Genomic DNA, 60,948 nt, shown 5'->3' on the forward strand with positions numbered 1-60,948 from the left:
CAAAATACCACTTGAAAGATAGTATTTGGGAGAGATTATCTACAATTTGGACTTTGGCACATATTAGATAAAAAATTGTAAAACAAGCTATGTGCCGTGCTCCTAAACAATTGTAAACCATGTAGGTTTGCTCCAAGAATTGATAAAGAAACCGAGCAAGCCTACCATATGATATATACCTATTGAATGCATGACAAAAGATTTAAACATGTAAATGCAAACATAGGCATGAAAGATAACTAGATGCTTTAAGAGTATATCAATTTAAAAACAATACCAATTGAAATGAATACTAATTGAACGTAATGACATCTAGTTACCTAACATGGGTAGGGGAATTTGGGTCCATAGTATTCACTAACCTAATTGGCAATAACTTTGTCCTTCATGATGCACCCCATGAAATGCACTCATACTTTGCCAAGTCTCCAAATTTCCCGACGTCCGATGGACTTCTTACTTCCCTTTTGGGATCCAAACCTTCTTGGTGCTCTTCATATTTGAAATAATTTCCTTTGGCACCCAAAAGCGTTTGACCCCATTGTTGGCTTGGTTGTTCACCTTGATGGCCACCACCTTGTCATTTTTCTTCTTCTTCAAGAGATAAGGTGTGGAGGCCTTGTCCACCATGTTGGTGTAGGTGTTGGAGAACTTGCTTGTTTGCTTTTTCTCCTCCTTCTTTGCTCCTCCCCCATTCTTCACCTTGCACTCATAGGACTTGTGGCCTTCCTTGTGGCACACGTAGCAAACCACGGTTTGTCCTTCATCAAGCTTCTTCACTCCCTTGATGGTGTTATCTTGATGAAGTTGAGCTTGCTTCGCCTTGCCTTTTACTTGAGTCAAGTCCTTGGCGAGGCGAGCTACTTCTTGCTTAAGTTCCTCATTTTCCTTTGCAACCTCTTGTGTACATGTATCTACAATAACTTTCTCAACACAACCTTGGTTGCACAAAGGTGAGTCTAAACATAAATCATTGCAATAAGTAGAGGCATCCTTTTTAATGATAGAACTTTTCTTTTTAGATGCCTTGGTGGGGGTATTTTTGACGGCTTTAAGATTAACAATTTTATTAGTTAGCTCATCACAATGTTTGCACATGATTTCCAATTTAGCAAGCAAACTTTGATAATCATTTTGTGAGCTAGCTAACTTTTCTTTTAATTTTTCATTTTTCTTTTCAAGTTGCTTATCATTGATTGTGCATTCATTTGTTGTTGCACTAGCCTCAAGTTGCTCAATTTTAGTAGATAGTTCAACATTGAGATTTGCAAAGTTTTCATATTGTTCAAGCAAATTCTTGTATGCTTCTTGTGAACTACCTAGCTCTTCTTTTAATTTTTTGAGCTTCTTTTGTTGACTAGTGCAAACTTTAGCATATTTATGATTTTGTTGCACAATTGTATTATAAGAAGGCAAATCATCATCACTATCGCTCTCACTAGAGGATGAGCTTTCATTACCTCGTGCCATAAGGCACACACGAGAAGAGCTTGATGATGAGTGCTTGCGCCCTCGCCTCTTGTGATGATCTTCTTTACTTGAAGAATCATCCCATGACCTTATTGATGTGAGGGCTTTGTTCTTGCACACCTTCTTCTTTGCCTTGGGTGTGGGCTTGTTTGGACAAACTTCCACAAAGTGCCCCAACTCGCCACATCCATAACATCCTCTCTTTCTTTGCTCGTTTCTTTGATTAGTGAAAACGAGGTCTTGAATTTGGATGGGCACACCCTTGACATTGAGCCTTACGATCATCTTCTCCACCTTTTTGATAAGTTTGATTGATTCTTCATCAAGGTCAAAGGTGGAGGAGGAAGATTGATCATCATCACTTGATTCTTGTTCATCATCATCATCATCCTCATCTTCTTCTTCTTCACTTGAGGAGCTTGAGCTTGAGCTTGACTCAACTTTCTTGCCCTTCATCTTTTTCTTCTCGCTACAAGCGAGAGCTTTGCCTTTGCTTGATGAAGATGCTTCTCCTTGACCCATCTCATGTGACATTTCAAATGCCATTAGCTTGCCAATGACAATGTCTGGGGTCATGGTGTTCAAGTTCTCCATGTTGTGAAGGATGGTGATGATGCTTGCATATTTCTTTTGTGGTAGAACAGAGATGATCTTCCTCACGATGTCCGCATCATCTAGCTTTAATAATCCTATTGAATGGAGCTCATTGATAATTAGATTCAATCGAGGATACATATCACGAACAAGCTCATCATCATTCATAGCAAAGGAATCATAATTTTGCTTAGCTAGATAATGTTTTTGCTCACAGACATTACTTGTGCCGTCATGGAGCTCTTGGAGTTTTAACCAAATTTCATGTGCCGTATTTAAGGTGAACACTTGGTTAAACACATCCATGCTAAATGATTCAAACAAGCAATTCTTAGCTCTAGCATTAAAATGCATTTCTTTTTCGTCACTCTTTGTGGCTTTTCGGGATTCTTAATGGGTTTCATCCCGTCACGAGTGACTCTCCATACACCTAAATCAACCGCCTCAAGGTGGCAAGCCATTCTAGCCTTATAGTAGAGGAAGTTAGTGCCATCAAATTGTGGAGGCCTAGCGGTATCCATCCCAACCACTCTACAATAGCGTCGGCTCAATGGCGGTTAAGCCAAAGGTCCAAATATGAGCCAACCGGCTTTGATACCAATTGAAGGGACCATGACGCCTAAGAGGGGGGTGAATTAGGCAACTTAAAATTCTAACTCTAAACTATGGCCTCTTTTTCTAACCCTAGTAAAACCTATGCAATAGATAAGCTATCTAGATGTGCAACTATGATTTTGCTAGTGTGTTGCTATCTCTACCGTAAACGTAGTAAAGTAATCATTATAAATGCGGAAGCTAAAGAGCAAGGTAGAGATATGCAAACTCTCATCGATGACTCCGATATTTTTACCGAGGTATCGAGAAGCACGCAAGCTTCCCCCTAGTCCTCGTTAGAGCCCCTCGCAAGGAATCCCTCACAAGGGCCAAGCTCCCGGTCGGGTACCTCTGTGGATAGCCTCGGGCCTTCCCCACGCGCAAGTGGGTCTCCGATGTGCTTCTCGGCAAGCATCTCCCGGATGCTCCCCGCCGTCTTCACTATCAAGCTTCCGGCCGAAACGCCGCGGGCCTTGTTCCCTCCGGTACACGGTGGCGGCCACACCACAAACGCGGTTGGTGTGATCTCGCAAGACTTCAAGCCCCTCCGATGTACAACACTTATGCTCACAAGCACGGGGTGGCAAGAGGTATGCAAACCTCACTAAACACTAGGCATAAACCTAGAGCAAGCGCATAAGCGGTGGTCTAATCAATCTAAGCACTTCACAAAGCACTTATGCTAATCACCTAATAAAACACTAAGCACTATGCATGTGGAGATCACTAAAATGGTGTATCAACACCCTTGGTATGTTTCCTCAGCTGCACACTTCTCAAATGGCCGGTTGGGGTTGTATTTATAAGCCCCACCGAGAAAGTAGCCGTTGTGGTCAAATTCCGGCGAAACTGCTACTGACCGGACGCTGAATCGTCCTGACCAGACGCGTCCGGTCGTCCCGACCGTTGAGCCGGCAATATACTGATCGGACGCTGGCCAGCGTCTGGTCGCCTGCCACCGGACGCGTCCGGTCGCAGATTTGCCGCTCTGGAACCTCTCTGTACTCGATCGGACGCTGATGTCCTGTGTCCGGTCGGTTGCTGCCAGCGTCCGGTCCAGTGTCCGGTCGCCTGTCTGCCGAGCCACTTGCCCAGCGTCCGGTCGCAGCATCCGGTTGCTTGTCCAGCGTCCGGTCCTGCATCCGGTCACCACAGTGAGCTCATTTCTTCGCGATCTTGCATACGGCTTGGTTCCAATCTTCATGCTTGGACTTTGCTTGATCTTTTGGGTCTTCTCTTGTGCTTCTAAGGTCTTGCTTGAGGTGTTGATCATCGGATCATCACGTCGCATTCGTCCAAGTTACGTCTTGCACCCTATTGAACTACAAAACAAAGACTTGCAAATTCATTAGTCTAATTTGGTTATGTTGGTCATCAAATACCAAAATCCAAAGTAAATAGGCCAAGGGTCCATTTTCCTTACATGGCCATTACTTGTCAAAGATTAAAACCATATGATCTGATCCAGCATTACCCACAAAACATGTTTTCTTTTATTCACTCCGAATTTTCAGAGCTCACCTAAACTGACCCACGTTTACAGAACCTATTGACAAGAATGCTTTCATTCACAAATTGTTCGCAATAAATAAATATCCACAAATTTCTTCTCAAATCACATGTACATTTGTAATTGGCCTGACTATTAAATACCAAAATTGCATCTGGGTATTTGGGAACTCCCCGGAGTACATGCCGGACCACATTAAGCTAACTTCAGTTTCAAATTTTCAGGGCTCTTTGTATTCATGAGCTTGAAACACCAAATTGGTATCGATTTCTATGTTTTTTTCCTCACCCGTCTATTTGAGGACTTCTTCTCTTCTTTGTTCCTGCATTTTGTCACATTCTAATCAGTGGCGGAGAAACCCTAGTAACCAACAGTAGTACATACAATTCAAATGCAATAGAAATGTCTTTATTGTTCTCAAGTTCTACGTAAACTAAGGCCCTGTTCGCTTGTCAAATAATCCGTACTTTTCAGCTTTTTTTCAGCCGGAACAGTGTTCTTCTCTCACGACAAATCAGCCGGAACAGTGTTTTGACTTGTTTTTTCAGCGAAGCGAACGTGGCTTAAATTGATGACAGCAATGAATTACTAAAAGTAGCATGAGAAAAAAAGTTAAAGTAGAATGGACAAATCAATATCTGGTGGGCACATTAGCATATACTTGCGCAATTGCTAGTGCGCTATTGTTAAATTTGTTAATGTGTGTGCAGTGTAGCCTTGTCTGTGAGGGAGAGAAATGAATTGATTGCAATATACATACGGTACAAGCTCAACATGAGATGATGCATGGCGCATAGCCCCTTGTCTATATGGCCTAAACAAATCAACAAATAGAACCATAAGATAGTTCTCACAGAGTCACAGGGCCATACGAGAGAGAAATGAATTGATTACGGTATGCATCCGGTACAAACTTTCATGCAGGGCAGGGGGGCCATGGCCCACTATAATGTGGCTCCGCCACTGATTCTAATGATATATGTGTCCTTGTATCTTTGTTCCAAATAGGCCTTTAGAGTTGAGAGAGGAGGGATGAGAAATAATTGATGGATAGATGGGGAGGTGAACTAGCACCTCTGCTTAGGGTGATTTGTCTTTCACTTCTGTTGTTCAATCGCCTCTAAACTTGGTGTCCCTTAGGTGACGTCGATCGCTTCATTCTGGTGTTAGAGGTCTAATTGCACCCTGCAGCCTTAGAAAGGGACTTGGAGGAGGTAGGTCGGCCAGACGTAGGACGGTAGGAGGCGGGCAGGGGGATGGCAATTGGGTCAAGGACGGACGGAGGAGTCATGACAATAGCCCCACGACAAAGAGCAGCGGAGGCAGGCTTGGCGGTGGAGACACCTCTGAGGTTGGGAGGCGGCCGACGATCGGCGGAGGAGCCAAAATGGAGAGTGGTTTTCACCGTCGGTAAGAAGAAAGGGACAGTTGAATTGACACGTCCGATGGCTACTGTTCAGTGTTCACCACCTCAAAATTTTGAAAAAACAGAGTAGCAATTCCTTTGATCTTTCTCATTTTTATTGATGGATGCATACATTAACGTTGGACCATTGGTTGGCACTTGGCGTCCTTAACTATTGTCATGACTCCTCCGTAGCGCTCCAGGAGGGGGCAGAGCGGGCCGTCGACCTCGTGGCTGCAACGGCGCACGATGAGCGGGCACCGCTGCGTCGTCTCCCAGATGCGGCCGACGTCGGAGATGCCGGACGCGTTGGGCTGCCACCCCCCTGCGTGGCGGGTGCCTCGTGGCCGCGGAATGCGAGACAGGACGGAGAAGGGATCCACGGCGGCGGAACGGTGAAGTCCTCGGCCGCGGATGGCGGGTGCGCGTCGTTGAGCTCCTTTGGGCCCACGAACGCGACGCAGGCCGCAGGGAAGATCAGGAACACCACGCACGCCACCTGCACTTGCCACGGAGACGGTCGGTCAGACACTCGGACGAAATACGAGAAGGTGCTGTGGCTGTGATAGGTACGTGCCTTGTGCTCCTCGGCGATGGGCGGAAGCCAGTGCTGCGCGAAGTCGAGGATGATCCAGTCGGGCTTCTTGGAGTCAGTGCCGGTCCTCGGATTTTGAGGGCCCTCTGACGAACTTGTCGCGATGGCCCCTCTCGACAAATGTTTCTTAGGTAACATTCTAAAATTCTAACACCTGACTTAAATTACAAGTAAAACATAACTATATGAGTACAAAGTATTAGACAAAAATTGAACAAGAAAAAAAAAACTAGGGCCTAGACAATTTGGATATGAACTTATTCAGAACCAAGATTCACAAATCACAAAAAGGGCAGAAGGCAATAACCAAGATCAGATGTCATCGTCTTCGTCGAGCCCTGCTTCAACTGCCTGGTCGCCGCCGTCGTCTGGAACGCCGTCGTTTGGCTTCTGGAAGACTGGAACTCGAGCATCGGTGTCTCGGTGATCTGCGCTGGTGATCGCATGGTGAACTGGTGATCGGCGCTGCGTCTCTCGTAGTCTCCTGTCTCGCCAGAAGTCCGGAAGTCGCGACTCGCGATCGCTATGTGCGTGTGTGCGGGTGTTGGCGGCTCGGCTCCTTGCCTCCTGAAAAGAAAGAGGCCGACAACTCCTTTTGCTGATGGGCCGCTGCATCTTCTCATTAATCTTAAATCCTAATGGACTATAGCTAAAGAATATGGAGTATTATATACTTGGGCTTGGGCCCCCATCCCGCGAGGGCCCTCGGCCGTCGCACCTCCTGCCCACCCCTTAGGGCCGGCACTGCTTGGAGTGCCCTTCTCTGGCCTCCCCGTCGGCGCAAGCCTCGGCGAGGAAGGAGGCGAAGGGGGCGGCAAGGTCGTCGAAGGCGATCTTAGGGAGCTCGACCTTCTCCGGCGGGACGTCGGCCGTTGACTCGGCGCCGTCCTGGAGGCCATCCACGAGCGGCAGGGGCAGTGGCACGAGCCGGATGCGCGGCCTAACGTCGGCGGCGACAGGCCTCAGCTTGGCGAGGTTCCTCGGGGCACTGACGAAGGTGACGAAGTGGCCGCGCTTGGCGAGCTGCTCGGAGAGCTCGAGGAAGGGGATGATGTGGCCGAAGGCGAGCCATGGGAACACCACGATGTGCAGTGCCGGCCCTAAGGGGTGGGCAGGAGGTGCGACGGCCGAGGGCCCTCGCGGGATGGGGGCCCAAGCCCAAGTATATAATACTCCATATTCTTTAGCTATAGTCCATTAGGATTTAAGATTAATAAGAAGATGCAGCGGCCCATCAGCAAAAGGAGTTGTCGGCCTCTTTCTTTTCAGGAGGCAAGGAGCCGAGCCGCCAACACCCGCACACACGCACATAGCGATCGCGAGTCGCGACTTCTAGACTTCTGGCGAGACAGGAGACTACGAGAGACGCAGCGCCGATCACCAGTTCACCATGCGATCACCAGCGCAGATCACCGAGACACCGATGCTCGAGTTCCAGTCTTCCAGAAGCCAAACGACGGCGTTCCAGACGACGGCGGCGACCAGGCAGTTGAAGCAGGGCTCGACGAAGACGACGACATCTGATCTTGGTTATTGCCTTCTGCCCTTTTTGTGATTTGTGAATCTTGGTTCTGAATAAGTTCATATCCAAATTGTCTAGGCCCTAGTTTTTTTTTCTTGTTCAATTTTTGTCTAATACTTTGTACTCATATAGTTATGTTTTACTTGTAATTTAAGTCAGGTGTTAGAATTTTAGAATGTTACCTAAGAAACATTTGTCGAGAGGGGCCATCGCGACAAGTTCGCCAGAGGGCCCTCAAAATACTAGGACCGGCACTGACGATGTGCAGAGGAGAAGACTCCAGCTTTGTTGGATTTTTGCCATGAATGGTAATCTTCTTCTTGGAGCTTGATCGATGTGTGAATGCGAACACTGATCTTGGCGTGGACAAAGATGTAACCTCTCTCTCTCTCTCTCTCTCTATCTATCTATATATATATATATATATATATATATATATATATATAGGGAGAGACTATTCAGTAGCCGGCTACAAAATAAGTTATTCTGTAGCCACCTCCATTTACTATAATTTTATATACTAATTTACCATAATATCAATACATATTTACGATAGTTGGGTTACTATAACATATGGGGATATTTACCATAACGTTATATTAAACCACTTAGTAAGGAGTTACTATAATCTCGTAAATTAACATAGTAATTATCATAACTCAAAGTGGCTACAGAATAAGTTATTCTGTAGCCAGCTACATGATAGTAGTTCTATATATATATATATATATATATATATATATATATATATATATATATATATATATATATATATATATATATATATATATATATATATATATATATATATATATATATATATTTCTCACAATGTAAGCTATCCACATCATACCCAACTAATTATGCACATCATCTCCTAATAATAGTTATGTCATCTATCTATATCTATATATCTCTTATAAAGTTAATCCCTACTGCAAGTCTATCTCAACATACAAGCCATCCACGTCATACCCCACACATCATCTCCTACTAATAGTTATATCTATATCTCTTATAAAGTTTTAATCCCCACTACAAGTCTATCTTAACATGCAAGTCATCCACATCATACTTCACTAATTATCCACATCATCTTTCACTAATAGTTATGTCATTCTAGTAGCTTTCAGCCTCTAATCGCAAGTTATCCACGTAGATCATCCCCACTCACTTTTATTCCAAATTCTTCGTATTAGCCGTAGCGCAACACGTGGGTATCTTCTATCCGTGGGTATCTTCTGGTTTAGAAGAAGAGTATGCAAACATTTATGACTGGCTTGTCGGAATCAAATACTATCTCTGTCTAAAAAGAATGTAACTATCTCTGTCTAAAAAGAATGCAACTACAGGTTATGTGCCGGCTAAAGTGGTTCATGTTTGATTAAGTTTCTAGTGAATAGTATTCATATTTATGAATTCAAATTAATTTATTATAAAAAATACATTTCATACTTATTCTAATAATACTTATTTGATATCATAAATGTTGATGATTTTTTATCTATAATTAATCAAATTTAAAATACTAAAATATGATACTGTGCTAGAATTATATTCATTGTAGCATCCAAATTTGAAAGATCCCGTCGTATCGCGTGAACTATATAGTATTTACTTAGTTTCGGGCATGTGAACTATCCGTCTCACTATTTTAGTAGCATGTGAATATCAATGTATATCTTTTTTATTCTACATCAGTACTTTGATCAGCCATAAGATTTGAGAAGGAGGTGCTCAACTATGAAACAAATAAAATGGCCTTTTTACCATTTATTTATTGAGGGTCCAATGTCAGTGCTAAGGTTCAGACAATATAAACTGAGTGAAATACACCACCAATCTTTAAGTTCATCCACAGATATCATATAGATCCTCAAACTATTAATTTGTATGAGCCCGTGTGCAGGGTCGAGACGACGAACTAGATGAGAGATAAATAGTCCTTTCTAAAATTAATCACATCGGCTAACCAAAACAAATACGGAATTAAAACTGACGGTCTCGCCAAAACTACACCCCTGTATCTAAGTTCACAAGCACCTTATAAAGATCCTAATTAGACAACAAATGTGCCGGCTAGTTAGAGCTCACCTAATCAATTCTAGGAGCAAGGTCACATAAACCTATGCCACTAGTACTTCAAGCAACATGGGAGTTCCTACACGTAAGCAAAAGCACAAAACCACCTATGCTCACTAGCAATGCTCAGTAACAAGGCTACATAAGTCAAATTATATAGTGCAAATTACTTAGCTACACAAACTAAGCAATGTGACTAACAAGACTACTCAAACCGAATTAGACACACAAGGGAGCTACTTCTATGCTACACAAGCAAGAATGTAACTAGCAAGCTACATAAGCTAACTAATTACAAGAGCAATTACACAAGAACAATGAATGTGAAAGTAATTACAAGCTTGTATAAGGGTATTGCAAACCAATGGAAAGAGGATGACACGGTGATTTTTATCTCGAGGTTCACTTGGTTGCCACCAAACTAGTTCCCGTTGTGTCGACCGCTCACTTGATGGTTCGACGGCTAATTGGCATCACCCGCCAAGCCCATACGTTTGGCACCGCAAGAACCTACCCCCAAAAGTAAGGGTAGCTCAAAGACATGCTCTACTAGTGTTGCCCTTTACGGCTCCCGCGGGGTGAGCATGGTACCCCTCACAAATCGTTCTCTGGAGCACCACACAAGCTTTCTTACGTGCTTCAACGGAGACCACCACTAAGCCATCTAGGAGGTGGCAACCTCCAAGAGTAACAAGCACCACCGGCTTGCAACTCGATCACCTAGTGTCATTTGATGCAATTCTCGCAATGCAATTATACTAGAATCACTCACTCGCAATCGGATGCAACCACTATGTGCACAAGTAAGTTAGAGGCTCTCCTAGCACTCCCCAAGTAAGGACACTAAGTACCAAGGGTGCTAAGCATGTGCCAAGGCGGGCCACACATTCCTTTAATAGCCCTAAGGGCTAAAATAGTCGTTACCCACTTCATCCTAATTTTTGCGCACTGACCGGACTCACCCCGAGTCAGGTCCAGAGTCTGATCCAGAGTCCGATCAATGAGATGCAGCCACATAGCCTCGCTATTCGAAGATGACCGTTGCTCGCCAACGGCTAGCTCCCGCGCGCATACTCCTGACCGAACGCGCCTAGGTCCAGCGACCGGACGTGCCAACATCGAGTCCGGTCACCAACGCGCCTCTGCACAACTGACTGGGCTCCCATTTCTCCTATGACCGGACTCGACTCTCCCAGAGTCCAGTCACTTATAGAGGGGTTCTAGAGAACTCTTATGATGATCGAACACGTCAAGTCATCACTGACCGGACTCTCCTAGCGACCAGTCGCTTCTGCTTGCGAAAGAAACATTGATCGGACTTTCGACCGGACTCGTAGGCACTGACCGAATGCGTCCGGTCACAGACCTTTCATCACTAAAACAACCATAACTCTTAGCTCTGTAGTCCAATTTCGATGATCTTGTACATTTTAGAAAGCTTATTCAGAGGGCTACACATCCCACTTGCATATATGATCCAAAGCATAATGGATCAATACAGAATTCTAATCCAAGAACCATCATATAGTTTGGAGCACACCGAAAAACATTTTTTCCTTCTCCAAGTTGATCCAATTCAACTCCAACAACGTCTCCTTTGCAAATGTGCCAACACCACCAAGTGAGCACCACAATGTGCAAGTGTGTTAGCATTTCACAAATATTTTTTTCAAAGGATTAGTCATTCATTTCATCACGGCCACTCGATCGTAGCAACGATGCAAAGTTAGATCACTCGAGTGGCACTAGATGGCTGATATGGCCCATCTTGATAGTACGGCCATCTATCCTAAACCTGGTCATAAACTTCTCTACTCACCTATGACCGGTGAAATGAAATGCCCTACAAATATACATTTGCCTTGCACATTCCATTCCATCTCCTCCAATGTCGATGCAACACATGCACTAACACGATCAACAAATGATATGATCCACTTCATATCATCACGTGACCTTGTTGGTTCATCGATCTTGACCTCACTTGCTTTTCCCTGTTGCCTTCGTCCATCGGCGCCAAGTCTTGCTCAAGCTTCACCGCCACGCGGTCCATCTCTCCAAAGCCTCCAACCTACCCTTCACGCTTGCAACCGGTCCATCAAGCCAAGTCGTGTCTTGATCTTATCCACCTTAGTCACATGATCCTTGCAACAAATCCAAGCCATCTTCATCGTCATGGCATGAGTTGCTCACACAAGTGTACCTGTGGACTAATCACATGTGTATCTCACATTTAAACACATTAGTCCACCTAGGTTGTCACTCAATTACCAAAACCAAACTAGTGACCTTTCAACATGTTATATATATAAGTCTGGACGAAAGAAATTATCTATTGTTCAGTAGTTAGAGGAAGACAGACAAAAAAAATAGACAAACCAAAAAATATGCTGAAATTTTGTCTCTTTATTATTAGGTATAGATATTTATATCTATATCTATATCTATATCTATATCTATATCTATATCTATATCTTATAATCCTAAACTTCACTAACCATTCTATCTCGACAAGGCAAGCAGTTCACCTCAGCAATCCACTATCACATGCATTTAATTATCATCATTAGTATATACCACACCATCCACTACCATCAATTTATAATAGTTTATTTATTTATACAAGTAATTTAGTCTAGTTTCATTCTAATTCACGCAACAACGCGCGGGTATGCTTCTAGTAGTTTAAGAAACTAGATCATGTCTCTAGATGAATGTAAGAGCAAGTAATGCATTTAAATCGCATACATTTTGTCAAACAATTTTTATAAATGTCAAACGGTTAAAGTTTTCGTCATAAATTGGAGTCTAATGGATGCCACATGCTTGGTAAGTTTCCCTTTTAAGGAAACAATGCCTCCATGTACAGCAAAGAAGTAAAGTTGATATAAATGTCCTTAGGCGGGCCGAGGAGCCAGCCATGCGCCCCATTCTCATAGTGAGAACTCATGTGAGCATCACTGGCCGGACCCTCTGCCTTCATGCACGAAATCAACCTATAGAAATTTCATCACCCGTTTTGATCTCCTATACATAACAAGTCCGTACTCGTCTTGACTAGTCACCTTAATGCTTCTGACGAGGCTGACATAGTCAATGGCTAGTCTGATATTCTGACCCAAGGGATCACTCGCCAACGAACAAGCCCTCTTGCAGGCCACCGCCTCCATTGACTCTGGGTCACAACACTTCTTCTATCTTTCTATCTCCCATCCACGATCATGGCCCAAATTTTGTTCACGTTTTGGTTTGTGTGGTTAATTTAGCACATTGATGTAGCAGAGTCGGCCCAGTTCAAATTTTCAGATTTTATTGTCTTTCTTCGTCATTGTTATGCTATATTACACCTTATGGGCTTCTGATTTGTTTTGAGCTGGATTCATGCCTTGTAATTTTGTTTTCCCTGAAACAAGCAACATATGTGTGCATGCAATTTTAACTTATAACTTACTAGCAAACATATTCATGTGTTGCAATGAAAAGACATGTTGCTTGGTTACTTACGGCGCGAAAAAATTATGAAACTATCATGTCACACATTTGAAAAGCTCTAGCTTGATTTTGGTAATTGAGTGACAACTAGTGGACTAACCTTTTGGCTAAGTGTTGGTTAAACTAGGTGAAGTCCACACCAAGGTGGTGAGCAAGGTAAGGAGGGTGATCAATCCAACTCATGCAAGCTCACACTTGGAGAAGATGATGAGGGGAAAACAAGCCCGAAGGCAAAGATATATGTTATGTTTTCGTTTTTATTGGTCGAGACATAATAGAGTGTGTGGTCGGGTTTATGATAGATAATCGTACTATAAAGAGGGTTTAGGATAGACATTCGAAATTTCTAGATAGGATCGAAATTTCTGGCCAGGAAAAATTAATTCCAACCTAAGAATCCCTGATCGGAAATTACATCAGAAATTCCAAAACTGCTCAGGATTTCTTACCAAACCCGAAATTTCCGGAGTAACTCAGCTAAAATAGCCATAACATTTCGCCTCCGATTTTGATGATGTTTGACTCTAGAAAATTTATTTAGAGAGCTATCCATCCCAACTAAAAATAAGCTCCAAAACCATATCATGTTAAAACATCGGGAAAAGTGTTCCTCTCAAGTTGACACTTAAGGTTTAGTTAGTCTGAGCCCAAATACTTATCAACACATTTAATGTAGCATCCCTTTTTATAGTATTACATACCTATACTCAATACTAGGTGAATATATACCTCACGCTTTACTGCAGGAATTTAACGAAGATGAAAGATTTCATGTGTAACCATGTATAGATAAAGAGGAGCGTATGTTAATGTAGTAGCTGTAGCCCTTAGGGCACTTCCAACCCATGGTTTCTATGGACAGTTTTCAAGAAAAAAAGAGCCCGATTAATATCCCTTAGAAACTACTCTTCTCAATCCATAAGTTCTATAGCAGTTTTTATACAGAGTAAAAACTTAAATGCAACAAAAAATGAGTTGGATCAACTCTGCACGTATACAGTCCATCTCTGAAACACTCGGACGGCACAGCGCAGCATGTATATGTTGATAGTAAACACTATATAAATAATACGAAACACGTTGATTTTAAACTCGATATCAATAGTAGCAGTCCATTCCTTGTTAAAAAAATAGTAGCAGTCCATTGAAATAAGTGTTCAGACATGTGCAAACTATCGCAGCAACTGATCAGACTATTGAAGACTGTTCAGCCTATTTGCAGGAAGTGTTCCGGCTGTGGCTGTGTTAGTTCCTAAAAATTTTTCTAAAAAGTGCTATAATAGACATCACATCGAATTTTGCGATACGTGCATGGAGCATTAAATATAGACGAAAAAAACTAATTGCACAGTTTGGTTGAAAATCGCGAGACGAACGTTTTGAGCCTAATTAGTCCATGATTGAACACTAATTGCCAAATAAAAACAAAAATGCTACAATAGCCAAATTCTTAAATTTCGCAAACTAATCAAGCCTCAGACTGTTTACTTTACCAGCAACAAGAATAAGTCGCGCGGGAGGGAGCTTCGTACCAGACGAGTTGCGCGCGGGGGAGAGGGGAGTAGATGCGTGCGGGGAGTTGAGGAAACAGCGGCGTCGATGGATACGGATGTGTCTGCGCACGGGATCCGGACGGAGGTAGCGCAGGGAGCTGAGGAAACGACTGAATTTTTTTATTTTTTAGCTATTTTTAAATTTTTTTTACAAATATATCTCTGAAGGAAAGGTTTTAGAATCTAGACCCTTAGCTCGCCAGCGTCTCCGACACCAAGCTCTTGAACTCAACACTAACGTAACGCTGATTTAGCAGGTAGCTCCACGTCGTATGTACTGGCGCCGAGCTTAGAGCCGGAGAACTCCATGCAAAAGCTGCCGAATCTCTGCTTCCTGCGTTGCTTTTGCAGGTAGGATTGCGCAAGTTCTGAATCCATGCAAAAGTTCTGAATCCACCGTGGGCTTGGGTACGATTGCGCAGCGGTACGTGAACTTTGCGCCCATGGCCCGCACGCTCTTAAATCCGGCTTGATCTGTTTTTTTTATTCGAAATAATATTTTCCACTCATAAATTTCTTCAAATTCATTTAAATTTCTCCAGATTCCTCCAAATCCTTCCAAACGAACGTGGCCCGTGTGGCCTGGCCCCCATGCATGCATGTGTGCAGTACTGCCGTGCAGTGCAGCAAATAAATTCTCGCGCGCGCGCCAAGACCTAATTTTTTACTATTTAACCCTTTTTTGAATAAGATTTACATTTGGTCCCCTAGAAACTTAAACTCATCTTTGGACTCTGGGGCCAGCGCCATGAGTCCTGGCGCCGAGGTAACACGTCTTGGCGCCACAGATCTTGGCGCCGAGGTACCTGGCCGTGCACAGAAGAAAATCCTACGTGGCTGGTACCTTGGCGCCATAATACATGGCGCCGAGGTCGGCGCCACAGATCTTGGCGCCGACCTCGGAAACGCTGACGACCGACAGACTGGTGGCCGTGTTACCTCGGTTCCCGTGCTCGTCACAAAACTGGCTGACCAGAGCTGTGCTGGTGCATCTGCCTGCCTTCCTCCACTCCTCTCTCTCCCATACGTCCGCGGCGCGGTCAGGCACGTGCGATGGTGATGGGGCGAAGCTTTCCGTTGGCTTTCCGTTTCTCAACCCGACGTCGCAGTCGCCTGTGTCGTAGCTGTCTGTGGCCCCCCAGGCGCTCGCATTGAGGCAAATTATTATATTTTAAGACAAAACAAACCAAACACAACGCAGTGACAGTGAGGTGAGTCGCTGTTGTTCCGGCCTACGAGTGCAAGGAGCTCCGTTCGTCTGCACTCCATGATAGAAATCTGTGAGTACAAGTATATATTGTTAATATTCTGTGGATCGACTAGGGTAGATCTAGTTGGATGAACACTTAAATCCGTGAAGCACATGCACATTTAGACCTAGTACACTACACCGAGAGGGAGATAGGGTAGAGAGGTGCTGGTGATGAACCTGAGCCTTCAGACGAAGTCGCGGTTGTGCTGGCCATCGCTGGTTCGGTGATGGAGGCAGCACACGGGCAGCGACGGGTGGAGTAGAGGTTGCACGGACGTCGATGCAGTGCGGTCGGGCGTAGCAGTGACGACGGTGAGGATCAGCGGAGCTTCCCGTCGCTGGCTGCGCGCCCTCTTAGATCGGTCTAGGGTTTTGTCGGTGGGTTTGCGGCTCACGGCGAACCTCGTGCTTTGAGCCGCCGGCCCCCACCTCTTTATATAGCGCAGTGCGACGGGGGCCCACCAACCATGTAGGGTTGGGCGCCCCCGATCAGGACGCGAGACCAAAGGCCCAATAGGCCGTTGGGCTTATTGGTCAGGAGATCAATCTAACATATATATACCAACATGCTTCTTGTTCTTTATTACATTTTTTTTTAGAAAATCAAAATAATACTGCTTAGTACTGAGTACGTATTTGACAGCCAAAACATGCCTCCAACTAAACATGATAACTTGATCTTAATGTGTGTCTAATGTGTGTCAAGGAATAATATTTGACAGCCAAAACATGCTCACTTACATCTTAGAATAATATCATTTTTTAGTTCTAGTGTGTGTCAAGGAATTATATATCTTAATAAAAAATTAATTTAGCGCTATACTAAATTGCATCATTTGTAGGTGCGAGAGAGTAATAAGATTAAGAAAATATAATAGCAAAACATCAAGAGCAGGTGAGCAAGCGTGCCACGATGAACTTTGAGGTGAACGAGGTGAGCGTTAGTGCGATATGAATGCTAGTATTCTGACACAAGCAACCGGAGCGCGGCGGTGCCAGAGCCAGACGGCCGGCCGCAGGGGCGTGTCTCGTGTGTCTTTGGGCGCCGCGGTTATCGAGGAGCAGCGCATCGAGCCCGTCTTTTGGAGTCCATACTATCGATTATTTTTTTACAATTAATTCGGTTATTTTTTTAACGCATGTCTTTTGGAAAAAAAATCATATGCAACCTATTCATCACGTGAGATCTTGTTTTGAAGGATTTATTGTCAGAAACTCAATAGTACCATCGAAATTTAATTTGGATATTTGGTTTAAAAGTTATGACTTTTTTTAGTTGGTTGAAAGTCACTGCGTACATACGCAAGCTGACACGCCTACAGGGCCGCTCCTCACCACACAAGCCGCACACAGGCTGCATGCCCGTCACTAGCTACAGTGTACAGCATGGCCCCTCTCTCCCTTCCTTTTTCTCCTGCTTTTCGACCGCCGTCGCTCGGCCACAGCGCAAGCGCACCGAGCTCTGCTGCTAGCACCCATCCGCCATGGACTAGCTCGGGGCTGAGCCCAAGCGCTGCCTCCCCCTCCCTTTTCTTCTTTGCTACTCATTGGCGCCGCCGAGCCAAGCTGCCACTGTCGTTTCGCCTCCTCCGTCACGCGCCCGAGCCGCAGCCCCACTGCGTGGCCCTATGCCGCATCCACGCCGTCCGTGGCCGGGCCTCCTCGCAAGCGCGTGCACGCCTCACGGCTCCACGGTGTCCGCGCGCGTCTCCGCCTCCGCTGCGGACCACGCTGTCCAGCTGTCGTCCGCCGGGTTGTGCCCCGTCCCAGCACAAGCAGCGCCACGTCCTGCCAGTGGCGCCATCCACGCCTTGTTCCACCTCCGCTGCACCCCGCAGCTCCACAGTCGCGCGCCTGGAGCACCGTGCTAGCGCTGGACCCGTCGCTCTGGCTCCACGGCGCTGCCTCTTCTGTGCGCGTGCTCCTCGGCCGCGCTGGTCCTTCGGCCCTTCCCGCTCCTTCGCGAGCATCGGCGTCCTCCTCTTCTTCCCCGCGCCGCGCGCCACCGCTGCGTAGTCGTCGCTGCCGGCTTACCGCCGCCATGGTTCGCGCGGGCGGACAGCTGAGGACCCACTCGGGTCTTTCCGTGGCCAAGCATGGTCGCGCGGGCTCCTATGCTCCTCACCGGCGAGTTCCCGCCGCCGTCGTGCCTTCTCCGGCCGGGATTGACCGCCGGGCGGTGATTTCCCCGTCGGTGCTCTGCTTTGGAGGATGAAGAAGGGTTTGAGTCCAAGCCGAAATTTTATACATGGTTCTTATTGCGAAATACATGACTCATTTAAACAGTACTATGGACCTAGGGTTGAATAGGGAGAAGCATAGGGGTCGTTTCGCAAATATGCCGTCGCCACCGTGTTGGGCCAGCTTGCTGGGCCGGCCTACCGGTTGCGAACGTGCCTGGGCCGCGCCCTTGTTGGGCCGGTCACGTGCCGCCCGCGCCGTTGGGCCGCGCCTGGCTATCAGGCCGTGCGCGCAGCTGCTGGGCCACCGCGCCGTGTTGGGCCACGCGCGCACCGACGGGCCGAGTTGGCCGCCCATGTCTTGTTTGTTGCGTTGTTTTGGTTCTGTTAATTCAGTGTCTTTCTAAAATTGAAAATAAAGTGTAGAAAATTTATAAAAATACCAAACTAGTTTTGTTGAGTTTCTAAAATCATAATCTACCTGCTAGTATACTTTGTTCATATAGTTTGAAAGTATTCTTGGAAACTATATAATTAATTTAAGATACTTAATATTGTAAAAATATACACTTATAAGAATTGTTGTGGTAAATTGGTAATAGTGTTGGATATGAAATTTATACGGTAGGTTTCTAGCAATATTAGGTACTTACTGTAATTGTTGTAGCTCCGGAATAATTAGTTTGCTAAATAGATAATGATGTCCTGTTACGAATAAAGATTAAATTGATATAATAGAATAAAGAAATAACCTTGGTTTATATAACTAAAATAATTGTTGGGAAATAACGTCTTATTCGACAACATGGATATGTAGACCAGTGTTAGGGTTATCTTGTTAGCTTGTGAGCCATGATCGGATTTCGAAATGTTTCGGCTGTCGTCGATTATTTACATCTCTGCATTGGCATCATTGCATATCATATAGGTACGATGATGGATCAACGGATCAATTGAAGGATGATTGGGAATCCGAAGATAGTGTAATGGTATTCTCTCCAGGAGATGATGTAATGGGTTTTCTATTCAGTTGATGGTGGATGATCTGAAGATGTAGATACTAACTTTTTAATATATATCTTACCCAGACAAGCCCCGGTGCATAACCCCTACTTTTCTGTACTTTAAATTATATTTGTGCATTAAGTTTTAAGAAGTTGAATGAAACCCACTTGCATATATATCTTTATCGTATAAGTCTTACTAGTATAACAGGATCGTGTAGAATGCTATGCTACAGGACTTCAGTAGAAGTCGAGTGATTGCCTGTCACTCGCGAGAAATAGGAAATATATTACTGTATTATTATCACTTGTTAAATCTAAATGGTGGAAAGGAGAAATGATGACCGGACAGTGATATGGTTTGGGTATTGGTGGGTGTAAGAGGTTGTGTCACCGTAGATGTGGGGCATGGCTTGGTTACACTGCTTTCCCTATCTGTATCGGTTAAGGACTGATATTTGCATAAGCCATCGAGGCAAGTCACAGACTTATTATCCCGAGCACATACTTGGATATGGGCGCTTAGAAGACTTGTTGCTCTCTTATCGTGGGTTCCGGCTCTTTCTGGACCGACTGTTAGAGTTTCTTTTTGATGGAGGAGGTCCTTGCACCGCACTGAGTCTAGGACTCAGGGGCGGGGGCTTGGAGTCCCAGTTTGGATGGGGACCTAGAAACCCAGGACAGGAGGGTGATGGGTTGGTCCTGCTTGTGTTTTGGGTACAAGCGGGGCGTGTGTTTTTGGGGTACCCAGCTAGGGGCATTAATTCGCGAATCGTCGGACAATCCGGTACGACTTGTTTCGTGTCTAGTACCGTAGTAAGAACTGAAAGATGAAAGATGGAATGGAAAAAGAAAATCTGATTGCGTACCACATGCTTGAAAGTAGCGCAGGTACTTACATAGAATGGTTAGTTAATGAACCAATGTGGCTTTTAATAAAAATCGAATATAAGGACGCACTCTTAGCAATGCTTCCTGCAAATACAATAAACCTACAAGCCAGATAACCTTGTATATCGTTGGAGTCTTTTCTTTCCTCCTGTTGGCTAAGTCTTGCTGAGTACAATTGAGTACTCAGGGTTTTATTTTCTCTGTTGCAGGTGACAGGTGGATGCTAGAGCTGACTCTTGTGTGTGGATTTCTTCTGGTGGGCTCAGCGAGAATTCCTTTACGCTGCGATCATAGTCGTTATTTATAACTCTCACCAAATGTTTTTATAAATGAAAGTTTCATAATCTGTTGTCGTAGTTTACATATCAATATTTTATCATGTCATGATTAGATATTTATTTCCGCTGTAATTGTGATCATATGTTTATATTCCGCTGTTCAATTAAACTGTTTATAACTCTGGTAATATGATTATATTTCGGTGTTATAATAATAAATATTATACTCTGATGTTGTATTAAAAGTTACGTAAGAAATGGTTAAGAATGATGTAAACTTTATTTTCTCATTGTCGATCCTGATAAAAAATGTGGATTTTCGAGTTCTTCCCTAGTATATGTTCGATGGGACCATATAATTGGATGTTCTCTTTCAAGTGCTCAGTGTCTAATGGAAGATAACCACTCCTAACACACATGAGATTAGACGGTTCCGCGAAAACGCTGCTCAAGGACTGGTAGTGGATACCCCCTTTCCCTCCCTCTCTCCCCCAGGCCTTTCCCGGCGCCAGATTCAGATCCATGCCGCACGCTTCTCCATTCCTGTAAGCTCCGCGCCTCCTCCACTCCAAATCCAGCGAGGCCACCGCCCGGGCCCCGGGGAAACGCCCTCGCGCCGCCGCCGGCTCGGGCACCCTCCCGCGCGAGCGTCGCCCCGACATCAGCCGCGGACATGGCGCAGCCGCTCGTCGTGAAGAAGGACGACGACCTCGACGAGGAAGGTGCGCGCGCGCGCGCGTCAGCGCCCTTGTCTGTCTCGCCTCGTTCCTTTAGTTGCGCGCGTGTACGCCTCCGGTTGTGTGTGCGCGCCCGTGTGCGCGTGTGTGTGCCCAGATCCGCGCTCGCAGCGCCCTAGATCTGGCGTGATCCGGCCCGGATCCCGGCATCCGTCGCATTTGCGGCTGGCTGATTGTTCGCTTGCTTGGTTGCTGCTGCAGAGTACTACTCGCCGTTCCTCGGCATCGAGAAGGGCGCCGTGCTGCAGGAGGCCCGCGTCTTCCACGACCCTCAGCTCGACGCGCGGCGATGCTGCCAGGTGCCTGTCTCTGCCCAATCGTGTTTCATCCCCTCCCCACGGGATCTCGCGATACCATCTCTCCAAGCTTGTGCGAATGTGAATTCGAATGCATTCGCGGGCTTACATAAATGACTCTGGTTTCTCATGCTTTCTGCCTGCATCTGTAGGTTATCACCAAGCTCCTGTACCTGCTCAACCAGGGTGACACCTTTACCAAGGTACAGTGGCACATCGTTGATCTTACCGTGATCATAATTTGGCTGGGTTTTTAGATTTAGATTGCCAGTACTCGTCGCATATCTAAAATTCTTGTGAAGTTTGACCATAGTTATCGTCCTCTAAAAGGAAGTTGGTACCTACAAAGTTAGGTTCAACACCTGGTGCCCTGAATTACATTAGGTGAGGAGTTACTTGCTAGCTTAATGTCCAGAGAGTAGACCTTATGCATGTTTCAAACACTATAAGTACAAAGGGGATCTGAGGGTACATATATAATCACATTTGATGTAGTGCAGTTTCCTCAATACATTAGTGTGCCCATTGAGCTCTAGTCCAGGACATGTGCTATAGTTTTACATGAGTGGAAAAAAAATTGTAGGTTGAGGCCACAGAGGTCTTCTTTGCAACAACCAAGCTGTTCCAGTCTAAAGATGCGGGCCTTAGGAGGATGGTGTACCTTATGATCAAGGAACTATCGCCTTCAGCTGATGAGGTTGGTGAATATTGGTTGCTACTATGTGGTTCGCTGCTTTATGTGGAATGTGGGAATGACTTTCATTTGTGATCTATTGGGTGTAGGTCATCATAGTAACAAGCTCTTTGATGAAGGACATGAATAGCAAAACTGATATGTACCGTGCGAACGCTATTAGAGTTCTTTGTCGTATTATCGACTCAACTCTTCTCACCCAAATCGAGAGGTATTTGAAGCAAGCCATTGTTGACAAGAATCCTGTTGTTGCCAGTGCAGCCCTTGTTAGTGGCATCTACTTGCTTCAAGTACGTCCTGCAATTATATTTGGTGCTCCAGTTGGATATATTGTTACTAGTTGGTGGCAGCTTTAGATCCTTCTGATTATGTTTTCTGCATGTTTGTATTATTGGCAGACAAGTCCGGAAGTTGTAAAAAGATGGAGCAATGAAGTTCAAGAGGCTGTGCAGTCAAGAGCTGCTCTTGTGCAGTTTCATGCCCTTGCTCTTCTTCACCAAGTGAGTTCAACATATGGTGCTCCTTTTAAGTAGATAGATAGGCATATCCATAATATCCTCACCCTCGAATGTTAAAATGAATCAGACGCTTTGCAAAAACGTAATTAGTCAGCTCTTGTTTGTCTGCTACTTATGCAACATGGAGCACTTTGATAGGCTCAAGTTGTTTGTTAATGCACAAATACCTTATAATCCCATCTACCTTTCATTTCAGATTAGACAAAATGATCGGTTGGCGGTCAGCAAGCTTGTCACTAGCTTGACCAGGGGTTCAGTTCGCTCTCCTTTGGCCCAGTGCCTACTTATTCGCTACACAAGCCAGGCATGTGTTCCATATCTTCCAGATCTAATGTAGATAATCATCGGTATCTGAAATATGTGGCATCTACAGGTGATTAGAGAGTCTGGCGTGAACCAAGGTGGAGATCGTCCTTTCTTTGATTTCCTTGAGTCCTGTCTCCGGAACAAAGCAGAAATGGTCATACTTGAGGCTGCAAGAGCAATTACTGAACTGAATGGTGTCACAAGCCGTGAGCTTACACCTGCAATTACTGTGCTGCAGTTGTTCTTAAGTTCATCCAAACCTGTTCTCAGATTCGCAGCTGTTCGCACACTTAACAAGGTTGGTCTGCTGCTCTGCTTATTTCTTTACACTAGCTGTTCTTGATACTATGCAATTCTCATTTAAGTAGAACTATTGATTGTGTAGTAGTTTCCAATAAAGGATCATTGGCTTTCAAATGTCTGGGATTCTTTTTTTTGTCGCAGAACTATAATAATTAATAACACAGCAATATTAGTTGCATCCTGTTCTCAGTACTTATTTTGGTTTGTGATGGAGTTTGTATTTTCCATGAATGGCACCAAATAAGTTAAGGTCTAAATCTCCGGTATCTAAATAATTTTTTAACACAACATTCATTTCGTGCTTTCTTTAGATTCTCTCAGTAGCCATGTAATATAGCTGGAAGATAGGACTGCTGATCTATCATCTCCTTGATTGTTCAGTCATGTTACATATGCTTTGTGCTTGAACAACTATTTCATTGAATTCTTGGCTCTATGTTTGTTTATACATTATGATCCATAACAGCTGATCCTTGGGTAGGACAAAGACATGCCATCTGGTTACTGGACTGAATTCCATTTGTTTGATGCAAGATCAGACATTTCAGATATGACATCTTTTATCTAACATGTTTTGAATCTGCTATTTTTCTTTCTATTGCATATAGGGAGCAACAGATGATAAGAGTGCAACATTCAGTTATCTTTTACTTTTTGTTTGTTTGGTATCATATGCATTTTCATTATGTTGTTTGATCTGTTGTGGAAAATTCATCTCCCCTGCTGGAAAGCTGTTTTAGTGTTATGGATTTGCTGTTGGATTAACAGTTTCCTTACTGATAGTATGGCCCAGATTGCCTGTAGTGTTCTTGTCAGAATCATTGTTGATTCCATTATATTTACTGACTGCTCATGTGAATAATTGTACAGGTTGCATCAACTCATCCTTTGGCTGTCACAAATTGTAACATAGACATGGAGAGCTTAATCTCTGATCAGAACAGGAGCATTGCAACCCTTGCGATTACAACACTGTTGAAGACAGGCAACGAGTCAAGTGTTGATCGTTTAATGAAACAGATGACCAACTTTATGTCAGACATAGCTGATGAATTCAAGATTGTTGTTGTTGAAGCAATAAGATCCCTGTGCTTGAAGTTCCCTCTGAAATATCGCTCATTGTATGTACATAGAAGCATATCTTCTTGCTCTATTATTGTTAAATATCGTAAACTACCTTTTTCATCTATAAGCCTTAATTTCCATTTATCTTTTCCAGGATGAACTTCTTGAGTAATATTCTACGGGAAGAGGGTGGATTCGAGTACAAGAAAGCCATAGTTGACTCAATTATTATACTCATTAGAGATATTCCTGATGCAAAGGAAAGTGGTTTATTTCACTTATGTGAATTCATAGAAGACTGTGAATTCACCTATTTGTCCACCCAGGTAACCATCAATCAATCACTCTTCAGGCATGTAATTTGGAAAATAGTTGTAAGATCGATTTAATTTCCTTTTTGTGAATATGTTATTTTTCTTTTGCTTCTGTACAATAGGCTGATCACATTGAAATAGTGACCGATGAACACATTTTATTTCTAATTATATATCTTCTGCTGTGAGCTGTCTATAGATGGTTATTTTCTGCTTCTGTAGATATAATGAGCTAATTGATTTGAAACCTGCAACTGAACTCATTTTGTATTTTCCTATGTTAACACTGACATTTATGATTATGGACTAGTAAAATATCTATTCATAAACTACTTTAGTAAGTCAGCTGATTTCTTCATTGTAATCAAATTGCTTTTTAATCTTGTGGCAGATACTTCACTTTTTGGGAAATGAAGGCCCAAAAACATCAGATCCCAGTAAATACATACGTTATATATACAATAGGGTGATACTTGAAAATGCTACAGTTCGAGCTAGTGCAGTCAGCACATTGTCAAAGTTTGGTGCCTTGGTTGACTCACTCAAGGTACTTACATGATTTTTTATACTTCAAATGATGTTCTTGCTGTGCAATGTGTTTCTTATCTGTCAAATGTCTATTGCACTTGCAATGTTTTTATCCAGCCTCGCATATTTGTGCTCCTGAGACGCTGCCTGTTTGATGGGGATGATGAGGTTAGTGTGAAACTTTTCCCATGAAGATACATCTATGCTCTATTTTTTATGATTCAATAACCCTTTCCGCTGTGCGTCTTACTCATTTACTGTTTTGCTACCTCATTTTAATTGTAAAGCAAAAGTTATATTTAGATAAATGACCTTGCTTGATTCTTCTTTTTTCAGATAGAAATATTTCCTTGCTGATGTTTGATATGCTTACCTTGTAGGTGCGTGACAGAGCGACCCTTTACCTCAAATTGTTAGGTGGGGAAGCTACAGTTGGTGAGACAGAGAAGGATGTGAATGAATTTCTCTTTGGCTCACTTGATGTTCCACTAGTAAACTTGGAGACGAGCCTGCGGAATTATGTATGTCTTGGTCACTTGAATATAATTATGCTTTTGCTCTGTTATCCTTGTATATCTTATGTTATCATTATTTGTTGATAGGAACCTTCAGATGTACCTTTTGATATTTCATCTGTTTCGAAGGAGACAAAATCCCAACCCCTTGCTGAGAAAAAGTCTACAGGCAAGAAATCAGCCGGTCCGGCATCTGCTGTCAGTGGCCCTGTTTCTACTGTTGATGCTTCTTATGAGAAGCTTCTTTCATCCATTCCGGAATTCGCTGATTTTGGAAAGCTATTTAAGGTTGGTATATATTATTTGTCCTTCTATAAAAGATGTGCATTATGGACCTGGCTGAATCTCATTGCATGTGTTGTAACTTTTTGTTCGCTCTTCCAGTCATCCGCACCTGTAGAATTGACTGAAGCTGAGACTGAATACTCAGTAAATGTTGTGAAGCATATTTTTGATGGACACGTTGTGCTCCAATACAACTGTACCAATACAATTCCTGAACAATTGCTTGAACAGGTATGTAACTTCTTTCATATTTATAGGTTTATACATGCATATGTTGTGTTTTTATGATTCAGTGCCTTTAACTCCTCAATTCCACAGGTAGTTGTTTTCGTTGATGCTTCGGAGGCTGATGAATTTTTAGAAGTTGCTTCGAAGCCTTTAGAATCATTACCATATGATTCTCCTGGACGGACCTTTGTGGCTTTTGAAAAGCCAGAAGGTGTCATTGCCACCGGCAAGTTCTCAAATATCCTGAAATTCATTGTTAAGGAGGTGTGTGTTTTGCTTGCTCCTCCCCATTATCTTATATTTTTCTATGTGCATTTTGTGTGAGGTGAGGATAAGTGCCCATGAACAAATGGAAGGCATTCTTGACACCTTGGCTACTCCAGAAACCAGTGCTTCGTTTAGCTTGCGATGTGTATATGAAAAAGTTGTTCAGTTCCAGTTTTTGTTCCTTTTGGGAAATGCTGAACCAGGCCTTCCCTATGGGAAGAACCATTCTTACCGAACAAAGAAGGGAGGCCATGTATGAAAGCTTATCATAAAACGTGATAATTTAAGTGGAACTATCTGGTTCTCCAGCCTAAGGTCCCTTGCAGTCATACCAGTAATCATGGTTGAACTTACTTTTTATCTGTAATCTTTGATTTGACATAAGATAATGTTTTGTCTAAACTTTGGCTGATCTGTACCTAAAGTGTTCTGAACTGGAAATCAGATCTACCTTCTTTGTTGCTATATGCACTAGTATATTGAGCTTCAGGGTCCTTTTGAGTTCTCAGCGAAATTGTTAAATCTGTTACTTGGATGCCCTTGACTCCTTGCAAATGCACTAAACTGGGATCTACATCTGTGTTTGTACTCTTCTGAATAAGATCATTGTACGGCATATATACGCTTAATCGGTTCAGATAATTTGTGAAATGCTTTCCTGTCTTTCCATTTGAAGCGGTAAATGATAATTTGTTGATTTGACTCATTTGTTGTGTTTCAGGTTGACCCATCCACTGGTGAAGCTGAGGATGATGGTGTTGAGGATGAGTACCAGCTTGAAGATCTTGAAATCGTTTCTGCTGATTATATGTCGAAGGTGGGAGTATCTAACTTCCGAAATGCCTGGGAAAGCATGGATCCGGAGAGTGAGCGGGTTGACGAGTATGGGCTTGGAGTAAGGGAGAGCCTGGCTGAGGCTGTAAGTGCTGTTATAAGCATCCTCGGCATGCAGCCTTGCGAGGTCAGTCTCCTTTATCATTCTTTTTCCTATCGAATGAATGCCACTGTCATATATAATAATAAGTCGATTTGTAATAAATTTGCTTAAAAAGTTATATAGTGTTTCTACCTCGTGGAGAGATTGCAGGATTTAGAGCTTTTTTTTTTAGAAATTTCCTAGGCCTGTACCAATTAGTAGTCCTGGTCATTAATAAGAAGTTGTATCTCCTTCCTTGATATTTGACAATTTTTTTAATTCCTATAAAATCTAGCAGTATTGATAGTTCAAGCAACCAACAGCTCAAAGGGTTATCACCTTGATTCGGAACCCTGGCTGTATTTAGCATTGCTTTTCACCTTAAAATGATGACTCGTTTCACCTTTGGTTTGTAGGGAACTGACGTGGTCCCAAGCAATTCAAGGTCGCACACTTGTCTGCTCTCTGGTGTGTTTATTGGTAACGTGAAAGTCTTGGTGAGGCTGTCATTTGGAATCAGTGCACCGAAGGAGGTGGCCATGAAGCTAGCAGTTAGATCTGATGATCCAGAGATCAGTGACAAGATCCACGAAATTGTTGCTAATGGCTAAGAACACTAGTAGAATATTTTTTGACTCCTTTTGTTTTGGCTTTCATGCTACGGGAGCTTGAGGGGATTCAATTAATTCTAGTATATGTAAGCTTGGTTTCCAGTTGGATCCATCTTTTGTTGCACCACCATTCTTCCTCGACACAGTACAACAGTTTTTTGGTTGATTTGGATCTGTACAATTTTCCTTATATACCGAGGAGATAATAGTGTATGCAATAAAATTCAAGTAAAGTTTTGTTGGTAAAATGAAGCATATTGCACATCAGCAACAAAATCTTGTATTGACGAGGCAACTGCTTAAATTCGTGGCCTCATAAGGTGTGGCTTTCACCTATGCTTAGGTTCTATTTGGTTCAGTTTTGAGTTTAGAAAAGCTACCGTAAGCTGTAAAAAGGTTGATCCTGAGCTATGTGCCTTGGAGAAGTTGTAAACTGTTGGTCTATGTTTCGTGAAAATAGATGTGGAACTAATCTTTGTTTTCATCCATTTAATGAAAAAATAGTTGTGAAACATCTCTTTGCTTTTATCCATTTAGAAAAACAGAACCAAAAATAGGATCGAAGGCCCTCTCTCGTCTTCCTAGAAAATGGTTGTGAAACATCTCTTTGTTTTCACCTATTATTTTCACCCATTTGAGAAAGCCAAGAGCTAAAAACAGGGCCGATTGCTGCGAAATTTTACTATGCATTAAAAAGCAGCTTCTTGTTCCAGCATTTTCGTTGACGTTCTGCCTTTTGGCAGAAGCACTTTCTAGCGCCTTGAACTAGAATAGTCAGTTTCAACTGTATGTAAACCGGTTCGGAGGTAGCAGAAATAGTCAGTTTTCAACTCTGTTCTTCGATATTGGATCGTTAAAAGTGGAGGTAGTTAAGGGGTTGGGTTGTGATGTTGATATAACTCGAAGGTTTAAGTGTGATCTGTCTCCATGTCACTCGATTATTAGATCAGCATTCAATGCTTCGGTCCTGTTCGCTGGTTTTATAATCCGTATTTTTCAGCTTATTTTTTCAGTCGGAACAGTATTTTTCTCCCGCAACAAATTAGTCAGAACAGTATTTCGGCTTGTTTTTTCAGCGAAGCGAACGGAGCCGAATTCATCTGTTTCTTTATCTACCTGCGGATTATCAATGCTCGAGAGATCTTGCCACACCGCCTGTGCGTCCGCGGTGGAGGGGTAGCGCCTCATTCGCAGCATCACTGCATCACCATTTGCCTGGCCTTTGCGGGCAATCGTGTCACTCGTTGTAACACCGTGAAATTTTGCTTCTTTTCGAAATAGCTAAATTTAATTTATTTATGCAATTGTGTGAGCGTTGGAATGTAGAGAAATAATACTTCTTGCTAAATTAAAATCAATCATAAGGTTAGATACATGCTGTTGCATCATGCCGCTGCATATTTGTTTCTGTATTGATTGGTTTTTAACTAAAACTCAAACTGAATTCAAAACCATTAAAATTAGCTTTGGAAAAAAATCAGATTTTAGAAAATAAAAAGGCAAAAGTTTTTCTTCCTCCCTTCCCACCTTCTGGCCTGTCGGCCTGCTCCACACCCCGCAGGCCCAGCGCAGCGCCATGGCCCACCTCGGCCTGCCGGCCCAGCCAAGTGGCAGCTGTGCCGCTCCGGCCCAATGCCGCGGCCCAGCAAGCACTGGTGCACTCCCTCCCTTGCTCTCGCTGCCGCACGGGGCCCTCACAACAGTGTCACCTTCTACCTCTTTTCCCTGTGCTCGAGTCGAACCCGAACCCGAACCCGAGCCCGACGCTGCCGAGCATCGTAACCCGCAACCGAGTCGATTTTTGGGCGTGTGTGCCACACCTGGGCGCCCTATAAAAGCCGCCGCCTTCCCCTTTCGCTCCCCTTTTCCCATCTACGAGCATCCACCGCCTCCATCGAGCTTGCCGCGCCGCCGCAAGCCCTAGCTGCCGCAGCCGAGCACCGGGCCGCCGTTCCGCCCCTTCTCCGTCGTCATCGGTCTGCTGCCGAGCTTCTCGACGCGGTAGTGAACTTCCCCGCTCCGTTTTTCTCTCTTTCGCTCTCTGTTGCTTATGCGATGCCGCCGAACCTTCGCAGGAGCCGCAGTCCGCTGAACCGAGCCTCTCTCCGTCCTTGTCCCGTCTTCGACCGAGGATAAGCCCTAGGTGAGCTCGACTTCATCTCCACCTTCTACCTGTGCTTTTCCCATGTAGAATCGTGGCCCGTAGGCCGATTTCCGTGTTCGCCGGCGAGGTCCTCGCTGCCGGCAATGGTGGCCACCGTGCTGACTGTCGTCTCTGGCCAGCCCCCTCTCTCTTATACTCTCTCATTGAATTTCAGTTGTCCAGATCGAGTTCAACGGCTAAGATGAGAAGATACCCCTTCGCAGTCACATCATAAATATGCGATTAAGAGCCCTTCGGTTTCTTCACATTTGTGCCCGCCATCCCTGGTTCAGTTCAAAATCCTGATTTTGATTTATTTTTAATTCGAATTAAGTTCGGTTTAATTACAGTTTTGCCATCAGTAGCTAGGGATGAAAACTGTACGGATATTTTCTGACCGTATTCGAAACCGAATCTGTTTAGAGGGGTTGAGATCTGTCCATATCCGAGTTCGGATATCCAACATTCGATACCGTATCCGTATCTGAATACTCAAATCGCATATTTATGATGTCGATATCCAATCATATTCTATCCGACATAGTTGACACTATCCGTATTCGAATCCGAATCCGGACAAAAATATGAAAACAAATGTAATATCGGCGATATCCGTCCGTATCCGATCCGTTTTCATCCCTATCAGTAGCTTATAAATGTCATATCTTCTACGTTTTAAATTTGATTTCGGTGATTCTCGCATCTGTGTGTTCGTAGCGACGTGTAGAATAGTTTTAAACACTTTTCAACTTATTTTTCCACTGTTGGTGTACTGTTCTAATTATAGCTCTTGTTTGCTTCATGCATGATTACGTGGATGCATGTATGTTGCTATGTTGAGATGATTGAGAATAGACGGTGAGCAGTTCGACGGTGATTAAGAGCAATATTTTGAAGAGCAGGACCAGCAGGGCTATTTTGAGCAAGGCAAGTACAACATGGGATAATACTTATTGTCCTATTCACATTAATCACATTTTAATCATATGCATATGTCTATCTTGACTACCATTAAGGATATCGTAACTTTGTACTTGTACCTTGTCATCTAAGGGTTTATGTATTGGGTAGTATGATGCTAGCGCTTAATTAAAGACCATGATCTTATAACTTGACTAATGGTATATGCAATAAACAATAAAATATGTTTTTTAGCAACAAGAAACAAGGGGGCTAGAGTATAGTTTTTGTGATGCTCTAGATTCATCTCTTTAAGGACTTATCTGTAAGCGATCATTCGGGACTTACAATACAACCATGAGTGCTATATGGATTTGGCTTTAGTCAAGTATGAGAACCTTTTATAGCTTGTTAGTGGTTACCTTTATGGCGTAAAAGGGGCTTGACAAGCTGAGTATAGTGCGGTCTCTATCCCTATGTGTATAGCCTGCGCGGAATGTGCCATTCGAAAGGGGGCTATATATTCTCTTGCCTTAGAAACCTAGCGGCACCAACTTGTTAGATGAATCTTTGTAAGATTTCATAGTGAACCCTGCCGACCTTCCTTAGTAGTGGGTCAAGAGGCTCGTAACCTCGGGCGAAAGGGTAAATCACGGCTCATGGTGAAAGTGTACAACCTTTGCAGAGTGTAAAACTGGTATATCAGTCGTGCTCACGGTCACGAGCGGCCTTGGACCCTTATGGAATAGATGATCATTAATGATAACTATGTTTATGCTATTCATTATTCATGTTTACCTGATCATGTGTTTATTTGGCTTTATGTTAAACTTGTTGCTACTCAATTGCTTAAAATTGTGATTCCATAAAAGCTAACCATAGTTAAACCATAGTCTATCTTTTTGAGCCTCATGTACCCCATGTTATTCTTGTTGAGTACGAGATGTACTTACGTTGGTTTATTTTCACTACTTGGATAAAAATCTCGAATGGGTAACAGATTGCAATGGTTATGAGGATTTTCTTGAGGATTACTAGTCTTGCGATCAACCAGTTGACCATACCTATGGTTATGGAGGAGCCATTTGGAGTTTAGCTATTTATTTCTGCATGCTGAGTCTTTAGTTTTTCGGTAATGAATTAATACTCGTGATGTAATAAAGCACTATGCTTAATATTCTCTTAAAATTTGTCTCTATATGTGTGTAATTGATTTCTGGACACACATATGGTTTATATCTAATTTTATCTTTAAAATTGGGTATGACACTCGTCCACGGTGAAAACCTTAACCTATATATACCCCTAAACACACTATGAGAATCATGGTGTTGATGTCATGCGGACAAAATCCAACTTCATCGAGTGAGACAGCTTCTTCGTAAAAATCAGATGTTACTCTGCTACTGGAGGTTGAAAGCTCTAGTTTGGTTTTGGTGAATTGATGAAACCCTAAGTGCTAATCTAGTTTATCAAAGTGATTATGAGATAGGTAGCACTACTCCAAGTGATTAAGCATATGAAGATCATGACATGCTGATGGTGATGGCATGGTGATGATCAAATGCTTGGACTTGGAAAGGAGAAAGAAAAACAAAAAGCTCAAGGCAAAGGTGAAATTGATAGGAGCTTTTTGGTTTAGTGATCAAGACACTTAGAGAGTGTGATCACATTTAGGATCGATAGCCGTACTATTAAGAGGGGTGGAACTCATATCGAAATACGGTTATGAAAGTGCTACTAGATGCTCTAACATATTGCATATGTATTTAGGATCTAGTGGAGTGCTAACACCCTTGAAAATATTTGTAAAAATATGCTAACACATGTGCACAAGGTGATATACTTGGTGGTTGGCACATTTGAGCAAGGGTGGAGAAGTTGGTTGATTGAAGGAAGTGATAGTCACTGAGATACAGTGACTGGACGCTAGTCACGCAGTGACCGGACGCTGGGGTCCTACGTCCGGTCAGTGGTGCGTAGTGAAGGCCGCCCTCGGTCTCTTGACCGGACGCAGGCGACCAAACTCTGGCTGAACACTATTCAGCATCTGGTCCTGCTGAACGGTGAGTTACCAAACACTGGACGAGTCTGGTTGGGCATGACCGGACGCATCTGGTCACGAGTGGAACCTTACTGGAAGTGACCAGACGCTGGGGTCCTATGTCCGGTCCTACACTATAGTGCGTCCGATCGCCACTTAAATGCACTGATGACCGTTGAGATCGGGTGATCAGCATTTGAAGTAGGGGACACGTGGCGAAGATATGAGGACCAGACGTTGGGGTCTTGTGTCCGGTCAAACCGACCGGTGCGTCCCATCACCCTAATTTTTTAGTGAATAGAGAGCCAATGGCTCTATTCATGGGCACTCTATTTAAGCCACATGGCTGGCTCAAGCTCACTCTCTTGGCCATTTGCATTGACATAGCAACCTTATGAGCTTAGCTAAAGCCGTCCCACTCATCTTCATCATTGATTCATCATCTTTGTGAGATTAGGAGAGAATCCAAGTGCATTGCTTGAGTGATTGCATCTAGAGGCACTTGGTGTTCGTGTTTCACTGCCAGATTTGCTTGTTGCTCTTGATGGTTGCCACCACCTAGATGGCTTGGAGCAGTGGAGGAGGATTGGTACGAGTTGGTGATTGTTCGTGGCCATCTCTGGTGATTGTGAGGGGACGTGTGCCTTCCCCGGTGGAGCACCAAAAGGTAACCCTAGTGGATTACTCGTGTCATTGAGTTACCTCACTTGTGGGTAGGTTCTTACGGTGTCCAATTATGTGGACAAGGTTCGTGCAACACCTCTTAGCCGCTGAACCACCAAGTGTTGGTCGACACAACGGGGACGTAGCATGTTGGCAAGCACGTGAACCTCGGGAGAAAATTGATTGTCTCTTGCCCTTTGGTATTCTCTTGATGATTGAGTTAGTATTCATCTTGTGATTGGTTCGCTCCTTTACGCGGCGGTATAATCACCTTACTCTTACTCACTTACATATCCGCAAACTAGTTGTAGCAAGCTCTTTAGTGTAGCTAGAATTGAGAGATTGCTTCGTAGCTTAAGTTCATCTAGTGAAGCTCTTTAGTGTAACAAGTGTGAGAGCTCTTAGTGAGTAGTGACTTAGTAAATTGTGTGTCTAGTGATCATATTAACTAGAATTGTTGGATAGGTGGCTTGCAACCCTTGTAGAGCTAGTGCAAGTTTGCTTTTTGCTATTTGTCATACTAATCAAATTGCTCTAGTTGGTTTGTAGATTTTTAAATAGGCTATTCACCCCCTCTAGCCATATTAGGACCTTTCAAGTGGTATCAGAGTTGTGGTCACCGTTTGATTGAAGGCTTAACAACATCGGTGTCAATTTATGGCTCAAGTTGTGTTCAACCATGTGGAGGGCAAACCACCGTTCTTTGATGGCACAATCTATGATTATTGGAAAAGAAAGATGAGGATGTATCTTGGTTCAATCAATGATCAAGTATGGGATGTGATCGAGAATGACTATGCCATCATTGATCCCGACAATCTCACCAACCAAGACAAGACCAACAAGTAATGAAATACAATGGCTCTCAACACCATATACAATACCATTGATTCCTAGGTGTTTGAGCAAATCAATGATTGTGAGAGAGCTAATGAGGTGTGGAAGAGATAGGAGGAAGCATATGAGAGCATTCTAGAGATGTTCCATCGATTGCAAGTGATTATCAATGACTTGAAGGCTTTAGGAGAGAAGATCAATGATTATGATGTCTCTTAGTGGTTTTTGATGTGTTTACCTCCAAGATTTGAGATGTTGAGATTGCTTATCATAAGAGGAGGATTGAAGGAGATTACCCCTAATCAAGTACTAGGTGATGTCATGACATAAGAGACATATCATGTGGAAATGGAAGGGGTTGAAAAGGATGACAAGAAGGAAGACAAAAACAAGAAGAAGAAGGTAGCATTCAAGGCTAGCTCATCATCCAAGAACAAGGGCAAGTCCAAGAAAGAATCAAGTGATGATGAAGATCTTAGTGACATTGATGATGAAGCCATGGCTCTATTTGTGCTCAAGATGAAAAAATTCATGAAGAAGGTCTATGGTGCAAGAAAGAGAAGAGATCACACCAAACACAAAGAATATGTGAGAAGATGCTACAATTACAAGAGCCCTAATCATGTTGTAGCGGATTGTCCCTACAATAGTGACAATGATGAGGATAAGAAGAAGAAGCACAAGAATAAGAAGAAGATGACCTTCCAAAGGAAGAAAAAGGGTGGAGGCTATGTGGTCACTTGGGATAGTGATGGCTCTTCGGATAGTGATGGCTCTAGTGATGATGGCAAGAAATCTATCAAGAAAGCACTAGCAAGCATCGCCATCAACAATAAGCCCTCTATCTTTGACACTCCATCGACATGCCTCATGGCAAAGCCTACCAAGGTAAAATATGATATGAGTGATGATGATGAATGTGAAAGTGATGCTTGTAGGAGTGATGATAATGATGAGTACACCAAGGAGGAGCTCATAGATATGTGTGAGCAAGTGCACACTTGCTTTGAGATGAAAAGAAAGGAGTGCAAAGAATTATGCAAGAAAGTCAAATTTCTTGAGCAATCTCTTGATGAGCTAAATGCCACTCATGAGAGGCTAATAGAAGCCCATGAGAAGCTTGGCAAAGCTCACTCTAAGCTTGAAAAGGCTCACTCCTCTCTCATTGAGTAAGTCAAGAAGGAGGAAGCCAATAAGAAGCAAGTGATTATGTCTTTTGATGTGGGACTAACATGTGATATTATTGATGAATCTATTTATAAGCCAATTGTAGTTGCTCCCACTAATCTTCTTGTAGCACTTCTACCTCAACTTCACCTTTGAGTGATGGTTTTCACTTGTGATGCCTCACTAATGGTGGAAAATAAGACTCTCAAGAAGGAGGTGAATGAGCTCACTCGTGCCTTAGGCAATGCCTATGGTAGAGATGCCCACTTGCTAAAGTGCTTGGGTAGCCAAATGTTTTCTCTCAACAAGGAGGGATTAGGCTATACCCCTAAGAAAGGTAAGGCAACCTTTGCCACTCCCAAAGTTAGCTCTGTGAAGGGCAATGGTCGGTTTTACAATAGATAGAAGCAAGTTGGACATATAGAGCAATATTGTAAAACTAACAAGAACAAACAACCTAATGTATCCTTAATTAGATTTGATTCTTGTTACATGCTTGTTAAGTGTGCCAATGGTGTGAAGGCTAAGTTCATTGGTACACCAATTGTGGGCCTAAAGAAGAAGGCCATTTGGGTACCAAAGACCTTAGTAACTAATCTTCAAGGACCCAAGCAAGTTTGGGTACCTAAAAAGAATTGATCTTCTTTTGTAGGTCAATTATAAAGCCGAAAGAAGGCATTTGGTGCTTGATAGTGGGTGCACACAACATATGATTGGTGATCCAAGAATGTTCAATTCAATCAATGAAAATAAGAGCAATGGGATTGATAGTATCACACTTGGTGACAATGGCAAGGGCAAGGTCAAAGGTCTTGGTAAGATTGCCATATCCAATAACTTTAGCATTTCCAATGTGCTACTAGTAGAGAGCTTGAACTTTAACCTATTATCGGTAGTTCAATTGTGTGATCTTGGTTTCAAGTGTATATTTGGTGTGGATGATGTAGAGATCATAAGTGTAGATGGCTCTAACTTTATATTCAAATGATTTAGATATGAGAATCTATACTTGATTGATTTCAATGCTAGAGAAGCTCAATTGTCAACATGTTTGATCACTAAGTCTAGACAGGGTTGGTTATGGTATAGAAGGCTTGGTCATGTTGGAATGAAACAATTGAACAAATTGATCAAGCATAACTTAGTTAGAGGCTTGAAAGATGTTACATTTGAGAAGCATAAACTATGTAGTGCATTTTAAGCCAGAAAGCAAATTGGTAACACACATCCTAAGAAGAGCATGATGAGCATATCTAAGGCATTTGAGTTGGTGCATATAGAATTGTTTGAACCAACGACATACACTAGCATTGGTGGAAACAAATACGGATTTGTGATTGTGGATGATTTCACTAGATACACATGAGTGTTCTTTCTTGTTAACAAGAATGATGTGTTTGCAACCTTCAAGACATTCATCAAGAGAATTCATAATGAGTTTGAAACAGCTATTATGAAAGTGAGAAGTGAGAATGAAAGTGAGTTAAAAAACACAAGAGTGGATGATTTGTGTGATGAGTTTGAAATTAGGCATCAATTTTTGGCCAAGTTTACTCCTCAATCAAATGTCCTAGTTGAAAGAAAGAATAGAACTTTGGTTGACATGGCAAGATTAATGTTGAGTGAGTACAATGTGAGTCATTCATTTTGGGCCGAAGCAATCAACATGGCTTTCTATTATAGCAACCGACTCTATTGTCATCCCATGATGGAGAAGACACCTTATGAGCTATTGAATGGAAGAAAGCCCAATATAGCATACTTTTGGGTTTTTGGTTGCAAATGCTACATATTGAAGAAAGGCACTAGATTGAGCAAGTTTGAAAAGAAATGTGATGAAGGTTTCTTGCTTGGTTACTCCACTACTAGCAAGGCATATAGAGTTTGGAATTTGGCTAGTGGTACTCTTGAGGAGGTTCATGATGTAGAATTTGATGAAACAAATATTTCCCAAGAGGAAGATGAGAATCTAGATGATGTGAGAGGCACTCAATTAATCAATGCAATGAAGAACATGGACATTGGTGATATAAGACCTAGTGAGGTGATTGATGTTGAAGATGACAAGAATCAAGTGCTCTCTAACTCAAATGAATAAGCTATTGATTCCCAAGATCAAAGTCAAGCAAGTGCTAGTGTTGACAAAGTGCAAGATCAACAACAAGTGGCTAGTTCATCATTTCAACCAAATGATTGATTAAATGCAAGCAATCAAGTGCAAGTGCTTCAACCAATCAATGTTGTAAGAGATCATCCATTGGACACTATCATTGGTGATATTTCAAGAGGTGTGCAAACTAGATCAAGATTGGCTTCATTTTATGAATATTTCTCATTTGTGTCATCCATTGAACCTAAGAAGATAGATGAAGCTTTGAAAGATGTTGATTGGGTAAATGCTATACATAAAGAGCTAAACAACTTCAAGAGAAATCAAGTATGGGAGTTAGTTGAGAGGCCTAATGATTATAATATAATTGGAACTATGTGGGTCTTTCAAAACAAGTAAGATCAAGATGTGATAGTAATAAGGAACAAAGCAAGATTAGTGGCTCAATGTTATACTCAAGTTGAAGGTCTTGACTTTGGAGAAACATATGCCCCGATTGCAAGATTGGAAGCAATTAGGATCTTGTTAGCCTATGCTTGTGGCCACAACATCAAGTTGTACCAAATGGATGTGAAAAGTGTATTTCTCAATGGGTACATCAATAAGCTTATGTATGTTGAGTAACCTCCCAGTTTTGAAGATGAAAAGAAACCCAACCATGTTTACAAGTTGAGAAAGGCTTTGTATGGATTGAAACAAGCACCAAGAGCATGGTATGAGAGATTGATGGATTTCCTACTCTCTAAGGGATTCAAGATGGGAAAGGTTGACACCTCTCTCTTCACCAAGAAGCTTGGAAATGACTTGTTTGTATTACAAATCTATGTTGATGATATCATATTTGGGTCAATAAATCAAGATTTTTGTGAGAAATTTGACAAGATGATGGCAAGTGAGTTTGAGATGTCCATGATTAGAGAGCTTAGTTACTTCCTTGGTCTTCAAATCAAGCAAATAAAGAATGGCACATTTGTGAGTCAAGGCAAGTACATCAAAGACATGCTCAAGAAGTTTGGAATGGATGATGCTAAAGCTATTAGTATACCAATGGGGACAAATGGAAGTTTGGATAGTGATGCTAGTGACAACATGGTAGATCAAAAGATATATCGGTCTATGATTGGAAGTCTACTCTATGTGACCGCATCAAGGCCAGATGTGATGTTTAGTGTATGCATGTGTGCTAGATTTCAAGCCTCACCAAGAGAAAGTCATTTGAAGGCAACGAAGAGAATATTGAGGTACTTGAGGTATACACAAAATGTTGGTTTGTGGTATCCCAAAGGAGCAAAATTTGAGCTAGTTGGTTACTCCAACTCCGATTATGTGGGATGCAAAGTTGAGAGAAAGAGCACATCGGGCATATGTCAACTATTGGGAAGATCACTTGTGTCTTGGTCATCAAAGAAGCAAAATAGTGTAGCACTTTCAACTGTCAAAGCGGAGTACATTTTGACCGGTAGTTGTTGTGCTCAATTACTTTGGATGAATGCTACTTCGAGTGACTTTGGAATCAAGTTCAAGAAAGTGCCATTGATATGTGATAATAAGAGTGCAATTAAGTTGACCAATAATCTAGTTCAACATGCAAGAATAAAGCACATTGATATCCGACACCATTTCATAAGAGATCATCAATAAAAATAGGACATTTGCATTGAGAGTGTAGGCACCAAAGATCAACTTGTCGATATCTTCATCAAGCCACTTGATGAGAAGAGGTTTTGCAAGCTAAGAAATGAATTGAACATACTTGACTTCTCCAATATGTGTTGATGCACCCCTATTATATGACATGGCTCTCCTTCGAGCAAAGCAAGGTAAAGTTGATTGACATGTCATTCATCCATTGCTAAGGACTTGTTGAGTGCATCTAGTCATTCCTATTATGTTCTAGGCTTATTCATGAAAATCAAATGAATTTGATGCTTGTATGGTACCACTATTGCTTGTATGCTTGAAATGATCTAGTGGTAGCATATGACATATTTGTGGGCTTGTAAACCTAGTGTTTGATCAAGAAAATGAGCTCTAAGTGTTTAACTCAACATGGTACAATATAACCCTTATTTGGAGGTGTGAAGAAGCTTGTCCTTGGATCAAACTGAGTTAAATATCTTGTGCAAGTAATCTAGATTGAAACAAATTGGGAAAATAATTCTCACTTCACATGGTTTCACCCCAACCTATCTAAAATTTGAGCTCGCTTTTTATGCTAATTGTTGACAAAGGGGGAGAGAAATTCACAAAGATAGTAAGATAGGGGGAGCAAACAAATGAAATGACATTGTAAGGGGATCAATCAAAATTACACACAAGTAGGGGGAGCAAGCTCATAAACTTGTATGTTGCATTTTGAATGTGCACTTCATATATTTGCTTGCATAGCACAAGTTTTAAATTTTAATATCCATGCTTATGTGGTGTATACTAGTTGTAGGATTGAATGATGAAATGAAAAACTAGCATGCATCGATTAAGTAACTAGACTTATGCTCATTTTATGGAAACTAGACCCTCACTTCTAATGTTGATCTCATAGGGTATTCTAGTCTTTGTGTATGTCTAGTTACTAATGGTGCTAAGGATGGTATATTAGTGCACTCCGATTGGTATCATGCTTCAAAGGTCCATCTTTTATACCTTAGCCTCATTTGGTAGACATTGTCTCCTATATTTCCTATCTAAGCATATATGCAAGCTATAATCCAAACTCTTAGCATATATGTAGGGGGATCAATTGCTACCATTTAGGGTTCATGAAACTTGTCCATATCCTTTTACACATGGTAAATACGCTTGGGCAAGCAACATGGATTCAATTAAAATTCAATTTATATCTTTGTGTAAGGGTTGTCATCAATTACCAAAAAGGGAGAGATTGAAAGCTCTAGTTTGGTTTTGGTAAATTGATGAAACCCTAAGTGCTAACCTAGTTTATCAAAGTGATTATGAGATATGTAGCACTACTCCAAGTGATTAAGCATATGAAGATCATGACATAATGATGGTGATGATCAAATGCATGGACTTAGAAAAAGAGAAAGAAAAACAAAAAGCTCAAGGCAAAGGTAAAATTGATAGGAGCCTTTTGGTTTAGTAATCAAGACACTTAGAGAGTGTGATCATATTTGGGATCGATAGCCATACTATTAAGAGGGGTGAAACTCGTATCGAAATACGATTATCAAAGTGCCACTAGATGCTCTAAATTATTGCATATGCATTTAGGATCTAGTGAAGTGCTAACACCCTTGAAAATGTTTGTGAAAATATGCTAACACATATGCACAAAGTGATACACTTGGTGGTTGACATATTTGAGCAAGGGTGGAGAAGTTGGTGGATTGAAGGAAGTGATAGTCACTGAGATGCAGTGACCAAACTCTGGGGTCCTGCGTCCGGTTAGTGGCACGCAGTGAAGGCTGCCCTCGGTCTCTTGACCGGACGTAGGTGACTAGACTCTGGCTGAACACTATTCAATGTCTGGTCCTACTGATGTGGTGGCGCACAGAGAAGACGGTGAGTGACCGAACGCTGGGCAAGTCCGGTCGGGCGTGACCGAACACGTCCGGTCGTGAGTGGAACCTTACTAGAAGTGACCGGATGCTGGGGTCCTGTGTTCGGTCCTACACTATAGTGCGTCCGGTCACCACTTAAATGCATTGATGACCGTTGAGATCGGACGATCAGCATTTAAAGCAGGGGACACGTTGTGAAGATCTAGGATCAGACACTGGGGTCCTATGTCTGGTCAAACCGATCGGTGTGTCCGGTCGCCCTGATTTTTTAGTGAACAGAGAGCCAATGGCTCTATTCGTGGGGGCTCTCTATTTAAGCCCTATGGCCGGCTCAAGCTCACTCTCTTGGCTATTTACATTGACATAGCAACCTTGTGAGCTTAGCCAAAGCCCTCCTACTCATCTTTATCATTGATTTATCATCTTTGTGAGATTGGGAGAGAATCCAAGTGCATTGCTTGAGTGATTGCATCTAGAGGCACTTGGTGTTCGTGTTTCGCTGCCGGATTCACTTGTTGCTCTTGGTGGTTGTGAAAGCTCTAGTTTAGTTTTGGTGAATTGATGAAACCCTAAGTGCTATCCTAGTTTATCAAAGTGATTATGAGATAGGTAGCACTACTTCAAGTGGCGAAGCAAATGAAGATCATGACATGACGATGGTGTTGCCATGGTGATGATCAAGTGCTTGGACTTAGAAAAGAAGAAAGAAAAATAAAAGGCTCAAGGCAAATGTATAAATGGTAGGAGCCATTTTGTTTCGGTGATCAAGACATTTAGTGAGTGTGATCATATTTAGGTTTGATAGCCGTACTATTAAGAGGGATGAAACTCGTATCGAAATGCGGTTATCAAAGTGCCACTAGATACTCTAACTCATTGCATATGCATTTAGGATCTAGTGGAGTGCTAACACCCTTGAAAATGTTTGTGAAAATATGCTAACACATGTGCACAAGGTGATACACTTGGTGGTTGGCACATTTGAGCAAGGGTAAGAAACTTCACCAGTGAAGTGTTCGTCCATAGAGTGCGGATAGTCCAACGGTGCCACCGGCGCCCTATACAGAAAAGACAGGATTTCATAGAGTGCACTGGACGCTGGCCTCAACTGGACCGGTGTGTCCGGTTAGTGGAAGCAGTGAAGACGCTGGCATCGGTCTTTGACCGGACGCTGAGTCACTTCATGATCGGACACTGACGGGGTGCGTCTGGTCCTGCTGACGTGGAAGCACACAGAGGAGACAGTGAGTGATCGGACGCTGGGTGAGTCCGACCGGGCGTGACTGGACGCGTCCGATCATGAGTGGAACCTTACTGGATCAACCGGACGCTGGGGTCCTGCGTCCGGTCACTTTGAGCAGCGCGTTCGGTCACTACTTAAATGTACTGATGACCGTTGAGATCAGGTGATCATCGTTTGAAGCCGATGACACGTGGCAAGCATCGGGCAACCGGACGCTGGGGTCCTACGTCCGGTCGATATGACCAGAGCGTCCGGTCATCCCGAGCAGTGCCCAATAAAAGGGTACAACGGTTCTATTTTATGGGGGCTTCTATTTAAGCCCCATGACCGGCTTAAGCTCACTCTCTTGGCCATTTGCATTGATATAGCAACCTTGTGAGCTTAGCCAAAGCCCTCTCACTCATCTCCATCATAGATTCAACATCTTTGTGAGATTGAAAGTGAATCCAAGTGCATTGCTTGAGTGTTTGCATCTAGAGGCACTTGGTGTTCGTGTTTCGCTGCGGGATTCGCTTGTTACTCTTGGTGGTTGCCGCCACCAGACGAATTGGAGCAGTGAGGATCGTTGAGCGAAGGTTGGTGATTGTCTCCGGCTCCGATCGTGGTGATTATGAGGGGTTCTTGACCTTTCACCGGCGGAGAGCCAAAAGGTACTCTAGTAAATTGCTCGTGGTTTGTGTGATCCTCATCTTGTGTTGGTTGTGTGGCACCCTATTGAGGGTTTGGCGTGTGATGCCAATTAGCGCGTGAACCTCCAAGTGAGTGAATCGCCACAACGAGGACTAGCTTACCGGCAAACAAGTGAACCTCGATAAAAAAATCATTGTGTCATCATTTGATTCCGAGGTGATTGATCTTCATTGGTGTTCATTCGTGTGATTGATTGGTTCATTCATCGATACGGCGGTATAACTATCTTGCTCTCTCTCTTTTTATTACCGTAAACTAGTTGTCAAGCTCTTTAGTATAGCTAGTTGTGAGAGCTTGTTAGTTTGGTTAGTGTGGCTCTTTAGTTAGCCTTTGAGAGCACACTAACTTAGTGTAGTGACATAGCAATTGTGTGGATAGAGACTATAGAAACTAGAATTGGTATATGGCTTGCTTTTTAGTAGGCTAGCACAACACTCGCTTCGCCTCATATTTGTCTAACCGGTTTACTAAGTGTTGTTATAGACATTTTTAATAGACTATTCACCCCCTCTAGCCTTAGGACCTTTCATGGTGTCACACCTATTTTTTGAAAATTTTCCAGAATTTATAGGGTACACGCACACGTACGCGTTCGGTGGTACTGCGCGTTTTCCGAGAGGCTAGATAGCCTCCCAATCTCTTCTTTGTTTGTGTACGGACGTGCACGCGTATGTGTATGTATAGTGTGAGTGTGGAGTATGTGGGTTATGTACGTCTAAGTTGTATCAGATAAAAAAGAAAGGGAGAGAACAGTACCGTATGTGCTTTGGAAGGGTTGGAGCTCCTTTTCTTTTCCTTCAGCTCTCTTTAACTATCCATCCACCCTTTATCTTGTCCCCGTACAGCATACATGCTTCCTGTTAGTTATTAATTTGGTGCAGTAAATTTATTCCATTTTTCTAGGATGGGGGACTAGCATAGAATGGAGGGAGAAATATAAAGAAAATGAAACTAAATAGAAAGAAAATGAAACTAAGTTTGAAGAAAATTACACTGAGGATTACAGAAATGTGACACCATTTTATCTGGAAGGTAAGGAGTTCAAAGGCTGACTATGTCAAACTCTATATATAAGGTTTCACGTTTGCCTTAAACACATGTTGAAACGATGTGGTTATTTTCAGGAACATGCTAATACAGTTATACAGGACGCATAGATAGACAAATCAAAAGCACCTTTAGGTCGCAAATGGGTTTCACATCTCATCACAAGACAGATCACAAATAAAGCCTTTGAAATTATCGGTCAGTCTTATCTCTTTACCTGTTCCTCTAAAGCAAACTTTGCAATGTGCTCTTCCAATCAATACAACAAGGCAACAAGCAAACAGAAAAAAGGAGAATAAATACTACTACACACATGTGCAAAGCAAAACAACTAATGAAATAAAGGAGATATTGCACATCTCTCTCTGCCCAACCTTTAATCTGATGCATGTCTTTCGTGAGAGGGAAGCTTGACAGTGCTGTCTTTTGAGTCTTTCAAAACCATCATCAGTGGAGTGGCTTTTGTTTTCGGAAAAAGCAAAAGTTTTTATGCCGAAATCATCATAAATAGCAGTGCTTAGAGCATGACATCCTGGCACCAGACCCACCACAAAATATACAGCTCTGCAAGACAATGAGAAGAGAGATCCAGAGCAAGTACTTCGGAAACTTCCATCCACTGGGCTGCGTGCACTGCTGCCTACGCTCGGCCTGGTGAGCTTCCTGATTCTCCAGCTCCCCTGGAAGAATGCACAACTGTGAGCCTTTGGAAAGTAGGGGAAGGGAAAGAGTTGCAATGCAACACCCTGCTGGTGTTGTTTAAGGTGAATTGCACTACTGCATCATTTTGAGCTTTTGATTAACTAGTGGCTAATTAGCAATGGCATGTAGGTGCGCTTTGTTTGACCGCTCCTGATATTGTTGAAGAGACACTTAGAGTAGTTTAGTACTTTGTTTTTTCTTTGGCCGTACTATTAAGGGGGTTATGGACAGGTAGCTTGACTTATGTGAGTCTAGTGGGTTAGGTGTGGTGCACACTTGCTAAAACTAGCGCTAGGTAGCTCCTAAATAGTCCTTAGATCCAATGGAGCAAACTTCATTCACATATGATCGAGAGTTGGAAGTGAATGGAAGGTCAAATACTGACCGGACGCTGGCTTCGGTGTGACCGGACACTGGCGCAGAGTCCGGTCAGTTCATTTGATCAAGGTGAAATCGTCTGGTGCGACCGGACGCTGAGAGGTGAAGTGACTGGACGCTGAGGGCTAGCGTCCGGTCGTTTCCAATAAGGTTCTAGAGAGAGAAAATTACGACCAGACGCGTTTGGTCACACTTTAAACACTGGAGTTCGGGGTGAACTGACCGGAGCATCCGGTCAACATGACCGGAGCGTCCGGTCACCCCACAGAGGCACATAACGGTTCGTTTTTTAACCCATGTTATAAATACTTCCTCCATTCGTGTGAGGGGGTACTTTTGCTCATTCCAATAGTTGAGAAACACCTTTGAGAGTGCCAAGAAGAGCAAGGTCCTAGTGAGGTGATTGAGATTTGAGAATCCCAAAGAGAGCCCTCATTAGTGAGATCAAGAGTAACAAAGTGTGCATCCACCCTTCTCATTAGGCTTGTCATAGTTAAGTGAGAGTCCGTGCTTGTTACTCTTGGTGATCGCCATCACCTAGATGGCTTGGTGGTGATTGAGAGCTTGGTGATCATCCAGAGAGCTTGTGGATGACCCAACTCAAGTTGTGAGCGGTTGTGGGTGATTCACCGCGATGGAGTGTCGAAGAATCAACCTGTAGAGAGCACTCGATCCTTGCACGGATTAAGGGGGAGCTACACCCTTGCGCGGGTGCTCCAATGAGGACTAGTGGGGAGTGGCGACTCTCTGATACCTCGATAAAACATCGCCGCGTTCCTACTTCTCTCTTTACTTTGAGCATTTACTTTGAGCAATTCAATTCTTGTCATTTACATACCTAGAATTGCCATGCTAGAGTAGGATTGGAACTTAGGGTGCTAAACTTTTGTGCGTTAGATTAAGAGAAACACTTTCTAGGCACAACGGGTTAATTGGGTTAACCGTAGAGTTTAATTATTGCAAAGAAATTTAGAATTAGCCCAATTCACCCCCTCTTGGGCATCTTGATCCTTTCAGTTCCATCAACCTTACGGTCTAACCCTATGTTCTTCATCAGTTTGTCCCCAAAATGATACACGGGCTTCAACTGATTGACTCGGTTCTTCAATTGTTTTCTAGTATGCTTTAGTTTAGTTATCTTTTCAAATTGGCGTTTAATTATATTGTAACCTCTAGTTGTCATTGTCCCAGCATTCTAGTTTCCAACGTTCATTTTCTCAACATAGAGTTCACACAAAGTGGTAATGTTTTGATCAGACCAATTGACCTTGTCTTTTATGTTCTAAAAAAATGAAAAGAGGACATCACATATCAAAATAGCTTTCATCCATGAACCAAAAACATGCAGCATGCAGTTTTCATGTAACAGATAACATGAACATAAAATGGTTCAGTTTTCATCACATATCCATGCTAAAGAATCATCTGGAGATCACCAAAACACATCTAACATAGGATTTACAACAAAATAGGGTTTAGGGTATGGATCTTACCGACACAGGGGCGTTCTCATCGGATTGTTCGTTGTCGTCATCATCCTCTCTGTCCAGATCCTCTACAGTGTCAGAGTTGCTAGCGGCAGATGTGGATCCACAGGACACCGTCTGCCTCATCCTGACCCCGCGGCCACCACCGCCCATTCCGAAAAGTGGCAAACCTTGAGGAGCGATTGCTGCTGGCTGTTTACCAGAGATCTGGTAAATAGAGCTTCGTGACGGCTACCTCCTAGGCGCGCAGCCTGGCTATCTCCACGGCTAGTTCTGGAACATGATCCGGTCTGCAACGGCCGTGGAGGCTGGAACTAGCGTTGAGCAGATTTGCCGCCAGGGCCAAGGGGAGGGAGCCCAACGTTCACACGAAATCCTTCCGACGGCAGCTGCTCCTGGTTGGGGAAGACGTCGAGGTGGGGGAACTCGGCTTGGGAGTTCAGATCCAGGCTCTCTAGCCACGACCGTGGAGCAAAGAGGCTGGGGGAGGCGTACGGAGAAGAAGGAGCTTGGGAGTACACGCCGAACTTGTCGTTGACGGGGAACTGAGGGTAGGGCTCAGATCCGGTGACGAGGAAGGAAGAAGACCCAGCGAAGTAATCCTTGTAGTTGTTCCCGTAGCCGTCCATGGCGGATGCGGTGTGGGGAGGAGGGCGAGCCGCGGCGGCGGCGTGCGGGCGAGATGCGTGGCGGCGAGTGGATCTGATGCGCGGTGGCGGTGGCGAGTAGGACGGCGAGGGGAGCGACTGAGGACGGTGAGGGCTCGGAGTGGCGGCGGGGATGAGAGAGAGGGCGAGGGAGTGAGTGGCGCTGATGGTTTCGAGATGGGTGTATGAGGGCGATGGAGCAGGCGCTGGGAGCAATTATTGAAGGGCCAGGGGTGTCAATTTTGGCCCTTTAGTCCCAATAAGTAGCCCATCAAGGGAGTACTACATTTTAGTCCTTAGTCCCTGGTGTTTGGTTCAAAGGTACTAATTAAGACTAAAATTTAGTCTTTAGTCCTTTCTCTCATGGAAATGAACATGCCCGTATATTTGCAATTGAGGTCAATCGTTCAATTGCATTGGAACCAGTGATTTGTACTAGTGATTTGCGCGCGCCCATGCGCGCGTAGAGCCACTTCATTCATTTTGATTACTTACAAAGCTTGAGAATATCTTATCAAAATATAAATATAAAGAGAGTGAAGGAATGTGTTAGACATATTTATGGATCTGAACAAAATATAATGAGATACAACATGGGATCATATGATCAAAAAGAAAAAGAAGAAAAGAAAAATTAGAAACATCGGTAATCAAACTTCAGACCTACACTGTAATCTCTGACTAAGCGCAGATGTATGATCTTGCATTATAAAATCTCAAATTTGAAGCTAAGGGAATCTGATGACAGAATCTAGGTGGAAATGAGTGGATTCACAATTCATACATCACACGGACGAAAAGGAAATGACTTCCGTGAATGTAAAGTGCACATGTAAGGGATGATTTACACTATCAAGTGAGAAAGTCAAATTGTTAAATTGCCAAAGAAAAAAATACAAAACTCAGGATTATATCTTTGTTCAACGTGGAGCCTGGCTTATTGGGAAGTTGAATCATGGCTATCCCACATGCCTGAACGATTAATCCTGTGACATAAAAGAAGAGGGGATACCATTTAAGGGGACACTTTTAGGAGATTTGATGACAGATCATAATCAGTAATACATAAAATTTAATTAAACTGTCAAATTCATAAAGTACATTGTGTCATCAGCACATGAAGATATAGCTCGGGTAAAAGTGCTAAGGTTACAGGCATACTGTCTTTGCAGTGATCTTCATGTAACATGAGCTCAATGTCGATAAAGAGGCAGAGAACACCTGCGATCAGGAACAGAAACAAATTAAGTAGCATTTAGCACAGAAAAGGTATGGTGCACCTACAACGGAAGTATCAGCATCAAGAACACAGCCTATGATGCAAAATATACCTTAGCCGACATGCATGCACAGGCCAGGCAAACTAAACCTGTATACCCCATGTCCATGCACGAGGACCAATTCTATATGTAAACCGGTGTCAAATACTCAAATAGTATTTTTTTAGCAGAAAATACTCAAATAGTATTAACTGCTAGGCAACATTGGTTCTAAGAGTGTTGGCACACGGAGTCAACAAATCCATGACCTCAACTGAATAAAAACCAGCCATGATGCCAAATCCTTTTGTGTGATATGCATATGTATAAAAAGCAAGGCCAAAGAAAACTTCACCTAGTTGCTGAAGCAGCAGCCATGATGTCCAATCTCTATCTCTATCTATTTATCTATTTATACCCCTATAATACACCACTTTAAATTATCCTACAGTCACCAAACAAATCCCACGTCTACAGTCACAACCTAAACTACGTCCACCCTATGAAACGCACACAGATAAAGATCATATTGAAAACATACACACCGAATTAACTCTCACTCATTCTTTCTCCTTGCTCAACCACATCCGACGGTCCTACTTCTTTGGATGTGCCTTGCCCCAGCGACCGCCCGTGTCCCCAAACGACGCGGGTTGGGCCACGCTGCGTCGGGTGTCTCCACCACCCAGATCTGCTCGTGCTCCAGCAGGCCGGCGCGAGGAGCACGACGCGTCCGCGGCGGCAGTGGCTGCTGGGGACGAGGACGTGGGCCCCAGAGGACGGAGTCCGAGCATAGGGACGTGCTCCAGCGGAAGCGGCCACCGTACGGTGCCGAGATCGACGACCGGTCCTACTTCACCATGTTCGGCATCAGGGATGTCCCCGTGGGTTAAAAGCTCAGTTCTGAATCCAGTAGACAACCTGATACTTCGTTCTTCCATTGCAGTAGCTGCAAGACTACGATTGAGTCTAGAACCTAGAATTCAACTAGCGGTTCATTTTCTCTGCACAGTATAAAGAGATGGGCTATGTACCTCGGGCTGAAAATGAGATTATTTGATGATACTAGGCTGGGTTGATGGTACTAAAAATGAGTTCTTCACTATTGATGATCTAGGTTTGTTCTCGATATTCTTTTTCCTGTCATTTTCACTGAAAATTTCTTTGTTTCCTGTTGAATTTTAAAACCCGCTATTCTCACTGGTGGTATTTCTAATTTACAGTCCAGAAATTCACAATAAATCGTGTCAATAAAATGGTTTTCTTTGTTTGTTTCATGTGAAGCCCCGAGCAAATAGTCTTGGTATATTCACTCGACCTTGGTTCACTGCTGGAACCTGGAACCTTCTTGTGCAAGGATGATCATCAGGTAATGTAAACTGATGCCTGTATCTCTTGCTTTGGCAAGGAAAAACTCCCAAAAGATTGAACATATTTTGATCAAATAGATTATCATGTGCCTGTATTATAGAGGGGTAAAGATGGTCATGGACCACACAACCTGCTCATGGACCGCAAGATCATGGCGTTCAAGAAAAATTTGGCATGCTATAGAGGGGTACAGATTGGATAAACAAAGATGACATGGATTACCTTTTCCGGGAAGGCGAGCAAGTGAATTGCGCTGTAAGTATGTTTAAGACTGTCCTTTGCATTGATTGATGTATACCAAATAAGACGTGAATCTTAATGAATTTGATTGTTCATTTTATCTTTTTATAAATTTTATCTTGTTTTGTAATCGTCCAGATGATAGTGGGGTTCAGATGGGAGGTTCTTCGTGCTGGTACCTTCTAATCTTGTAGTAAAATGATATTATTTGTACTGTTCATCAAGAAATGTATTTACAATTCAAGATGAACATGGAGGATTTGTAGTACATTGTATTTCCTCACTCAAGTGGTTGTGCTGGGAGAAGATTGCCGGTAACAAATGCAAATGCGTTGCTGTGGTGAAAGGCCTTTTTGCTGTGCAGTTCCTTGTACATACTTGCATTCAAGCAAGGGATTAGACAAAAAAAATGTATATGCAGTTGTCACAACTTTAATAATTATCTAGCTGGTTCTTAACTAGGAACTTAGTGTTACATAGACCTAGAAACATGACATCAATTTGAGTCAAAAATATCTGCAGTAGTGGTTTTATGTCTTGTTAAATGATTATTAGTTATTGTGTTTACCATAAAAAAAGGGCAGACCCAGTGTCGGAGGCTCCTACAAGAATGCGGTCCCACATGAGTGGAGTCCGGAGAAAGGAAAAACCGAGGCAAGCCTTCCCTTACAAAATCTACGGAGAGGCTGCTTCGAATCCACGACTTGGTGACTCAGTGGGACAGTGGGACAGCTCTCACCACTACACCAAGCCTGCCCTTCTAAGTGATTGTGTTTACCATAACTGTATTAATTGTGACTGAAAATTCCTTCTTTTAATTGGCAAGGCCTTCTTTGACCCCAACTGTCCATGATTCAAGCGGTACTGTTGGTACTTTTGACACAGTTTATTATATTTGTAGGTATAGCCTATATTATGAGTGGATGCTCTGAGTGAAAAAATTCTCAATTAGTTTTTGAGTCAATGAAATTGAGCTGCACAATTTGCTTGGAGAAAAAAAAGATAATAGAGCAATAAAAATGGAAAAGTTAGATATATAACAAGAGCTCTGGGCAATAATAGCCTAGAGGAAATGGATATATTGCATCATGTGTTGCCATCATCATGGCTTGAAGTTGTAGGTGTAGCACAGTAGCTTTGAATGAGCCATATCTCTCTTTCTAACATCCATATCATTTGTTGCCATCATGGATTGATGTGCTTTTTTATCCAAAATTATGGAGTGATTTCTTTTTAACTGTGCTTGTGTATGGCTGGACTATTTTTCTATTTTCTAGGGTCTGCACTAATGTATGCAGCTTTAATTCTATGTCTTTTCAGTCCAACAAGCACGGAAGTTACTAGATGAGAGAAAAAGGAAGATCAAAGTGCAAGAAGAAGATCAAGGTGCTCATGGTGGGTGTTTTGTTCCATGACTTCCTAGATATAAAACATTATTGAAAAGAACTTTATCGTTGTGCAAGCAAGACATGAGTTATGGGTTGTACTTGTACATGACAAACATCTTAGCTGTGTACATACTTAAGTAATCTAGCTTGGTTGTGAGTATTTTGTATAAAACATTGTACAAGTACAAATGTTGATCAGATTGAGAGGAAATTGTGAGCATGGTTTAGTCAGTTTCAAATAAGCATTGATCCTGAGTGGTCGAGGTGGAACCGACTGCACGTTGTGGTTCGCCTCAGGACATGCAAAGTGGAGGCTCGATGAGGTGATGACAGCTTACAGGGGTATATGGTGGTTGCCATCATTTTAATCTTTCAAGAAACTACATATCAACTTAGTCAAAAATAATTTTAGAGGTTAGTAATATATATTTCCAATTATGTATGTGGTTGTGTGGTAATTAGTGGAGTTGCAATGTAATTATTTTTAAATGAAAACATTGGAATGTAACTAGAGAGTACCGGTTTCGAATGTTGCCGTGGCGTTAGCACGGACACGCTACTAGTCACCGATAAAGCTCTTCTTATGAAGACGGCATCAACACTTCTCCATTTCTCCAAGGCTAACCACCATGGGAAATTAGAAATTAACAAGCAGTTAAGCACCAGGAAACAAACCTCCTGAGCACTGCTGTACCAGAGGTACAGGCTATCACTGAACTCAGAAATTAGGAAGCTGACCGTTATATACACAAAGCAGACAAGGTGCTGCTGGTGAAGTGCGTTGAATCATCTACATCCTCATGATATATCTACAACAACGCAGTGAAGTACGGTCCTTCTAAAACACTGAATCATCTACAAATACAACCATCTACTATACCATGAACATCCTCGTACATAAATACACTGAATAAATTATCTATTGTATGAAGGAAACGAAAGAACTGAGAAGATATTTGAGCCGACAATGACACAAATGTAGTAAAAAAAAATACCAGAGAAGGAATGGAGGCAGCCACAAGCCTTGGAGGCCTCAGGACCGAGGCACCCACACAAACCTCAGATCCAAATGGTGCAAACCTACAAGCACGAAGAAACGCGTCATGAGCACCCTGCATCACAGAATCAGGCAAAAATACAAAAGAACAAAGGACAGGTCCCCCTCATTTTTCCTGTGTAACCAATTTTATACCCTAAGTTTTTGTTATTCTTAGCTTTCTCTACATGCTAAAACAAAGAAGGAAAAAGTTCATTAAATATTTAGATATCTTTTTCATAGACTTGTTGGCCATTAGCTTCTTCTATGATAATCACCACACTGCCATTAAAAAAGCTGGCAAGAAGTACTATGTTGCTTTCAATTCTGAACCCCTTTTCAAGCTGGTGCCGTGATCTACATCTTGATGAACACGAAACCTAGATGATTTTCCTATTGTGCACCTTCTGTGCTAAGGGAAAAGAGAATCATATTTATGAAGTGAAAAAAAGAAAACAGAGGAAAGCAGGGATAAATTAGATGAAGTAGAGTAGGCAAAGAGTAGCGAACCAAATTTGGAGATAAAATCAAAGATAAAAATCATAGAAAAGAGATCGATGTATATACAAAATTAAAGCAAAAACCTGCATAAGCAAGGAACAACATGTCATTCCACATCTGGAACCCCCAAATCCCAAATGTCAACATGAGATCCATGGGTATGCATTGTAACTGAGATATAAAAATGTCCATCACAAATATCGGTTTTCTCTTTGTGTTGTTTTGCACCAGCAAATGCGAAAAGGAAAGAAACTGACAAAATCGTCAGTGTGTTGGTCACATCTATACAGAGACAAAAAAAAAAAGAAACTAAACATAAGCAGGCGCAGCTGAACCACATGATAATAAATCAAACACGACTAATATTAGTAGCCAACAAAGTAGGTAGCAGCAGAAATCATACCACACTAAGTCACGAGCGCTCCGCACAGCACCATGAGAACCCTCTTCCGCCAAGCAGGACCTAAAAAGGCAGGAATAAAGCAAAACCAGAACATCAATCCACGGTATTATAAAATGCAGAAAAAGGATTATTCACAAAGACAGTTCTTGCGAAGTGAATGGGAGATGCGAAGAACAACAAATCCACTCTGCGGTTCCTCAAGCACTCCGCGGCCGTTCAGCGAGCGCTCCTCCATGCATAGGACGGATCGTGGGACGGCCCCTCTTATGCGAATCAGGACCTATCGAATGTCGAGAACACCACTAATATCAAGTCGTACCATGAGGGAAAAAACCTTACCCGACCACCGCACAGGCACAGTTCCAAGCACCACGAGCACACCGCCGCAGCTCCGCCGCAACGCCGCACTACAGCGCCCCGGTAGTTCCTCTGGAGTCTTGTCTTCTGCCAACCAAGAAAAGCATTGAGCAGACCGTTCAAGAATAAAAAAACAGGACATGTAAGCTCAAGGGACCGCCGGTCGCCTGACCAACGCTGATGTCGCCGCTCACCATGCCTAGATCTATGCGCGTGTGAGTATTTATCTGGGTCTACGCCCGTGCCGGTGCGTCGATGTGTCGTGGCCTCGTCGGCTGCCCTCGCCCCGCGCCTGCGCGGACTGCCGGTGCCCGCACACGCCGAGGTCACACCTGGAACGCACCCGCACCCACAGCTGGGCCCGCCTGCGCCACCCACCGCCGGAGCCCGCCCGCCGGGGGCCACCCTCGCCCCGCGCCCGCAGCCGGGGTGTGCCCGCGCCGGGGGGCGCCCTCGCCCTGGCCGGCCGTGGAAGACCGCCAGAGGCCGACCGCGCCGTCGTGCTGCCGCGCCAAAGCCCGCTGTCGACAGAATATCGACGACGGTACTCCGAGGGGTATCACGAAGGTAGATGCGTGAGATCAAGAACAAGAATGCAACAGTAGATAGGTTTAGACCATCGGTACGACGTAATACCCTACTTATATGGTCTGTTGATTTGTATTAGCTATCGTATGATATTGTGTGAGTTTGGAGGGGGTCCCTGCCCGTCTTTTATAGTCCGGGGAGCAAAGTTATAAGTCGGTTAGATATGAGAGATAACCGGAAAGTAATAACTGATTGCAGGAATCTTGGGATTATACATATCTAACAGATCTCGTAGATGTCTTGCGGAAGGCGCCGAGAAGAGTCGTACCCCGCAAGGCTTCGTCTTGTGGGCTGGACCGCCCCTGAGGGCGCAGCCCATGTGGTCTGTCGTAGGTATCCGGGGTTATACCCCCCACAGTTAGTCCCCCAGCACCTTGTACCCGTTGTGCAACGCCGTCTTGAGCTTGTCCGAGCAGGTACGAATGAAGCCGAGTAGTCGAGCTCACGGTCCGACCACCGTGATGAGTTGCCGAGCAGTTGTGTACAATTGCCGAGCAGCGTGTACTGTCATCGAGAAGCACGAATCGTAGCCGAGCAGCATAACCCAAGAACAGCTTGCCATAAGGGTGTAAGGAGCTCAAGTTCAGAAACAAAAATTTCTCCGCAGTGGACCAAGTGTGCCCACTTAGAGTCCGACCACGAGAAAAGGAGATAGTCTTCTTCAACTTCAAGAGGCCCAGAGTCTTCGAGAATAAAGCAAGCACAATCACCACGAGCTGAAGTGTGCCCACTTAGTCTCCAAGTCTGAAGTAGATGACGTAGTTATATGGTGTCAGGGTCCAAAGTAGAAGGATAATAAAAGACCAGCCGAGCAGGCAACCAGCCCTTGATCGTAGCCCTGAAATGAGAGAGTGCATATTCACCGTAAGGTGAAGTGTGTCCACTTAGTCCCCGAGCCTGACAGTAGGTGATATAGTCACGTGGTGCCAGGGTTAGAAACAGAAAATAGTAAAAAGACCAGCCGAACTAGCAGCCAGTCCCCAAGTCGTTTATGGAGATATCTAAAAAACCCAACCGTGACAAAAAAAACCGGAGCAATGGTTGTACAGTAACTGTTACTGAGCCCCAATAAATGACGAAGAAGTCAGTGATTATTCGGTGAGTGATAACCATCGGCAGCGATAACTTAGCGACGTGGGATGCGGTTGCATGAAAGCCCATGTTACGGCCCAACAAGCCACGTCGGAGAATTCGGAGGGGCGCAAATCACGGGAACGGTTTTCTAAAAACCATCGAATGCAAAAGGGTGGGGAAAGTGCTTTATAACTACGTCGCCGTATCCCTCGATCATACCTTTGCCACTTTGCCATTCCGTCTTCATCCTCGGCCCTCACATTTCCAGATTCGCATCCGTGCACGCTCCCAACGTCAGTCCCCATCCAGATCTGAGAGATGGCGCCGAAGAGGAGAGATGTGAACCCGAAGATGGCGAGCCCAAAGAAGGTAGGAGCAGGAGCCAGTCGCGATGAAGAGTGGGTGCCGTTGCGCATGGGGGAAGCGGAGCTCGAGAGATTGGTGGAGGTGGGCGTGCTTCCTGACCGCATCACTGTCGGATGTCGGCCAGCCAATGGTGAGCCCTTCCCGATGCCTAACATAGATGAAGTTGTAGTCTTCGAGGATTATTTCTGGCATGGGTTGGGGTTCCCTGTTCATCCTTTCTTGCGGGATCTGCTGGAGTTCTGAGCGATTAGTCTGTGCAATCTCCACCCCAACACCATATTGCACATCTCGATCTTTATTCGTTTCTATGAGACGTTTCTGGGGGTTCTGCCACACTTCAACCTCTTTAAACACCTGTTCTGGTTGAAGAAGAAGGGCGGCAGTGGATCCAAGGTGGTCGGTGGCGTATATCTATATCTCCAGGATGGAATGGCCAGCGAGTATATTAATGTACCGCTGAACACTTCTCTGAAAGGGTGGAACTCTAAGTGGTTCTACATAAAATAGAGTCACCCTGCAATCCGCTGTGACATCCACCATATCCCAGAGAACCAGAAAAGCTGGTCGGAGAAACCGAATAGTGCTGACATGGAACAAGTAAGGGAGCTCCTCGACCTACTTGAAGGCATAGAGATTAGCAGCGAACTAGTGGCGGCGAGCTTCATAGTGCGCCGAATCCAGCCCTACAAGGAGAGGGCCCACTCAATTGTTTTTTCCCGACACTTTTAATCCTGAAGCATTATCGAGCAGTGAACTGATGCACCTATGCAAAGATCCATTCACAGGAAAGAGTGGTGTACTTCTCCGGCGTGCTGAGGGGTGATTGGCTGAGGGGTGTAGACGCTCGGCCACCGGCTTGGCCTGAGGAAGATGCGGCCAGCGCTTCGTCAGAGTCCAGGGATGGTCGGATAGAAAATTCGCCCCCAGTATCGGAGAAAGTCCGGGGAAAAAGAGCAGCGACAGACGAGCCGGCCTAGAAGAAGAGGAAGACGATGGCCGTCGGTCCCCTCAAACCGGGCAGCATCTCGCTTGGTGGCGATCAGACCACTCGACAGCGGAGGACTGCGGTGCTCGAGTGGTCGGACGACGATGAAACTTTGGTGGCTCCTCCACCGAGCACTGAAGCACCTCTGCGCAGCACTCGCACGGAGGAACAAGCGAGGAGAGGCGAAGAAGTTCCCAAGCAGCAGGCGATGGGAGTCCCCAAGCAGTAGATGACGGGAGTCCCTGCACAGCAGGCGAAGAGAGTCGCAGAACGACAGGCGGAATAGAGGCCAACGGTGGAGGAAACCGGACCTCCACCCTAGAGTACGGGAGTCGACCCCATGGCCATGCCTGGGTGCTCGGGTAGGCATCACCGGTTCAAGAAATTGTTCCGACAGACCAAACCGTGAGTATACTTTTCTTGGAGTTACTTTGTTGTTATTTCTTAGCTTTTTTGGCACTTGATGAACTGATATGATGTAGAGCGAAACGTGTGGAGGGTCTGACCCCACCAGTCAAGACTACCGAACCGCTGAGGGCTGATCCCATGGTGGAAACAGTGTCGACAGCTACCGTCCCAGAGTCCCTGAGAGCTCGGTAGCTAGAGGAGGAGTCAACCACTGCTATTGGTGATCTTGGCAATGACGAACAAGTGGCGTTAGCGACGAACGGATCGGTGGTAGTGCCCGAGGCAACAGCGGGAACCGCCGATTCTTTGGGAGCAGAGGCTGGAGTTGCCGACAATGTGCCGAAGTCTGGGCGGTGAAGCCGGTGGTTCTCGAGGGACAAACGGAGCTTCCTGAGGCATTGCAGGGCATGATCGGAGCCACTGTCTGGCCATGGAGCCCCCTAGTGGTGCCTCGAGCTACGGCAGAAGAGGACGAGGTGGAGGAGATCGAGCACGCTGAACCTCGACCCCAAGCTATCTGAATCCTCTACAAGCACGGCGACGAAGTGGTGGTTATCAAGGAGGAAGACACCACCAGGGAGATGAGGAGATTGAAGACCACCATTGCCGGAGTGATGAAGCAAATCGAGGTCAGTACTGCATCTAGAGTGGTCATCTTTGACATTGGAGATCGAAGTTCATCATTATAATTGTGTATTTGCATGGGATAACTCGGCTGCCGAGCAGCGGCACCAGCTGATAAAGAGGATGGAACCCCTCGCCAAAGAGAACGAAAAACATAGAGAGGCGATGAACCTGATGGAGAGAAACATCCAAAGAGCCTGGCGCGAGCGAGACCTTGCTAAGTCCAACGCATGAGATCCGGAACACCAGAAGGGGGTCCTGTCCGAGCAGTTGGTGGCTACGTCTGAGCAGCTGCGGTGCAAGTCTGAGGAGCTGGCGAGTGCCTCCATGCAACTGGAACAGACTTCCAAGAAGCTCAGAAGTGTATCCCAACAGAAAATAGGTATGATATATCGGCGAATGTGCTTTGTATTGCTGAGCAGCCATATTTTTGGCGATGACTATTGTGCTTATAGAGCAAAACATGGAGCTCAACCAGCTACGCCAAGCCCTCGAACAACTCTGAGAGGAGAAGGTGAAGGAGACAGGGCGAGCAGATAAACTGGTCAAGGAGTTGAATGGTAAGTACTCCTAGGTCGGAGTTAATGCTGAAGTAGTTTTCTTTCTTGATGGAACTTTGTAATGCTTGAAGACTACCATCGGAGGGTCAAAGCGCAATTCGATGTGCTGGAGCAGGACGCCCAAACATAGAGGGACAAGTTTGACGCCATAGTTGCCGGAGTTAAACCAGTGCTCGACTACGTCGACCTGGAGGCGGCTCCTCAACCTGATGGTAGGTCGCCGCGCCCGGACATCATCATCGAAAGGTGCAAGACGGCGTGGGAGAGCTTCAAGAACTTCACTTGTGACGTCATTGTTACCGGCATTACTCATGCCGTTGCAGTGGTCCGGTCCCACTATCAATCCATTGACCTTTAGGCGATAGGGGGCGGATTCGCCAAAGGGCTGAGCGAGGCGGAAACCCAGCAGCTGGAGGATGAGGTGGAGGATGCGGCGAGAAAGCTGGTCGGCGACATCGACCTATTTGGTGAGACGAGCAGCGATGGCGAAGCTCGGTGATATGCTTGGAGATTATCATCTATAATTTCTAAATAGTGTAGTTAGAACGCGTGATAGCGCAAAAAACACTTATGTATGTGATAAATGTTATAAGGTGCATATGTATGCAGTTTGCTTGTAGTTCGGCAAAAAAATCTTCATAGTTTTAACCATAACACAATTATACGTAATATAAGTAGCGTCCAAGTAGTTGGTTCGCTACTGACCCCCATGGCCTCGATTAGCCCATAGTCCATAACGTCAAGCGTGGAGCCCATGCACGTGTAGGAGGAACAGGCGTGACCAAGAAACCGCAGCCGACCACCCATAACGTAGAGCGCGGAGCCTGTGGCACGTGTAGGGAGGGATCGGAGACTGGGTCTTCTCCATAGAGAACAGAGCTGAACGTGTGCTGCTCGGTGGTTGTTGAAATAACTTGGAGATGTACGTAGTAGAAATGGCATCCGAGCAATAAGTTTTGTGCTGCGCTCTCGGCCTTGGCCAACCCATAGTCCTTAACATCAAGCGCAGAGCCTATGGGCGTGTAGGAGGAACAGGCGTGACCAAGGAACCGCAGCTGACCACCCATAACGCAAAGCGCAGAGCCAGTGGCACATGTAGGGTGGGATCAGAGACTGGGTCTTTTCCATAGAGAATAGAACAGAATGTATGCTGCTCGCTGATCGGCGAAAGATCTTGGAGATTTGGAGAAAAATCTTCAGCGATTTGGAGAAAATGTGTTTGGTGATTTGGAGAAAAACATGTTCGGTGATTCGGAAAAAACGTGTTCGGTGATTTGGAGAAAAGCATTGAAGGGAATCGTGATGCCTAAGAGGGGGGGGTGAATTAGGCAACTTAAAATTCTAACTCTAAACTATGGCCTCTTTTTCTAACCTTAGCAAAACCAATGCAAACGACAAACTATCTAAATGTGCAACTATGGTTTTGCTAATGTGTTGCTATCTCTACCGCAAAAGGAGTAATGCAATCAATGTAAATGCGGAACCTAAAGAGTAAGGTAGAGATATGCAAACTCCTATCGATGACTCTGGTATTTTTACCGTGGTATCGAGAAGCGCGCAAGCTTCCCCCTAGTCCTTGTTGGAGCCCCTCGCAAGGAATCCCACGTAAGGGCCAAGCTCCCGGTTGAGTAACTCCGTGGATAGCCTTGGGCCTTCCCCACGTGCAAGTGGGTCTCCGACGTGCCTTCCGGCAAGCCTCTCCCAGATGCTCCCCGTCGTCTTCACTATCGAGCTTTCGATCGAAACGCCGCAGGCCTTGTTCCCTCCGGTACACGGTGGCGGCCACACCACAAACACTGTTGGTGTGATCTCGCAAGACTACGAGCCCCTCCGATATACAACAATGGTGCGCACAAGCACCGAGTGGTAAGAGGTATGCAAACCTCACTAAACAATAGGCCTAAACCTAGAGCAAGCGCATAAGCGGTGGTCTAATCAACCTAAGCACTTTGCAAAGCACCTACGCTAATCACCTAATAAAACACTAAGCACTATGCAAGTGGATATCACTAAAATGGTGTATCAACACCCTTGGTATGTTTCCTCAGCTCCACACGTCCCAAATGGCCGGTTGGGGGTTGTATTTATAAGTCCTACTGAGAAAGTAGCCATTGTGGATGAAATACCGCTTTTCTGCTACTAACCGGACATTGGAGTCATCCTGATCGGACGCGTCCGGTCGTCCCAACCGTTGGAGCCGCGAT

At 43.9% G+C, this 60,948-nt stretch overlaps 2 protein-coding genes and 2 long non-coding RNA genes across 8 annotated transcripts; 2 read left to right on the top strand and 2 right to left on the bottom strand.

The window, feature by feature from the left end:
• Window positions 1-6,900: 6,900 nt before the first annotated feature.
• Window positions 6,901-7,900, bottom strand: LOC136548211 (putative UDP-rhamnose:rhamnosyltransferase 1). Its single transcript, XM_066539818.1, has 2 exons — window positions 7,873-7,900; window positions 6,901-7,355 (listed from the first exon to the last, which is right to left on the bottom strand). Exons 1-2 carry the CDS (start codon window positions 7,898-7,900, stop codon window positions 6,901-6,903), a joined length of 483 nt encoding a protein of 160 aa, XP_066395915.1.
• Window positions 7,901-20,873: 12,973 nt separating this feature from the next.
• LOC136549522 (coatomer subunit gamma-2-like) lies at window positions 20,874-28,253 on the top strand. The gene is made up of 18 exons (XM_066540826.1): window positions 20,874-21,144; window positions 21,361-21,458; window positions 21,608-21,658; window positions 22,039-22,152; window positions 22,239-22,439; window positions 22,548-22,649; window positions 22,864-22,971; window positions 23,041-23,271; window positions 24,147-24,397; window positions 24,496-24,667; window positions 25,047-25,202; window positions 25,301-25,351; window positions 25,564-25,704; window positions 25,786-25,986; window positions 26,083-26,214; window positions 26,302-26,475; window positions 27,200-27,439; window positions 27,811-28,253. Exons 1-18 carry the CDS (start codon window positions 21,096-21,098, stop codon window positions 28,003-28,005), a joined length of 2,667 nt encoding a protein of 888 aa, XP_066396923.1. The 5' UTR covers window positions 20,874-21,095; the 3' UTR covers window positions 28,006-28,253.
• A 1,634-nt stretch (window positions 28,254-29,887) lies between these two features.
• On the top strand, window positions 29,888-52,348 carry LOC136549524 (uncharacterized). 2 transcript variants are annotated; one of them, XR_010781946.1, is made up of 5 exons: window positions 29,888-30,006; window positions 30,081-30,148; window positions 31,004-31,075; window positions 50,128-50,212; window positions 50,315-52,348. It is a non-coding gene; the product is annotated as an uncharacterized lncRNA (long non-coding RNA). The 2 variants fall into 2 exon arrangements; XR_010781945.1 differs by having other exon boundaries at window positions 50,128-52,348.
• LOC136549523 (uncharacterized) lies at window positions 48,339-54,729 on the bottom strand. Of its 4 annotated transcripts, XR_010781944.1 has the most exons (8): window positions 54,334-54,729; window positions 54,122-54,226; window positions 53,783-53,842; window positions 52,838-52,922; window positions 52,581-52,697; window positions 52,362-52,462; window positions 48,686-48,805; window positions 48,339-48,570 (listed from the first exon to the last, which is right to left on the bottom strand). It is a non-coding gene; the product is annotated as an uncharacterized lncRNA (long non-coding RNA). The 4 variants fall into 4 exon arrangements; XR_010781943.1 differs by having other exon boundaries at window positions 52,362-52,697; XR_010781942.1 differs by lacking the exons at window positions 52,362-52,462; window positions 52,581-52,697 and having other exon boundaries at window positions 48,746-48,805.
• Between the last annotated feature and the right edge of the window lie 6,219 nt (window positions 54,730-60,948).

This window comes from Miscanthus floridulus, chromosome 4, assembly GCF_019320115.1.
Source record: "Miscanthus floridulus cultivar M001 chromosome 4, ASM1932011v1, whole genome shotgun sequence".
In the NCBI taxonomy this organism is placed as follows: Eukaryota; Viridiplantae; Streptophyta; class Magnoliopsida; order Poales; family Poaceae; genus Miscanthus; species Miscanthus floridulus.

Excerpts from the sequence above, each read along its gene's own strand:
- LOC136548211 (XM_066539818.1), bottom strand. The coding sequence starts at position 7,900 with ATGGCCCCTCTCGACAAATGTTTCTTAG. Across the intron at positions 7,356-7,872 it reads TCTCGACAAATGTTTCTTAG|CTAAAGAATATGGAGTATTA; the intron begins GTAACATTCTAA and ends AATGGACTATAG.
- LOC136549522 (XM_066540826.1), top strand. The coding sequence starts at position 21,096 with ATGGCGCAGCCGCTCGTCGTGAAGAAGGACGACGACCTCGACGAGGAA. Across the intron at positions 21,459-21,607 it reads ACGCGCGGCGATGCTGCCAG|GTTATCACCAAGCTCCTGTA; the intron begins GTGCCTGTCTCT and ends CTGCATCTGTAG. Across the intron at positions 26,476-27,199 it reads TGAAATTCATTGTTAAGGAG|GTTGACCCATCCACTGGTGA; the intron begins GTGTGTGTTTTG and ends GTTGTGTTTCAG.